The sequence below is a fragment of the Actinia tenebrosa genome, unplaced genomic scaffold (assembly GCF_029948245.1).
Source record: "Actinia tenebrosa isolate PJP-AT-01 unplaced genomic scaffold, QUT_ActTen_1.0 PGA_scaffold17__23_contigs__length_9995812, whole genome shotgun sequence".
NCBI lineage: Eukaryota > Metazoa > Cnidaria > Anthozoa > Actiniaria > Actiniidae > Actinia > Actinia tenebrosa.
The window spans coordinates 6,170,928-6,231,372 of NW_028292577.1; the positions used below are offsets into that span (position 1 = coordinate 6,170,928).

The 60,445-nt window shown below is 38.5% G+C and overlaps 6 protein-coding genes across 8 annotated transcripts; 3 read left to right on the plus strand and 3 right to left on the minus strand.

Annotated features, from left to right (window-relative positions):
• Positions 1 to 3,447: 3,447 nt before the first annotated feature.
• LOC116291155 (uncharacterized) lies at positions 3,448 to 4,669 on the minus strand. Its single transcript, XM_089031936.1, has 2 exons — positions 4,586 to 4,669; positions 3,448 to 3,938 (listed from the first exon to the last, which is right to left on the minus strand). The coding sequence occupies exon 2, from the start codon at positions 3,913 to 3,915 to the stop codon at positions 3,607 to 3,609; it is 309 nt and encodes a 102-aa protein (XP_088888062.1). The 5' UTR covers positions 3,916 to 3,938; positions 4,586 to 4,669; the 3' UTR covers positions 3,448 to 3,606.
• Positions 4,670 to 7,386: 2,717 nt separating this feature from the next.
• LOC116291151 (uncharacterized) lies at positions 7,387 to 13,495 on the plus strand. Its single transcript, XM_089032045.1, has 9 exons — positions 7,387 to 7,465; positions 8,246 to 8,872; positions 9,194 to 9,565; positions 9,899 to 10,301; positions 10,970 to 11,020; positions 11,063 to 11,140; positions 11,447 to 11,482; positions 12,204 to 12,284; positions 12,860 to 13,495. The coding sequence occupies exons 1-9, from the start codon at positions 7,402 to 7,404 to the stop codon at positions 12,867 to 12,869; spliced, it is 1,722 nt and encodes a 573-aa protein (XP_088888171.1). The 5' UTR covers positions 7,387 to 7,401; the 3' UTR covers positions 12,870 to 13,495.
• A 1,423-nt stretch (positions 13,496 to 14,918) lies between these two features.
• On the plus strand, positions 14,919 to 52,530 carry LOC116291156 (sorting nexin-14). Of its 3 annotated transcripts, none has more exons than XM_089031909.1 (40): positions 14,919 to 15,064; positions 15,855 to 15,923; positions 16,163 to 16,214; positions 16,703 to 16,782; positions 17,734 to 17,812; positions 18,508 to 18,551; positions 19,248 to 19,335; positions 19,584 to 19,668; positions 19,763 to 19,925; positions 20,204 to 20,279; positions 21,639 to 21,683; positions 22,447 to 22,530; positions 23,064 to 23,178; positions 23,606 to 23,673; positions 25,051 to 25,138; positions 25,617 to 25,674; positions 35,570 to 35,636; positions 36,189 to 36,250; positions 36,909 to 36,994; positions 37,418 to 37,476; positions 37,599 to 37,712; positions 37,943 to 37,988; positions 38,075 to 38,102; positions 38,203 to 38,252; positions 38,323 to 38,438; positions 38,835 to 38,949; positions 39,296 to 39,336; positions 39,597 to 39,673; positions 39,737 to 39,794; positions 40,045 to 40,070; positions 40,292 to 40,332; positions 40,564 to 40,611; positions 41,158 to 41,251; positions 41,971 to 42,041; positions 42,463 to 42,493; positions 42,804 to 42,868; positions 42,986 to 43,077; positions 43,709 to 43,765; positions 44,331 to 44,392; positions 52,003 to 52,530. In XM_089031909.1, exons 1-39 carry the CDS (start codon positions 14,964 to 14,966, stop codon positions 44,373 to 44,375), a joined length of 2,784 nt encoding a protein of 927 aa, XP_088888035.1. In that variant the 5' UTR covers positions 14,919 to 14,963; the 3' UTR covers positions 44,376 to 44,392; positions 52,003 to 52,530. The 3 variants fall into 3 exon arrangements, with proteins under 3 accessions (XP_088888035.1, XP_088888036.1, XP_088888034.1); XM_089031910.1 differs by lacking the exon at positions 52,003 to 52,530 and adding an exon at positions 45,541 to 46,386; XM_089031908.1 differs by lacking the exon at positions 52,003 to 52,530 and having other exon boundaries at positions 44,331 to 45,253.
• LOC148910354 (uncharacterized) lies at positions 27,751 to 30,622 on the plus strand. The gene is made up of 3 exons (XM_089031916.1): positions 27,751 to 27,892; positions 28,403 to 28,666; positions 29,174 to 30,622. The coding sequence occupies exons 1-3, from the start codon at positions 27,872 to 27,874 to the stop codon at positions 30,371 to 30,373; spliced, it is 1,485 nt and encodes a 494-aa protein (XP_088888042.1). The 5' UTR covers positions 27,751 to 27,871; the 3' UTR covers positions 30,374 to 30,622.
• LOC116291158 (uncharacterized) lies at positions 43,800 to 50,677 on the minus strand. The gene is made up of 7 exons (XM_089031914.1): positions 50,090 to 50,677; positions 48,464 to 48,799; positions 47,699 to 48,055; positions 47,479 to 47,583; positions 46,658 to 46,993; positions 45,904 to 46,260; positions 43,800 to 45,792 (listed from the first exon to the last, which is right to left on the minus strand). The coding sequence occupies exons 1-7, from the start codon at positions 50,148 to 50,150 to the stop codon at positions 45,611 to 45,613; spliced, it is 1,734 nt and encodes a 577-aa protein (XP_088888040.1). The 5' UTR covers positions 50,151 to 50,677; the 3' UTR covers positions 43,800 to 45,610.
• On the minus strand, positions 52,517 to 58,516 carry LOC116291157 (gamma-glutamyl hydrolase A). The gene is made up of 9 exons (XM_031698279.2): positions 58,328 to 58,516; positions 57,725 to 57,836; positions 56,721 to 56,771; positions 56,213 to 56,297; positions 55,513 to 55,654; positions 55,142 to 55,248; positions 54,778 to 54,874; positions 54,238 to 54,375; positions 52,517 to 52,946 (listed from the first exon to the last, which is right to left on the minus strand). Exons 1-9 carry the CDS (start codon positions 58,449 to 58,451, stop codon positions 52,825 to 52,827), a joined length of 978 nt encoding a protein of 325 aa, XP_031554139.2. The 5' UTR covers positions 58,452 to 58,516; the 3' UTR covers positions 52,517 to 52,824.
• Between the last annotated feature and the right edge of the window lie 1,929 nt (positions 58,517 to 60,445).

The window sequence follows — 60,445 nt, forward strand, 5'->3', positions numbered from 1 at the left end:
CTCTATTAGACCATGACTATTTCACATCCAGCGAAAGGAACTTTTACATAATCGCAAAGGTCCTTTCACTGGATGTGAACTCTATTAGACCATGACTATTTCACATCCAGCGAAAGGAACTTTTACATAATCGCAAAGGTCCTTTCACTGGATGTGAACTCTATTAGACCATGACTATTTCACATCCAGCGAAAGGAACTTTTACATAATCCAAAAAGGTCCTTTCACTGGATGTGAACTCTATTAGACCATGACTATTTCACATCCAGCGAAAGGAACTTTTACATAATCGCAAAGGTCCTTTCACTGGATGTGAACTCTATTAGACCATGACTATTTCACATCCAGCGAAAAGACCTTTTACATAATCGCAAAGGTCCTTTCACTGGATGTGAACTCTATTAGACCATGACTATTTCACATCCAGCGAAAGGAACTTTTACATAATCGCAAAGGTCCTTTCACTGGATGTGAACTCTATTAGACTATGACTATTTCACATCCAGCGAAAGGAACTTTTACATAATCGCAAAGGTCCTTTCACTGGATGTGAACTCTATTAGACCATGACTATTTCACATCCAGCGAAAGGAACTTTTACATAATCGCAAAGGTCCTTTCACTGGATGTGAACTCTATTAGACTATGACTATTTCACATCCAGCGAAAGGAACCTTTACATAATCGCAAAGGTCCTTTCACTGGATGTGAACTCTATTAGACTATGACTATTTCACATCCAGCGAAAGGACCTTTTACATAATCGCAAAGGTCCTTTCACTGGATGTGAACTCTATTAGACTATGACTATTTCACATCCAGCGAAAGGAACTTTTACATAATCGCAAAGGTCCTTTCACTGGATGTGAACTCTATTAGACTATGACTATTTCACATCCAGCGAAAGGAACTTTTACATAATCGCAAAGGTCCTTTCACTGGATGTGAACTCTATTAGACTATGACTATTTCACATCCAGCGAAAGGAACTTTTACATAATCGCAAAGGTCCTTTCACTGGATGTGAACTCTATTAGACTATGACTATTTCACATCCAGCGAAAGGAACTTTTACATAATCGCAAAGGTCCTTTCACTGGATGTGAACTCTATTAGACTATGACTATTTCACACCCAGCGAAAGGAACTTTTACATAATCGCAAAGGTCCTTTCACTGGATGTGAACTCTATTAGACTATGACTATTTCACATCCAGCGAATGGAACTTTTACATAATCGCAAAGGTCCTTTCACTGGATGTGAACTCTATTAGACTATGACTATTTCACACCCAGCGAAAGGAACTTTTACATAATCGCAAAGGTTCTTTCACTGGATGTGAACTCTATTAGACCATGACTATTTCACATCCAGCAAAAGGACCTTTCACTGGATGTGAACTCTATTAGACTATAACTACTGATTTCACATCCAGCGAAAGAACCTTTTACATAATCGCAAAGGACCTTTCACCGGCTGAATATGATTTCTATTAGACTATGACTATTTCACATCTAGCGAAAGGTCCTTTCACTGGATGTGAACTCTATTAGACTATAACTACTGATTTCACATCCAGCGAAAGAACCTTTTACATAATCGCAAAGGTCCTTTTTACTAGATGTGAACTCTATTAGACCATGATTATTTCACATCCAGCGAAAGGACCTTTTACATACTAATCGCAAAGGTCTTTTCACTGGATGTCGAGACTGAACTGCACATTATTAGACCATGATTATTTCACATCCAGTGAAAGGACCTTTCCATCATTCGTTCGATTACTAAGTTTTTCAGTTTTATCTACATAGATATATTACATAACTATTCCTCTTCATAACAAAAAAAAGTAATATGGTTTTTTGTCTATGTAAAAGAAAAATACACAAAGAGAAACTTAATGAACGAATACAGTGTTTTAATATATAGTTTTTTTATGAGCTTGAAAGGTCCTTTCACTGGATGTGAACTATAGTGAGGAATGAGCAAATAATTTTTGGCATATCCATTCGATCAAAAGGCCTTTTTCATAATCAAAGATTTCAGTATGCTCTTAACGAATACCAATCATGAAGTAAAGAATGCTTTGCGTCAGCATCACCAACTATTTGAAATTCCATGGACTTACTTTTACTGGAATACCAATATCCTTCTCAAAATCGAGGCTAACCCTGAGCAACAGAGAACTCGAAAATGGTGGCCGCCTAATAGAATGATGTTTATGGTACAATTATAGCGGCCTCGTTGATGGAAGGCGCTTTTCATATAATTTCCTACAATTAGTAAATACCTAGTTAGATTATTTTTCAGCCATATTTGGATGTTTAATCTTTTAAAAATTGTCTTCAGGTACGTATTGTACGGCCAAGACTGGGCTCTAACATATGCGGTGACATTAAAATGACGCAGGTTCAAGATTTAAGATTTCTGGCTGAATTATATTGATTCAGTTATTAGAGTTCGGTTACCTATCAGAGACATGCTGCATGTTAGATAAGTTGCTGCATTTTGGATGAGTTGCTGCAAATAATAAACGAGTTGATGCACGTTAAACGCATGGAAAACATTTCACCCGCAGTTTGTTTCATTCAACATTTTCAACGATTTTTTCAACTAAAACAACTTCTAATCGATTCAAAGTATTTTATTTTTGTAGAGAAACTTTAAGGAATTCTCCTCTGCTTAAAAGATTTCAATTTGACGTGTTTGTCTTTCGTCGGCACAGAATAAGGACGACTATCCTCTCGATCTTGGCATAGACAGCGGGGCACGGACCAAATACCCCGCAGTTTTAAATGTTCGACTATTTCTCAGCCAAAATAAATTCCAGTTTCAAAGTGACCTATCTTGAATTAAATAAATAAATAAATAAATAAACGTACTTTTGTTGCGTAAGTTAAATGTTCAGGTCACCCATCCAAGTGCTAACCCTCCTCAGACGGGCTTGACTCAGTATCTTGAGCGACAAAGATTTATCCACTGGACCACGGTTCCCGGTAAATCAGCATAACAATAGCCATAAAAAACAATGCACCAAATAGACTAGACTTTTTAACATTGTAATTTCAACCGATTCCGTGCGTGGCAGAGATGCAAGGGATTAGCCGATATGGTCTGGGGGCCGGCTGGTCTCTCCCCTGATGCTTCGGCTAGAACATTTTCTTGCGTAATTCGTACAACTCAAGGGCAGAAGGATTTAATCGCCGTCAGGTCCGAAGTCCATACGCCGCCTCAGCTCTGCGGATGTCTCGGGGGTATGGCAAAGTGGGATCGATTTTTCTTTCTTTTTTTTCTTTTTTTTTTCCTTTTTTTGGGTGGACGTAGACTTGAATCCCACCTTAAGCTTTTTTAAATCTTAACCTCTTTTCTCTTCTCTTATTAATCTTATTCTTTTCTCTCGAATTTGTTCACAAACCCCGGAAAGTCAAAACGACAGACAAAATGCATTCATTCTTTAGTTTAGGCTTTTTAATCACAATAACAATACATTCTACTTGTTTTATTTCAGTCACTACTAGTTAATTCCATTGTTCAGTCCTTTTAAAGTTTGCCATTAACGTTTGCAAGTCTTCAACGTGTTTTCTCGCCTTGACGTTCATATTCTATCAGGTTCTCGGTTCTGGGTCACCATCTTCCTTGGCGTCATTGTTCTCATCCACATCCCAGTTGTTTCCATTTTTCCATGCATTATAATGACGCTCAATAAAGCCCTCCCCGTTATTCTTGCGCCTGATCAGATCATCTCTCATCTTGGGAAGCTCGTCACCAAATGATTTAGCAACGAAGCGTTCAGCTGGGCTGTTTTCGTAGTTCTTGTCTGCTTTCTCTGCATTTTCTCGAGAGCTGCTAAAAAGCCACGCTGACGAGTACACAACCAGCAACATTAACACCAAGAAAGTTTGAAAGGTCCTCATGGTTAATGATCACTGAACTGAATCTATAAAAGAAAATTAGTTTAAGAATCATTCCATGACAATAATTAGAATAAAACCGAATTACTTTCCAGACTTCTGAATCTGCTATTATTAATTTTTTTGTCGATGAATTTCCGTCAGTACCCTACTCTACAGGACTTTAATCTATTTTATTCTACTAGGCAATCGCTCGTGTTGTATACCAAGGCTGCATATATCGGCTAGTATAAGTATCTCTAGGACTTTAGCGGAGCAGTGACATAAACCAGGCGTAGGGGATGAGGAGTTGTGAGAAGAAATTTCGAAATTTTCGAGAATCCTAAAGACAATTCCATAGCAACTACAACCTTGCTGTTATACATAATATGCAATAGTGCTTGTTTTGGAAATAAAATTAAGTGTAAACTGTACTATACTTCTATACATATATATATCTTACACCGAGAAAATTCATTAGCAGATTGCTGTTTATCCATTGGCGCTTTTTGCAAGCAACAGATAAAAAACCAAATTTAGAGCAAAGATGTAAGCGAATATGATTAAGAGTTAAGATATTGAAGGAGAAAGACGGTACAAGAGAGTGAAAGAGGGAGACGGCAAGAAAAAGATGGGAGGAACGAATTCGAAGTGAGCCGAAAGCGGAAATAAGAAAGAGATGAGATATACATACCTCTTAGGTCTGAACAAGTTTATATTCCACGGTTCTGAAAAGACAGTCAAAGCCAACGACTTCTGAATTAATCAAACTGAGATGCAAGCTCCAATTTATACCTGTAAAATGGTAACATTATCTTGGGCCGGGCACTCAGGTAGGTCGATCCAAACGACCATTTTTATAAACATGCAATGTTTCATGTAGTGTGTTGTTTCTTCAATGCTGAAACAATTGAGGATGCCAATCATTCATTATCTGAGCTATCAGCTTATTTCATGATTTTTTTATAACTTGTATATATATTTGGGGAAAAATCCAGCTTTTAAGGCACAACGACATGCACTGATATCAGCCGGTCCTCAATGATAATTTGGCAATCTTTTTCCTTACAAAAGTATTAGATATTTTATTCCTTCGTAGCTTGAGCAAAACAACCAGTCCGGTCTGAAATACTTGCCAAAGTTCAAAGATATCTTATTCCTTCGTAGCTTGAGCAAAACAACTCTGAAATACTTGTCAAAGTTCAAAGCTCATGGGTAAACATGGATGGAATTTGGCACGAACGTATTGAATTAGGCAGTTTTCACCATATATGGGGTCATTTTACTACCAATTTCCGCGTTTCATATTCAAATTTTATTTCCTCATGAGAATACAGTAAGACAATGAGTACTAAATAACTGATTGCTGGGCACGGTTGTACGAAGGGTTGATAGCGCTATCCAATGAATAAATCCTTATGGATGGATAAATTGATGATGTTATCCAATAAATTTATTTTCTGGATAAGATTTGTCCGTCGGATAGCGCTATCCACCCTTCGTACAGCCGGGCCCTGTTCTTCATTTTTTTTTTTTTTTTTTTTTTTTTAAATTAAAATTTTGAATTTCAAAGCCCGAGATAATCGTGAGTAGAAGATGGAATATGTGTTTGCATTATCGATCGTGCAAGCTTTGTTTTATCAGACAGCTACTTCTGTTAGTTGTTACTGATAGTGTTGTAGGGATACGGGAATTTGGGGGTACTGTAAAAATCTCAAAGCTCATCAGGAAACTTGAACCTTGTAAACTGCTGAAACTCGACTGCTGAAAGCGGAAACTAATTGACTGCATGGAATAGTCCTTTTCATAGATCCCGGCGCCATCTTTAAGGGTAGCCGTGCCTTTGCATGAAAGCAAGACGAACGGCGAGCTTGCAATCATAGAGACTTGTAAATAACTGTTAAAGGTGTTAAAAAAGGTCTCTATCGAAATGATTGTAAGTACACCGTTCGTCTCGCTTCGATGCAAAGGCACAGCTACCTTTCAAGATGGCGCAGGGAACTGTGAAAGGTACTATTGTAGGATTGTTTCAGTAGACCCTCCCACCACCACCACCGATTCAGTACACATTAAATTAGCAATGATAAACTTTGTTTATCAGTCTCATATTGAGGTTTTGAAACGTCCATGCACGCGACTTGCTCGCCAACCATTGTCTTTCAGGTCGCATTCTCGTTTCCAGATCCTCCTCGTTTGTCGTTCCTCCCCGTCAGAGGCTCTGGGAAACCCTAGAAAAATTCTCGCAATTTGATTGACTTTTAAGAAGAACAATAGATCTTCTTTTTGATTGGATAATCGAAGGTAGCGGGAAATAAAAATTCGTCATTTGTAGATTTCACAAAGCCAAAGACTTGTCTTGGTCGCAATATTCCTTGCCTCCGGTCAAGGGTTTCTCAGAGCCTCTGCTTGCAGGAACGACAACCGAGGAGGATCCGGGAGCGACAATGTTCAGGTCGAGGTTGATGAAAAGACTGGGTGGTCGAATTTGCATTGAAATGCATTGTGGGACTGCTTTAGGGGACAAAATAGACGTAGACTCTTCCACAGTCTCTCGCTCGTCCGTTCCGTCTCCACGCTTAGAGCCATGTTTCAATATTTTCAAGATGGCGGCGAAAACGAGAGAGACTGTGGACGAGTATTTTGGTTCCCAAAGCACGCCGGGTCCAAATTTTCGGGACCCATAAGTCCTTTCTGTCATTGTACCGTTACAGTCTCTAAGCGTGGAGACGGAACGGACGAGCGAGAGACTGTGGAAGAGTCTAAAAATAGACTCCATCTTGAAAATATGTCCCTTACAACAGTCCCAAAATGCACTGCAATGACAAATCGACGCAGTTTTTTTCTTTTTCGGTTATAAGTTCATGTTCTCGACGAATACACAATGCATATATTGTATAGTAGTGCATTGTTTTATATCTTATGCATCGTCTTGTCTTCTATTATCGTTCTATCGTTTCTAGAACATGAACGTACTTCCGTTTTTTCCCCAATCACGGTGCAGCCGAGAAATGTTTTGCCACAGGCAACCCAACTAAAGGAAAACTAAAACCCTGTTACGACATCACACTTGAGTTCTTATAGAAACAAGTTTTCTTCTTCTCTGGCCTGGAAGCTTTTTCAACCACGGTGCAGCCAAGATATGTTTTGCCACAGGCAACCCAACTATAAGGAAAGATAAAACCCTGTTACGACATCCCACTTGAGTTCTTATACAAACATGTTTTCTTCTTCTCTGCCCTGCAAGCTTTGGGCTCTCCTCTCCTCTCCTCTCCTCTCCTCTCCCAGCTCTTTTATCTCTAATCCTCGACCCCTGGGAAGAGCACACTCCCATGGCCAAGTCCCGAGCTAAGCAGGAGATCAGCTTGTCATCAGCTACGTCATCAGCGAATGTCAGCAGCTAGATCGTAATCCATAAAACAATACAGATCAATGACACAAGATGCATTTAACAGTGGGAGGACTTTAAAAAAAACAACCATATATCATTATACTAGTTCTGCTGATGAAGCCATGGTTTTGATGGTGATACTTGTACTTATTTTAGGACTATCCTCATCCTTCTCTTCTGTCGCAGGTATGCTTTTCAATCCATTCTAGGTGTTGTGTTGCTTATTAATTATTTAATCGCTAAATTACTAAGAACTTTTAGTACGGCGGTTTAGAATGAAATCAAACGAACAGCTTAAGCATTTTGAAATACGACGAAGGTAATCAAATAAATGCACTAGCAATGGATATTTTCTTTCATTATTATTTGAATCGTAGGTGCTTATTTTTTAGTTCAAATTGGTGTTTTTTCTAAGTTTTTAAAGAGTAAGACTACGATTTCGTTTGACGTTAGTGTGATTTATAAATTCATCTCACTCAGTCGTTTTTGATGGTGTTTTTAATTATTAGTAGAACATTATTTTACCATTTGAAAGAAATTTTATAAGATTTACAAAGCGATGTCGATGGTACGGTACGGTGACCCGGCCGACCCGATCAAACACGAGAGGGAAACTCCCCCCAAAATATCATATGTTGTATTTTGTATGTTGTATCTATAAATTTTCATTATTGATATTTAACGACAGCCTTTGAAGTTCTTTTTTTTATTCTTAAGATGGTATATCTTAGTTTGTTTTGTTCTGTAAGTCTAAATTGTGTTACATTTACCATGTCACGCAACGGTAAGCTATTTTTAAAAATGAGCGAAAACTATATCTTTTAAATAAGAATAAATAATCGAACCAATGCCATTCCCTTGAGTAATGCTTCTTTGTTTATTCGTGGTGCTTGAGAAGATATGCATTATATGAATCACACTTGAACGAAGAATATTGTACTCAAGAAGAATATCCCCTTTTTCTAGGTTCTTCACCTCCTCAGCTCTGGCCAGCAGGCATGTACGGATTACCTCAGACCAAAGATGGCTGCCCTAAAACTGCGAACGGCTTCACATGGGCCACAGGAACAATTTTTCAGGCTCTAAATCCATTGTCCACCATACCAAGGAAGTTTCACTTTCAAGCTAATGCGACTAACAACGGTGTTGCCCGATCTTTCTGCTTCAAAAATACGACCAACATGGATCAAAGCCGACCTGTATGGCCGACCGGAAGTTACTGCATGTATATGAAGTCTGATAACTGCCCATCTGGGCTTCAAAAAGGGTCGTTATATTGGAACGATAGACTTTCTAATTCTAACTATCAGATAGGTGAAGTGCCTAAAGGGGACTACTTGGTCAATACTCTGATTAAGTTTTGTTGCAGTACCAAAGGAAATCCATCAGTTGCCATCTCTTTACCAAATGATGCGCCGTTTTTCTTGTTGACCAATGATAAAAGTATCGACAAATGCCAGAACATCAAGGGGACGCAGCATACACTGGAATATATTGGTTATGACACGGTTGATGGTAATGCTAAACAATACCCTCCACACCCTTACAAAAAGGAAAGAAGTGTAATGACTGTTTATTACTGCTATTACACACGTGAGTAACGATAGTACAAGCAGGCAGGCAGGCAGGCAGGCAGGCAGGCAGGCAGGCAGGCATGTGAATAATATCTAGTTCTGTCTTTCTCCTCAGTTATCTTGTAATCCTCTTTTCAAATTATATTTCCTTCCTCACTACCTTCCTAATTTTCCCGTCCCGGCTGTTATGCTGATAAATTTATACCTGTAAATCATTTCTCTCTCCATCGATCCTCCATTTCTTAATCCGTCCTTCGATCATTGCTTCCTTCCTTCTATTCTTCCATTCATTCATCCGCCTCTCCACAAATCCAACAATAATCGAATAATTCTATTTCAGCATGTAACTGGCACATCACCGCTTTATCAGGAACGATACAATCCCCAAACTATCCTTTAAAGTATCCTAAAAACCTTGACTGCCAATGGAGAATCGAAGTTCCGAACAACTACTACATCACTCTGATTTTTGATGACTTTATATTGGAGTCCTCAGCATTTTCCTGTAATCTAGACTGTTCCTGTGATTGGCTGAAAGTTACCATCAAAAGACAGTCTAACACTATTTCCGATATTTACTGCATAGAGTTTATGCACTCTCCGCCACGAATACGAAACACTTACTCCAGCCTAGTGATCCTTGATTTTCACTCCGATTATAGAATAAGCGACATTGGTTTTCAGATCCGCTACACGACTACGCGCATTAGTGGTAAGATTATCTCAATTCAATTTGAATTTGTCTTCTTACCAGCAACAAAATCGTACAACTTGTCGCGCAAAGCGTTTATTGCGTTGTAAGTTGCAGAGTGAATGTGAATGCTCGCATTACCACCCCGTAAAACAACAAGATTTTGTTGCACGACTTTGTTGCAGAAGTAGAGACTCTTTCTATTTTCTTCTAGAAGAAAGTATTTCACAGTGAAGTGTGTTTTAACGATGATGAATGTATTCCTTTAGTAGTACTTTAGAATCAAAATGGGTAGTTTATGTTGCAGAAACTAGAAGTTGAGTGTAACGAGGCCAAATCTTTCTCAATTTCTAGAAGAACTTACTACAGCACTACCCGCAACATCACATTTACACAAAAACAATAGCACAGCAAACACTACTGCAACACCAACAAGAAATACAACAACATCAACAACAACAACGTTAAACACAACAACAGCAAACACAACAACAACAGCAACAACAGAAACAACAATAATAGCAAACAAAACTGATATTCCAAGTACTCCAAAGACTCTTCCTCTTACTGAGACTACAACAGAGAAAAATACTGTTGGTTCAACTGTGCCAAAGAATGAGAGTTCTACAATCAAGCTACTCGTAACTGCCGAGGCAGAACAAAGACAGTCACAGCCCAAGACATGGATCATTGCTACTGCAGTAGCCTTGACTGTTGCAGGTCTCTTGGTAACTCTGGGATGCTTGGCGTATTGCAGGTTGGTAAATAAGAACAGTTTTTACAAAAACTACATTTTTGAATAGAGTTTCGGTTTCAGTGATATAATTATAAAAATTGTTAAGTTTTCGTGGCAAATTCTTCATTGCTCAAGCGCGATTTATATGTCTTCTTTTCATAGGATTTTGATTACTAGTGTTTAGAAGCTAAGGGAGGGGGAGGGGGTTACCACCCTGATCAGTGGGTGTGGCTAAATTTGTCCTAAAGTAACCGCAACCCACCTCGTCTCCCTTGCAACCGTCATCAGTTTTGGATCGATTCTGCCGGAAAAATTAGACCGGCGGTAATGACGGTTACTGCAGCGAAGAAAGCTACAAACCACTCCTTCAGTGGTCCCTACCAGGATTTTAGGAAGATGTGACATGACCAGTATGATGTTTGTATGTAAGAGATGTTTCGTGACTGCATCAGTACATGAAACTGACGTCATAGGAGTTGCTGCATAGGAGATTACATACCAGTGTGCAAAATGCAAAATTGAATTGATTATGGCTTTTAAACTAAATAACTCAACTTCACCTAAGAATTATATTAATGTGACGTCATGTCTCATTTTTCCATTATATTTTTGACGTCAAATGATGCTATCATAATAAGTGTGGGGCAACTTGGCATCGATTAAAATGGAACGTTTATTACATCTTATAGGTTTGGAAAAGCGACGAAACTAAACCGCAGTTTTTCGAAAGTCACACAATCGCAATAAGATTTTTTGGTCACATTTTATTTTTTCACTTATAGTAACGATAAAGAAGAAAGTAAAGACGAAGCAGAAGAAAAAACGTTAGAGAAATCGGTCAACCCTCTCTATGCCACACCGTAAGTAGTCCTCAGAGTTTTATTTTTGGGGTGCAACCACATCACATTACTCAAAACTGAAACACTGAGCCACCATGTTGGTATTGTTAACCAACATGACGTGGCTATGACGTAAGAAGCACCCCAAGAATTGAGAAACACTTTCATTTTAATGGCTCAATCTTGCAGAAAGTCGAAAATGTAGAATAAAATTTTTCTTCCTCGTAGAACAGTAATTATAAAGAGCTAGATGGAAGACAACGTGACTCGTTTGACAACGTTTTACTTTCAGGATTTATTTTTGAGCAATGCTTTTTCATTTTTCAGGCACGATTTAAAAACAGACAATCCACTTTATGAAAGGTAAAATCACGATAACTTAAAGTTCCCGCAAAAAAAAAAAAAAAAAAAAAAAAAAAAAAAAAAACCACAACAAACAAACAAACAAACAAACCAAACATGTACTTTTTTGGCGGGAACTTTTGGACTTCTTCGCGCGTGGCAGACGTGAATGTATTTTATTACACCCTTTCCTGCGCCAAACCTAAAAAGGAAATATACTACTAATGCTCTTCTAATGCATCCTATATCTCATTGAAATCTTTGCGGTTTTAAGTGATTTTTAATGCAATAGGTGTCTTACGCAATCACGCCTATGATACACGCAGCTTGGGCTGTGTTGCCTTTGGTTTATAGATGGCAGAGCGATAAAATCTCTTTGCTCTCGGGAATAGACTTTTTCAAGTTCCAAATTACCACTGTATTCCGTCTTGATTACAGACTCATTTACTCAGGCTTAGCCTCATTTAGTGTCAAAATATTCACAAATACCAACGGTAAAGTAAAGAATGCACAACTTCAACAATTACAAACACTTTGAAATTCTATGGACCTTCACTGAAACACATCAATATTCTGCAAAAAATCGAGGCTAACCCTAAGCGACAGAGAACTAGCTCGAAACGCGAGTATAAAATTATTCCTCATGTAAAACGATTGTATTGTTCCAGCCATCTAACATGGCTGCCGTCACGTGGTGTGCGAAGCCCAGTATAAACTGTTCGTATTTTATGCTCCTTTACAGTTTTATTATACAGAAGAAAACAAAAGACCCTAAACCAGCTGATCCTAAACCAATGAAATCTGAAAATCCTCTGTATGAAAGGTCAGTTAACGATAAAGGTTAATCATTTTGGCTAGCTGGTACAACGCTATAAAACACTCAACCAACTGTAGGCAAAGAGCTAAGTTCTGAGCGCATGCGCATTGAGAATCATGTCGCCTTGGTGCCCGAACGGGGGCAGAAGGCCTAGGGTGAATGATTACGAGTTCGAGACTGCTATAAAACAGCCCACCTCTACATATATTGCATACTACCAGAAATACGCAGCTCTCAATATTATAGATATTGGGTTGCCCGTGGAGCATGAACCAAAGGTTTGGTAATATCTTGTTTGCGCTAATTTGTTGCCTGTATTAAGGCCGGTTTAGACGGTACAATTTTCGCCTACAACTATCGTATACAACACGCTCGCACCATACTACAACTCGAGTCGTAGCGTGTAAATCAAGCCTACAACTCGCCTACGACAGACGCGAGCGTGTTGTATACGATCGCGATAGTTGTAGGCGAAAATTATACCGTCTAAACCGGCCATTACAGTACTTTTTTGCGACCAGCAATTTCACATAAATTGAAAATGCGCTTAATAATATTTTTACATTGAAATTTTTTAACAGGATTATGTGAGCAAACAGTATCACGTGATGACCAGTCACTTCAAGATGTGTTGAAATGAGACCGTGTGATTCCAATCAAGGAGTTCAACATCAATTTACTACATGAGTAGTCACTTACGCAGAACTCAAATTCCCTTGATAAATAAATAACGATAAAAAAGCAGCCATGTTGGTTGATATGACAACAGAAGCCAAAATGGCGGCTATGGCAAACATGCACACTACTTGTGAAATTGATCTTGCGCAAGAGAATATGAATATTCTCTTGGTCTTGCGGCATGACGCAACAAGATCAATTACCCCAATTTTGTCAGCCAGAATCGCTGAGGTAAGGTAAAAAACGATTCGAGGTTCATTTTCTGTGGTCTGTACTCTTATCAAACATGGAATTGGCGTAAGCATATGATCTAACCTTTGCAGTGAAAGCAATCGGAAAAATGAAGTGTATTCATACTCCGATTTTTCTCATTTTATTTTATTTCTATTGGTATAGTTGTATTTGTATTGGCGTACCAATATCGCCGGGGGAAAAATTGGTAAAGTGCCTCCAAGATTTAAAGATTAAAAAAAGCTTAAGGTGGGAATCAAGTCCACGTCCAACAAAAAAAAAAAAAAAAAAAAAAAAAAAAAAGAAAAGGATAATCGATCCCACTTTGCCATACCCCCGAGACATCCGCAGAGCTGAGGCGGCGTATGGACTTCGGACCTGACGGCGATTAAATCCTTCTGCCCTTGGGTTGTACGAATTACGCAAGAAAATGTTCTAGCCGAAGCATCAGGGGAGAGACCAGCCGGCCCCCAGACCATATCGGCTAATCCCTTGCATCTCTGCCACGCACGGAATCGGTTGAAAAAATACGGTTAAAAAGTCTAGTCTATCTGGTGCATTGTTTTCATGGCTATTGTTATGCTGATCTACCTGGGACCGTGGTCCAGCGGATAAATCGTTGTCATTGATCAAGATACTGAGTCAAGCTCGTCTGAGGAGGGTTAGCACTTGGATGGGTGACCTAAACATTATACTTACTCACGCTTTTGTTCCTTTTTTAAGTTTTTCTTTTTTGATTTTTAAAATAATAGAATAGAGAAACTTTTCTATTTTTGAGTAACCTATTCCTGAGTAACCTGCTCCACATATTTTTAAACATCCACTGACCTCAATCCATATGATAACACAAACCAACTTAAAACTCGAACAAACCTTTTTATGCTTTCTACAATCCATAGCGCTAGTATTATTAAATATCAGGTACAAATCTGGCTAATAAAAATGACTTATAACAAGGTGAAGACGCCTACCATGGGGAATTGAGGGTCGTCGTCACGGGAAGCTTTGAATCCTTATTTTCTTAGTTTCGAATATACTGGTTTGTGAAGCTAAATTAAAAATTTGAGTAGCCAAATAAAAGAAAGATCTTTTCACGCATCTTGAACTTTCTTGGTCAGTTTATATACCCCAGTAAGTCCTACTGCACTGAGCCTTGAATTTGAGCAACTAACGAAAAAATAAAAAAAATATGCGCAGACATTAATTTTCGACACGTGATTCCCAGCCCCACTTCCAATCAATCACTTTGATAAATTAGAAATCGATTAGCAATTGTCCGGGATCTCTATTATACGTCCGCAAAGGACTCTTGGGAATTGCCACGAAGAAACCTGTGTACTAATTGCGCAATAGCGCAACGCAGTCATGACGTCATAAAAACGAAAACAAAGGCGAAATTCGGACAAACAAACTTACAAGTTTACTTTCAGCAGATAATTTTCACAGCCGATCGCAGTTGATCTTAGTTTACATGGGTTATTATTGTAACTTTAAGTAAAAATAATAAAATCGGTTCGTATAATGCTCGTAGCGGTTAAACAGAATACAATGTTTGTCCGAATCTTTAAGCTATTATTAGAATCAGTGCGCTGCGCTATTTCATAATTCTGATGCAGTAAAATACGGAGATACGCAACGCATTAATGACATTTCCAGGAGAGTGACACGTGGGTAAAAGGGAAAGTACTGGACCTGACAACAACACAGAAGCGAGGTCATTATACAAGAAAACAAGATGGCGGACGAACATCTCTTCATAACACTAACTTCCGTTTAATGAAAATGGAAAGTTCTGAGGGACAAGACCTCAATAGACTAAAGCCAATACTAGCTGCAGGGTCTGTTTGTTTGTTCTTCTTCACTTTCCAGTTTTTTAGGTAAGTATTAAGCGTTGAATTATAGGATTATTTCATGTTTATCTGCAAGATGAAGCGAGGACTTCCAAAACTATGTCGGAATGACCTCATGACCTCATATTCTGCATAATGTGATGAAAAAGTGAAATTGTAAATTTAAGAGTAGTGTTGACATTCGAGCATGTAACTTTTGTGAAAGGGATAGTTATTTAAGTCTTACTTAAGCTTAAATCTAAGTATTTGTAATGACGTATAAAATATTTAAGCTTACCTTCGTTATGACTTTTTGAAAGGTAAAACTTTTTGCATGAAATGAATTATTTGATTTTGAAGCAGTTATATCGTCAAATTTGATTTTTCGTAATTACGAGCAGGAAAAAATAAAAATAAGGTCTTGATAGTTGATCAATGATATTCTAAATGTACCCAATATTTGTATTATATATGTCAGAACAGGCAATCTGAGTTTTGCAGCTAAATATATTTTGAGTTTGGTTTCAGTTTCTGTTGGATTCACACATAGCGTACAAAATGGTTTGGTTTATAGTTACGTGTATGAAATAAAATATTTTGTATCTAGATTGTGTGACCGCAAACATGACTGTTATTTTAGTGAAGGTTTTGTTTCCACTATGTTAAAAGCAATCATTTTCTTGCACCTTACGTACAAGAATGCGCTAGAATTATGGTATAGCAGTTATTACCTTCAGAGCTATAGGCTCCCTGCGGACACTGTTACAGGCATGTACTCAGGCATACAAAAACAGGCTAATAGTTCGTAGTACTGATCAGGTTTGTTTCATAATCCAAGGTATATTTCTATTCTTATTGGGATATGGATATTAGCTGCTGGTATCGGAGGAGGCTACATTCTTTTCAGGTAAGGTTTTAGTATAGTAAAAGGTACGATATCATCTTTATTAAATGATCAAATATTTCTGAGTCAAGTGGAATTTATTATCAGAAATGTGGAGGGTCAGACAGCATACAGTACTGTAGCATGATGAAAGCAATACTGTAAAAAAAGATTGAGAGGGTTCATCATGTAGATAAACTGCAATTGTTTGTCTTAATTTATGAAATAAAGTTTATTCAGACAAACTTCTTTTTCTGTTTTAGTTATTTCTCCAGCATTCCAAGTCTACTTATCAACCATAGACCCAGAGAAAAGGTAGATTTGAATGCAGAAAATGCTTTCTATCCTAGCACTAGCATATGGAGGAGATGGAGGGGGGAGGGGAGGAGGAAGGGGACACATATCCCCCTCCCCCTAAGTTAACTTTCAGCACCCAAATTTAATCAATTCATGCTATATGCATAGATTCTCGTGGATTTGGTGGGAAAATGGCACATTGTCCCCCTATAATTGAGGCCTTGCCACTTCATCCTGGTATAGAATATATGTATATCTTTTGTAGCTATATATTGGTGATATTGGATTTTCCCAGTACTTGCATGGTTACAGTTTCTTGTCCTAGGTATGGTGTATATGTACAGTAGGGACCTCCCCCATGTATCTACTTTGCTCTCTCTACTACAGTGTAGCTCTGGTGTTATTTCTAGGTTGTCTATGAAGATGATGAAAAATTGTGAGCACCTAAGGGGACCTTCCCAACATATCTACTTTACTCACTCTATTAGCTCTGATGTTATTCCTAGGTTGTTTATGAAGATGATGAAAAGTTGTTAGCACCTAAAGGATGTACAATATGTGGAAATTCTAGATGTCAGAGACACAGGTAAAGAAAATGAATTGAAAAGTTAACCATGATATCTAGTATAAATATGTGTCATGGTGAATATCAAGCTATCATGAATTCAATTGCAATACCTCTTTGAGAGATAAAGGGAAAGCACGGGTAGCATGTTCCACTAATGCACTGCCTCTCACCAATGCGACCTGGGTTTGAGTCCTGTCGGTCTTGTGTGTCATATGTGAGTAGAGCTATGTTGGTTCTCTCCTGTGCTTTGAGGATTTTTCGACAGGTTCTCTGATTTTTCTCCCTCCTCAAAAATCAACTTCTAAATTCCAATTGAATCTTTGGGCTCTCAACTAGTTGGAGTCCCAGCTCTGTTGTGATTGTCCCATGCTGTGATACAACAGCTAAAGCTTAATATATTTTTTATAGATTTCTTTAAAATAGCAATTAGTCCTTGAGCCCAAATGGAATTCAATGAGAACACAGCATTGATGATAGACCACTAATAAGTTGGATTTCACTACTATGGTTTAATTTTTTATGAGTTAATAATTATATTCCTATCTATTGGACCATATCCACTTCCAAGATCCTAATGTTTTCCACTTTCATACCATATCATTTCAATAGCCCACTTTTGAGATATGCTTCACTTGTGATGCACAAAGGTTTCAGTATGAGGCTATGTGTAAAATTAAATTAATTCTTACCGCCTGTCACGAATGACTGAGGATTTAGCACATAGCCTCATACTGAAACCTTTGTCGTGACAAGTGAAGCATATCTCGGAAGTGGGCTATTAGAGTAGGATCTCTTTGATTAATGGTTAAGTTTGAGGAGACACATGAATATTGATACGACTCAAACAAAGAGAATGACATGGGATCTGAAAAGGGAAGAAAGTACACCCATTAGTGGATTTGGTACATTGTATCACAAATGAAAATTATTAAATTCAGTTCTCATTTCATTCATTGTGTTTAAATTCAGACCAGAAATAGCAAGAATAAAAATACAACCCTGGGTTGATCTTAATATACCAGAATCTGTAGATATTGCTCTGGATGAGGTTAGTTGTCATGTTGTTCTATATTAGCTTGCACAGCAGCAGTTTGGGGAGGGGGGAAGGGAGGAGGAGGGGAATAGGACTGGGGAGCTCCCTTCTTCTCAGTCCTCATCCCACCCCTCTTCCTCCTATTTTCCCCTTTCTCAATTCTCTATCAATGAACTACTTTGAAGATACAGCAGCCATCTTGGATCCCTACTGTAGACATTATGGGGCGTCCAGGGGGCAAATAAAGCTGTGCTACAGTAATGACGTCAATAGTCCCCTTCACAGTTCCCTGCGCCATCTTGAAAGGTAGCCGTACCTTTGCATTGAAGTGAGATGAACGGTGAGCTTGCAATGATAGAGACCTTTTTTTAACACCAAGGACAATCATTCGCATGTCTCTATCATTGCAAGCTCACCGTTCGTCTCCCTACAATGCAAAGGTACGGCTACCTTTCAAGATGGTGCAGGGAACTGTGAAGGGGACTATTGATATTATCAGCTCACCAAAGAGAACAATACAACAAAAGATGAATTAAGATGGCACATCCATCACCTTCACCCATAAAAGAAAGACAAACACACAAAACTCTATATATTTTCTGTCATCTTTGTTTTGTTTTGCCCCCTGGCAAGATGGCCGCTGAATTGTTTGTTTTGAAAGACTAGCATTAGCATCATTAGAATTCATTTGATCTTTTGTCTGTCTTCAGTTTCTTTGCCTGGTTCTTAAGAATTTTGTGTATGGTTGGTACAGGTGAGGAACTAAATTATAATGAATCCCTTCCTCCCTCCCTACCTCCCTCCCTCCCTCCCTTCTCCTCCCTCCTCCCTTCCTCCCTCCCTTCCTCCCTCCCTCCCTCTCTCCCTCCTTCCCTCCCTCCCTCCCTCTCTCTTCCATCTTCTTTTCCCTCCATTTCTTCTTTCTTTCTGTCCCTATTTATCTCCCTCCCTCTTTCTCTCTTCCATCTTTTCACCTACACTGTACTACACTCCCTCCTCCCACCTTCTTCCAGGGTTCACACAGCTTCTGGAATTCCTGTAAAATTCCTGGAATTTTGAAACTTTCTTCCAGGGCCCTGGAAAACTCCTTGAACATTTTATTTTTGACACCAGCTCCTGCAAAAGTCCTTGAAATTTCTATTAGTATTAGATTAAATATTAGACAAATAAAATTAAAAAGAAGAGTGTTTTCTCGACCAACACTTAGTACAGTATGTGGCTTGTTCTATAGGAAAACTGTTGTAGTGTTTCTGATCTAAAATTTCAGAGCTAATGGTGCTGACATTTTTATAGTTATACTCCGTAAAACTCCAGGAAATTTAACTCCTGGAATTTTGCAAGCTCCTAGTAGTATGAACTCTGTCTTCATTTATTCCGCATTTATTGTTTCATTTTTTTAATTCCCTGGTTGCCTAGTAACTATGAATAAAAAATATATGTTATTTCCTAGTGAACTGAGTTCAGATGATACATTTGTGGATGAGCTTCGTAGTAGCCTGAGATATATAGCATCTGTACTTGTCAGAAGAGTTAGAAAGGTAGGGAACCCATGTCAATCCTTTCAAATCTGTCCATCCATCCCTCCCTCCACACCCATCATTCTGTGTCAATCCATTCATCCATTTTTCCAATCAATCCGCTAGTTGTTTATTTCTTTGTTCATTTATTTCTTGGCTTATTTACATGTACATGTAAGTTTTCATCTCTTGTTGCTGCCCTACATGCCAGCAGGCATAATGGGCAGTAAATAAGTTGGCTAAAAGTAATCCTTAATTCTTCTCTCCAGATTGACATTACAAGCCTTGTAACAGACAAGCTAATCAAGGAGGGCATCAAACACTTTGATCTTTATACCAGAGCTAAAGACAAAGGTACCACTTGCATATCCAATTACTTCCCTACCAATGCCACCTTCGTGTGAATATTATTCCCATTATCTCAGTATTTCTCTCATTTATTTTCTAGTTGAACAGAATGAAGGTTCTCATAACCCATCATCTGTCATTAAGTACCTAGAATCAGACATGCATTGTGCACTATTCAGCAGATCCATGGAGCTACAGTACCTGAGAAAACTTGCTGATGGTGCATTACCTCATCTACTCCCCCATCACTCATTGGATTGCAGGTAATATAAGAGGTAGAGGTTATTTACTGGTATTGAATATCCATGCAGACCAAGGCTGTTAGGCTGAGATCCGTTTTCAAGGCATAGGGTACAGTTTTCCCCTGTACGGACCAACTTTAGGATGGTAAATGACCAAATCTTGCCCCTCTATTTACTTTGGGTTTGCAACTTTTTGTTTTTGTTTAGAAATCCATTATCCCAGTATACCAGACCGTGGTAAAAGATGGCCATGGTCAAAAATTGGCATTTTCTCAAATTTTCTAACCATCTTTTTGTAGGAGTCTCATAGTACTATTGAGAGAACTTCTATCTGGAGTTGTTCTTCTAACACTAATGGACAAGCTATCAGATCCAGTAAGTAAATATACTCTACAAATGTATATTAAATGTATGTATGTAGCTATTGTAAAGAGCCTAAGTAAGCTTCTTGAAGATGAGTACTTCCAAAACCTGTGAATGCCATCGACAGTCTTGGTTTTCTCACTGGACTCTGAAAATGACTTCCACTCAGGTTGTTGAAACATCAATCACCACCAACAACAGTCTTTCTCAAGACTACACTCACCTGGACCATTACACTTCACAACAAACTGTCAGTCACCACCAACAACAGTCTTTCTGTAGACTACACTCACCTGGACCATTACACTTCACAGCAAACTGTCAGTCACCACCAACAACAGTCTTTCTGTAGACTACACTCACCTGGACCATTACACTTCACAACAAACTGTCAGTCACCACCAACAACAGTCTTTCTCAAGACTACACTCACCTGGACGATCATACCTCACAACAAACTGTCAGTCACCACCACCAACAGTCTTTCTCAAGACTACACTCACCTGGACCATTACACTTCACAACAAACTGTCAGTCACCACCAACAACAGTCTTTCTGTAGACTACACTCACCTGGACCATTACACTTCACAACAAACTGTCAGTCACCACCAACAACAGTCTTTCTGTAGACTACACTCACCTGGACCATTACACTTCACAACAAACTGTCAGTCACCACCAACAACAGTCTTTCTGTAGACTACACTCACCTGGACCATTACACTTCACAACAAACTGTCAGTCACCACCAACAACAGTCTTTCTCAAGACTACACTCACCTGGACCATTACACTTCACAACAAACTGTCAGTCACCACCAACAACAGTCTTTCTCAAGACTACACTCACCTGGACCATTACACTTCACAACAAACTGTCAGTCACCACCAACAACAGTCTTTCTCAAGACTACACTCACCTGGACCATTACACTTCACAACAAACTGTCAGTCACCACCAACAACAGTCTTTCTCAAGACTACACTCACCTCACAACAAACTTAAACACCTGGTTCAAACCATTTACACTTCTCACAACTTTGTTTTGCTCGAATAGAAATTGTTCACAGAAGACAAGAGAGGTCAAATTGCAGCAAGTTTTGAATATTAGAGGGGTTGTCAGAAAACTGTTAGTTAGTAGAGAAATGTAATTGTCAGACGAAATAAACATCAACATATTATTAATGGAAAACAGATAATTTTTTTCTGGTTAATTTACCAAAAAAATGGATTGAATTTTTTTGTTTAATTATCTGTCTATGTTGCTCGTTGGTCTTTCTGCCTGTCTGTCCATACCAGTTTTGTTTGCTTTTTGTCAATAATGTTAGTATAATTCCAAACTTTGTTTCTGTTTTTTTCTTCTTCAGGACTTTGTAAATAGCTTGTGGTTGGTTTTCCTAGATAAGAACCCAGTAAGTGCAAAAGATGATCCAGGGGGTAGGGGGGGGGGCCAGGGTCAGGACTCCCCATTTTCCTTCTTGTTTAGTTAAAGGTGGCTGTTTACTTTAAAAAGAATCTGATGAAAAAACGTTTTTCGAATCACAATTTTTATGGTTCCTCAATAAAATTTTGGAAGTTCTTGTTCTGCAGTTTTGACTGGTTTTAGTGCCTCGCACATTGTGGTCTCAAATAATGGTGTCATCATTGTTGTGTAGGAGCATGCACAGTAGATTAATTTTCCTATAGCAGGCAGGACTTCAACTTATGAATATTTTCTCTGATCAGAGTGACAGAAGCCAAGAAGTCAAAAAACTTTCCCATTTGTAGTGAAATCTTCTTATCAACTTTTTGTCTCATTCTCTCATAACATGTTAACATGCCTGCCCCTTGAGCTATTTTTCTTGATTTTTCTAATTGTTTCTTAAAAATTACTCTATAGAGAAGATACCATAGTTTGTGTAGTTGATATTATCTCATATCTAGTCCATAGAAAAAAAATCTCTTATCATCAATAACTAAATGCGAGGTCTTTAAGTTATGGGATGAGTTTTTCCCAATGTCTTATTTTTCGGTCCGTACTGTCAGTTATGGACCGCAAATGGACCAATCATAGAGCATGGAATCACCTTGCAGTAAGATTGTTTAGGGTCTGCTGTATCCTGTCCCCAGGCTATTGTTGATATATCCTGTTTATTCTGTGTATGTTAACTGATACTCTGATTGTTTTCCCTGTAGATGGTTGCTTCTAATCAGCCTCCATCGTCTAAGGTTCCATTTCTCAAGAACTTTGCAAGACCTCGAGCTCCAATAAGGAATTCTGTAAGTACTATCATAGATTATTATTATCATCATCATCACAATCATCATCCATCATCATCATCACCATCACCATAACCAACACGATGATCATGGGAAGGCATTTTTACGTTACGGCATGTCGTACCATGTGTGTGCTGTAAGTCAGTACCATTCATTTTCTACTCATACGATAACCATTCTTATGGGAAGCCATTTTTATGTTGCCACATGTCGTACTGTGTACGTGCTGTAAGCCAGTATTGTATGCTTCCCACTCATATGATAACCATTCTTATTTCCTATGAATACTAAGGTGTAGGAAGCTTCTTCATTAACACTTTGGGTTGTATTCCTGCACTCTACCACCATAATAATTTACCCTTATGTTTTTTCATGTATTATTTTATATTGTTGTAAGTGGAAATAAAAACCTTGAACCTTTCTTATATGGGAAGCTATTTCAATTGTTTCAGCCTGTTAGTCAGTACCGTACGTATCCCACTCATACGAATACTCTATGTTACGACAAACGTTCTTTGTATTTTGATTTTCAGGCTCTGTATTTGTCACTTGGTGAAATTCTTCATTCGCAAACAGCTCTCTTTCCGTTCATGCAATTCATGAGGAAAGAAGCTTCGCTTAATGTATTACAATTCTGTTTAACTATAGGTTGGTATACATCAAATATTCTATTATGTAAGAATGAAATATTTTAAGAAGATCATGGATTCTTGAGATCTTAAGGGAGTCAAAGGTGACTTAGCGGTAGTGCCTGTCAACCCTGGGGTCTCAGGTTTGATTCCCAGACTCGGCATCTCATGTGAGTAGATTTGTGGTCCCTCTCCTCGATTGGAGTGCTTTTCTACGGGTTCTCCGATTTTTCTCCCTCAAAACTCAAAACATGCTGTTTTTTAGGGTGTCGATAACATTGAAAGTTTAAGAAAAAAACCCGCAGAAATTAAAAGAATAGATGTTACTGAAAGGCTACTTGGAAAACTGGACACATTAGAAACCCCATGGTTTGCTATGCAAATCAGTGTACTTACTCAAAAGAAATGCTTAATAATACTTTCTTTTTTAATTCTATTTGTTTCAGAGGATTTTAATAAAAGATTTTTCGCTCCTAATCTCTGCCTGGAGGAGGAGCAGTCCTTGATGAAGGAGGTAAACAAAGTTAGCTCAACAAAATGATTTTGATGCGAAAAAATGCGCCTTCTTACTGCCTTTGCTCGACAAAGCTCACATCGTATGCGACCCAATCATAGGTGATGTTCAGGGCCTGTGACGGTGCGGCGCCCAAGCATTCTGATTGGTTGAGCAGTAAGATCATGTGCAGTGATTTGTTCAGCCATAGTTAATAGACTACTAACTATGGTTCAGTAGATGTTTCCGGTGACCGTGCTGTAAGAGTGGAAACGAGAAATGGTAAATTCTAAGCTGCACCGTATCTTCCCAATATTACGTGTTGTGATTGGATGATTTATTTGAAAAAAATGGGAAGCCATTTCACTGTCATGGCATATCGTACCATGTGCGTACTGTAAGTCAGTACCGTACGTGTCCCACTCATACGATAAACAATATAATGGGAAGCCATTTCAATGTCATGGCATGTCGTACCATGTGCATACTGTAAGTCAGTACCGTACGTGTCCCACTCATACGATAAACAATATAATGGGAAGCCATTTCAATGTCATGGCATGTCGTACCATGTGCATACTGTAAGTCAGTACCGTACGTGTCCCACTCATACGATAAACAATATAATGGGAAGCCATTTCAATGTCATGGCATGTCGTACCATGTGCATACTGTAAGTCAGTACCGTACGTGTCCCACTCATACGATAAACAATATAATGGGAAGCACTTTCAATGTCATGGCATGTCGTACCATGTGCGTACTGTAAGTCAGTACCGTACGTGTCACACTCATGCGATGACCATTCTTATGGGAAGCCATTTCAATGTCATGGCATGTCGTACCATGTGCATACTGTAAGTCAGTATCGTACGTGTCCCACTCATACGATAAACAATATAATGGGAAGCCATTTCAATGTCATGGCATGTCGTACCATGTGCATACTGTAAGTCAGTACCGTACGTGTCACACTCATACGATAAACAATATAATGGGAAGCACTTTCAATGTCATGGCATGTCGTACCATGTGCGTACTGTAAGTCAGTACCGTACGTGTCACACTCATACAATAACCATTCTTATGGGAAGCCATTTTAATGTCACGGCATGCAGTTCCATGTGCGTACTGTAAGTCAGTACCGTACGTGTCCCACTCATACGATAAACACTATAATGGGAAGCACTTTCAATGTCATGGCATGTCGTACCATGTGTGTACTGTCGGTACCGTTCCTTTTCCACTCAAAAGAAAGAAACCAGCTGCAAATTTAGTCTGTCAGACATCCAATGCGATGCATGCATCTTGTATTTATATGTCAGCTCACAAAAATGAACATATTTCTTCTTGGATCTCAATGATCTTGTTTTCATTTTCTTATTTTCTATTTCACAGGCAAAGGAAATGTATAATAGTTATTTTGATATTAATGCAGTAGACAGAATCAACTTTGAAACCAATGTTGTTGAAGGACTGAAAAAATGTAAGTCAACCTCAAGCTCTGCACGTTTTAGACAGAACTCAGTGTTGGATTGGAAAAAACTCGTGGTGTATCACTCAAATCACACAAATATTTTACCATCCAACTATTCACATGATGTAAAAGGAATATTGAACATATTTGGTTGAGTTAGGGGTTAGGGGCTCTTTAACTACCACAGATAAAAATTTATTATTAACTTAGTGCTAGGTCCGAACTTATGTTATGGACCGCAAATTGACCAATCATAGCGCGTGAAACTACCTTGCCATATAAGGAAACATTTTTAAAAATTTAAATTTAATTAATTAATTATTTATTTATTTATCTATTTTTTTTATTATTTATTATTATTTCCCAATTAAGAAAAAAAAAAGTATTTTCCGTTATTTGTAGAAAAAAATCTGTTAAGTACCTCGATATTCTGAGTTTTTATTTATCTTCGTAGTAACGTTTCTTATTCTTATTGCTTGTCGTCTAGCTATTGATGCCCCTGTCAACAAGATGGAACGATTAAAAATGGCTGCTCTACTGTCCAAGTGAGTATAGAGTATACTCCAATGAATAACTAGTGGATGTTAGTTATCATTCCCATCCAATAGTGGTGCAGTACACAGGTAATGGCTGCTATGCTGTTAGCCTGCGTGCCTCCGAACGTTTACTCGTAAAGTCCGTCTGCGAAACAGCGCAGGAAATCTTGTTCCGGAACCCCCAACTGCGTACCTGGATTTCAGTACGCGATGCGATTGGCTCTTTCTTACAAGTACGCTGATTGGCTTTAATTATCGTTCCCAGTCCTACTCAAGTGTCATAGTTGTCAGAACGGTTTGTTGTGATCATTTCACGTGTGTGCGGGGCTTTCTCGATCAACTACTGTATCTATGTGCTTTTGAATGGAAATATTTTGTATTTTATGTGCTCGAGAAGTACCAAACCACAATATTCGGTATCTTGTAGATGGAAAGGCTAAGGTCAACGTTAAATTTGAGTTGGAAAGTCTGTCAATTGTTGGCAATCAACAAAGCAAATATATTTGCAAGTCGTGCTACCAAATATTGGCGAAGCGGCGAAGTGTTATACAACAACAACAAAAATTTGAGTCAGAAATACGAAGGCTTTACGACAAAAAAAAGTCACTCGTTCACACAAGCCCGAAGAGGGCTTCATCAGAGGAGATCAACCATGTAACTCCCAAAAAAAGTCGTAGCGAAGGAACACTGCATGGCTTTCTAACTTCGACTCCTACCTGTGACCGCTCAAGACCTACGATTCCTGACCTAAGAATTCCCGCAATTGATCCTTGCCCTGGGTCTCCAGTTCAGGGAGAATTTACTAATGGGGCACCTACAAAGGCAGAACATATTGACGTCTGCGTAAAGATGAAGTGGAAATCAAGAGAGAAGGAGAGAAAGCTCCCTGAAGAACTAGAATCGCTTGGGAAGATGTTAGTTCGGGGTACCTTTAAACAAATCGCCAATGCAACGTGGAGGTGCCCAGCTCTTAAAAAAGAACTAACAGCTCTCGTGTTAAAGGAAATTGAAAAAGAAGCAACACAGCTGTGTTCCAAAAAGAATCCGATCTCCCTCAGGAAGACAGACAAGGATAGCATGTTGTTATTTACAATGGAAAAGCTGGACGAAGAGATCAGTGAAAGAGCGCCACTGATGCATTCTTGTCTGTCAGCTGCTGCAATCAACAGTAAAAGTAGAGCCTTAAATACTTCTGGTGGTCATTTTGGAGCTATTGGGATGGCAGCTGCAGTTTGTCTTCGTAACAGGTCAAAGTCTATGATTGCTGCTCAACTTTTGATAACAACATTCCTCTATCATTCAAATTGGATGGTAAGTACTATGTCTGATTTGAAAATAATTTCATAAATAGAATATACTATAATATACACTACACAAATAATGTATATTTAGCAACACTGCTGCCCTACTGATTATAACAGTATTACATTTCTGTTGATGAAAATTTTAAAAAAAGCATTAACAAAAGACAAATATTTCTCATGAAAAAAGGAATCTGATAATTGCGAATATTTCATTTCATATTTCAAGCATGTTCAAGATATAGGAATAAAACCTGAGAGGCTGATATGATCTTAGCAAAAAAAATGTTTGTGACACTCCATTATTTTTGTTTTAGGCAACTCTTGCTCGACTGGCCCCTCTCCGGCTTACAACAAGCCATACATATCTATACAAGAAGTTAGATGAGTTTGGAAAGAACTATGATACCAAGATTACAAATTTAGTATCAAAACAAGGTGAATGGATGGCAAGGTACAGTAACCAGCATATCAAAGATGTGCCTACAGAACCTGGGCTAAACTCTGGTGCAGTTCTCAATTCTGAACCTGCTACTAACATGCCAACTCCCCATGACAATATGCATGTGCAACAGGATAAGGGCAGAAAGATCACGTTTGACAATATAGACTATCGTCAGGATGTTCACTACATGACAGAGGATCATCAAAACATTGATAAACATTGTGTTACCTTTATGTCCACTGAAAACAGGGTTACTGGAAATCATCTAAGTAATAAGCCTCCAGAAGATGGTATCCTTCAAATGGAAAATGGTGTCTGTCTCCCAAATCCCCATGAAAATGTCAAGCAGCGTGATGACTACCTCACTTTGGCAGAACGCATCATTGCTGCTAAAGTACCATGCCTAAACTATCTTTCAGATGTCTGTACTTCCCATATACCCCATGCATATAGTAAAGAAATGAATGAGAAAACAGAAACAGTAAGTGAACTTCATGATAGAAGATAGATAAGTAACTTTGAAGGGATAATAGGAAGATCAATTAGGAGTTGTCACTAGCTTATATAGCCTGCACTGCATCCGAAAATTTTCTCATACAGGGGCTTGAGAAAACCAAGCCAACCAGACAGAATTTTAACCTGAGACTTTCTTGTAGCTCAGTGGTAGGGCATCCAACCAGAGTATCTGAAAGGTCACAGGTTGGAATCCTGTCAGGTGGACTTATTTTTTCCAACCACACATACACTCTCGAATTTCAGTAATATTTCTAGTAATTAAGTGAACTGTTGTTTCAGTTGTGTCACAGTGCAATAACATTTACCCCTACCAACACTTAGCAAAATATCCAGCCGGGGTAGGACATTCCAATTAGATCTTCTTTATAAATAAATAAATAATCTTTTTCTGGTTTTATAAATAGTGAATACCACTATTCCTTAACAATGCAACCTAAATGGTTGTCATAATTTATTTAAAAAATCTTTTTCTTAGTCTTTTCTAGGAATGATACACGAGAACGAGAACGATGCTGATGGGATAATAAAGGTTTTACAAACACTCCATAAATATGTGCCTTCTCATGGGGAAGGAGAACAAAAAGAGTATGGTGACCAAGGAGTTGTTGGAGACCAACTGTCTGTTGAGAGAGCAGTCAATGGCCATGCATCCTTAGCGAATGGTTTTACAAGTGAGGAGCAGCTCCAGGGTTTGCACTTTGAAATAGCCGATTGGCACTCGGGGAATAAGTTCTTAGAGGTAGGTTGTCAAAATGAAAACACAAATCAAAGAGTGCATGCCAATTACCTGTGAAACAAATACTAACTATTTAGCTCATCAGAATATTTATTTGTCCACCAATTTGGTTATTAACAAACTAAGAATTCACTTAGGCATGAACAACACAAAGGAATAAAAAGACAGTTAGATAAACTGCTTGGATGCTGCTATTGTTGTTTGCACTGTTCTGCTTCTATGATAGTGTTAGTTTGTACTTGTGCTAGAGAAAATGTTAAGATACTGTAGAATCCCAGTTATAAGCCCACCCAGTTATAAGCCCACCCAGTTATAAGCCCACAGGGATATAAGCTCACCTTCCCACTGACAGAAATTTCCTTTCGGTTATAAGACCGCCCTGTAAAAAGCCCACCCCCAATTGATATTACATTCAGTTTATGCTGTAAAGATTACTTAAAGCATTCTTAGTATTACTATTGTCATTATCATCATCAAGGATACCTTTTTCTTTTCTTTTTTCCTCTTTAGGTAGGTTTTTCCAACCTATATAATATCTCATCTTCTGGTGACAAGTGTACTATGTACAGCGACCGCAACCTTATCAATAGGAGGAATGTCAAAGGGGATGTTAGTGCAGCAGCCAATGCATGTCGAAGATTTTTCATCCTTGAAGTTGAATCAAGAATAATTGCAGCAGCACTGAAAATCCTTGGCATGGGTTCTCTGGATGATCAAAAGCCAGCTAAGTTTGAGCTTCCAAAACCAGAGTCACCTAAAAAGGATAAGAAAGACTTTCTTCACAAGATAGCCTCTCTAATTATTGATGCTTTTGTGGTTGATAAGAAAAGGAACAAAAGCATGGAAGAGTTGGCAAAACTTCTTGAACAGAAAGAGAAGGAACGCAAAGCTGGTGCACGATACAAATGCAGATTCCCTGGATGTTCAAAGACTTTTGCTCATAATGGCAAATATTTGAAGGAGCATGAGGCCAGCCATGACCCTCCTGTAGTTTCAAGTGACAACAGTACTGTGAACATACTTAAAGATCCCAAATCAGATGAGGAAGATGGAGATGACATGTTGTCATATCAGAAATCACTACTGGAATATGGGATGCTTCTTCTTAATTTCTTTGATGCTATATCAGAAGGTGATGGAGGAAGATTGCATCGTTGTTGGAAATTTTTCCTCATGTACCTTAAGCATCAAGGAGGGAGTGCCACAAAGTACTCTCTGGAGTGCTTGTATCAGATGTTTCAAGTTTATGCATTGTTAAGTCCCCAGTCAGCTCATCGGCTAATTTGGAACAGATCTGTGAAAAACAAGCCAGTAAGAGGAGCCAACATTCCACTAGATCTGCAGTTGGAGTTTTACAACAAGACAGTGAAGGAAGCCATAAAGAAGCTAGGACCTGCTGCCTCTAGAAGATCCCTAGATAGGATATGTCATTCTCTTGGAATAACAAGTGAGCTTATGATTAACTATGACCATAACCTGTCCATCAATAAAAGATCTGGTAAGCATGTGAAGAAGTCAACAAAGAATGACATGTGCAAGATTGTGCAAGAACTGGTAACAAATGACGCATTCACATTTACTCCAGGTAGAAGATACAGATACTACTCAAGAATACAACCAACCTTTTTACATGGGTTTGACATGAGCAGCATGTTCTCCTGGATCAACGACCACAAAAAGTACATGATCTTAAATAGAAGAGCACGATAAACAATGACAAAGAAAAGATAAAAACAAATTCAACACAAATTCTCATATGAATGTATATTAATTAAATTCCTTTTATGCGTGATTGATACAAACTTAAAATACAGCATTAACTTAGTTTCCTGTTCTGTTACTCTTTTTTGTCAGAGAACAGGCTAATTACTCAGGGGCGGATCCAGGAAGTTTTTTGGGAAATCAAAAAATAGATAGTAATAAAGTCATATTTGACTGTAAATCAACCAAATCGGGGGGGGGGGGGGGGGGGGGGGGGGGGCACAAACCCTGCACCCCTCCCCTGGATCAGCCCCTGGTACTTTAACAACTAGAGTTCTGACTTTAAGAGTCCTGTTATGTTCCAGAAACAAATTAAGGAAAATATTGGAATTACCACTTGTACTTCTTATATATTATAATTATTTGCATAGAACTTAAATATAAAGTCCATGTAGTTGAGGAAAAAAATAAATGCAATAGGAGAAATTGGAAAAATGCAGTTAATAATACTTGAATATGTACATATAAGTGTTTCATTAACCACGTAATCATAAATGACTTCATTTTTCCTGGCACATTTACATTCTCCACAAGACATGTCTGTACTGCTAAAAATCTTCAACCAAAAGGACACAATTGTAAAAGCTATAGAATATAGATGTTACAAGAAGCTCTTGACAGCCTTTTTTTAAATATAAAAAATGCTCTGGCAAAATCTGACAATTTGAGTTTGAATCCTTCAGATAGTTTCATTCTCATTGGAAAAAATCATATGAAATTGACACGAAGTTTCTCATGTAATGCATCATGAATTATTGATAAGACATCTCTTGGGATAATCACACTTAATTTTCTGATTTTGCTAAGATAAATGACTTCATTTCTGAAATCTGTTTCTTAAAGAAGTGTTTTAGAAATAGTGATGTCACTCAATGTTTAACTTAATTTTCTGATTTTGCTAAGATAAATGACTTCATTTCTGAAATCTGTTTCTAAAAGAAATGTTGTAGAAATAGTGATGTCACTCAGTGTTTAACTACGTGTATTCCAAAGCTTTTACCTTTTTGTAGTTTTTGATGAATCCAGGGTTAAAAAGCTATTTCACATGCTACTCAAATCTAAACTTAGCTTTTGCAAATGTTCATTTTATTGCATAATATATGCACATTTAGAGAGGGGACTGTCCTTATGAGGAAAATATCTCAAAACCAGGACAATATGTTGTTAGAGTATGGTATAAACACGTTTGTGATAAACTTGGGTAAGATGGTAAGAGAGATTTAACTTATGGATAAAAGCTCTAAGCAGTACTCAAACTCTGATAAGAAGTATCTAAAAAAGTACTGTCTGCTGTGTCCATACATGTGTTAAAAGAACTTAGATCCTCTAAATCTTGGCTGTTCAACATCCCTACCAGTGTGGTGTCATCCCTGACTTGACTCCAGTCAGAATAATTTGACATTTCAGGTGGAAACACATCCATTTGTATTTCAGCAGCATCTATATCACTGAAGACTTTGTCTAAAGCTGTGAGAATGGCAGTGGCATATTTCATTCTCCATATTTCTACCAACTCTACAACATCTTGGATGGTAAAAAGAATGCTGCAGTGTTCAATCACTTGATTAATATGGAAAGAATTAAACTCCATGAGTACATTGGGACATGTCACCATAGTATCCACTTGTACCTCCTTCATCATTTCTTGCTGGAAGCAATGAAGTTCCAATCTCAGTTTCTCCCTTCGTTGTTCACTGACAACTCTTGTAAATTTGGCTCTTTCATGATGAGCATGTGCATTGATGGTGGTCATTAATTTCTGGACTGGTGACTTTTTTGTTGTATCTCCATTCAAATTGGGACTCCAAAGCACCCTGCAATCCTTGTCACTACACCTGCATTTCATTGCACATTGTCCACAGCATTTGTGAAGTAAACTGTTACTTGCCACTTTACTTTCAAAATGGCTCATTAACCATATACGCGAGCATCCTTCTTGTTGGACATAAGCCTTCATATCCCTATCACAGTGGGCTGACAGTAGTCCATTGAACAGCAGGATGCAAGAGCTTGGAAGTCCATCCCGTCCAGCACGCCCACACTCTTGAACATACTGTTCCACTGTCTTCGATGGTCCAAAATGCACAATCTGTCTAACCTTCCTGCAATTGATACCCATGCCGAAGGCAACAGTACAAATGACAACTCGTAAATGTCCATCATCCTTTGCCATATTTTCGATTATGTGTTCCTTAACTCTTTTAGGGGTGCCAGCATGAAACATTTCAACCAGTCTTTTTTGTGGATTGGTTACTCCACCACTGTACATCTTCAGACCCAAAAAAACTTCAAACATTCGGTACAGAACTGAACACTGCTTTCGTGTTTGACAGTATATTAATGTTCTTGGCGTGTTTGCACCCATATCATCAACTTCATTAATAAGCCGCCCAAACACAATCTCCAATGGCTCATTTTTATCTACATATTGTGTAGAATAAAATAAATTTGGCCTGTCAGGACTCTGCTGGATCATTTGCACATCCTTTGGTGACAGGTTCAGGGTTTCCATTATTTGTTCCTTGGTTGCCTTGGTGGCAGTTGCTGTTAGGATCACTGATTTAGTATCTTTGGGAATTAAAGAATGTAATTCTCCTAAGCAACCATACCACTTCCTGAATGGGACCTTCTTGGTACCTGTTAGCCCCCTGTAATAACACAAAGAACAAAACAGCAATTAAGACATACACCTACTTGCAAGAACGTTGTCATACGATATTAGAACATTAGTAATTTAGTGAGAAAGGAATACATTAAAAAGACAAACAAAAAAATTCAGCTTCAGTGATCTTCTTTTGTTCTTTAAAGACCCATTGCCACTTACCGTGATGCACCGCGGTCACAGATGAATTTCGTGGTCCATGAAATTCAAAGATTCATATATTGAATAATAAATTCATATTAAATCCTTTTCCGACATAGCACTAAGGCACAAATTAATTCTTTTACATTCCTTTAAGAGTTTATTCAAAAGGTTAGAATTGTTTTTTCGGTTGTGACACGATTCAAAATGTTAACAAATTGTGATGCATCACGGTAAGTGGCAATGGGTCTTTAATATAATTCCTATCCCACTAAACCACTAATGTTCTATTTTCGTATGTCAACGTTCTTGCAAGTAGGTGTATGTCCAACTTTAAAAATTATAGAATAATGAAAATATTATATCCTGAATGAACTACCTCAAACATAGCATGCTATATCAATGTGCATGTTTATGTTTCTACTACATTTATGTTGTTGCATAACACTACTATGTAATAAATATATATCTATACATCTAATGTACAGTGTAAGCCATAGACAGTATTTCTTGCATGGGTTTTCTATTTTATTTTATGTTAGATTATCAGTCTGTCTTTCTATATATCGATCAATCCGTTCATCTTCGCTTGATCTGGTTGTCTAGCTATCAATTATGGCTTTGCATCTTTGCATAAATTGTATGGGATTTTGGATGATTTTAAAAATTAATATTTCACACCGTTTTGGTGGACATAACAATTTTGGTTTCTCCCACGTTCCTTATTAATTCCAGCTCAAAAATTACAAATTTAAAAAAGGCAAAAATCCGTTTGCAAAGGTTTTACCCTCTAATTTTCAATCACAAGGATAATTTAGAGTGAATATCAACCTAGCTAGAAATGCTCTATACTAAATTTGAAAATCTACCAAAACGAAAAAGAGATAAAAAGTTTTAAATTTGTCAACATACCATTGAACGATGCAGTGAGCTTCATCTATTACGACGCCGATCATCATATCCCTGAAGCTTGGCGTGCAGAAAATTCCTCTCCATGTTGTAGTAGACAGAAAGCACTCTGGGGAACCGAACAACACGACATAGTTGCCATTTACGATCTGCTGGATGATTTCAGCATCTTCCTCGTCACCGATGGCAATTGCTGGAATCCCAATATTATTTAGATATAGCACATGATCTTCCATCAAAGATCGAAGTGGAGAAAGAACCACAATGATGCTGGATCCTCTGGATTTACATCGCAAAATATCCGAAACTATGGGAAGACACTGAAAAATCAGTGACTTCCCGTAACCTGTTGGCAGGTTTACAAAAATATTTTTGTTACTAAAGAATCCCTTAATAGCCTCCTTTTGTTCCGGCAAGAGGTTTCTTACTTCAAACTGATGTTCAACTGCCGAAAATGCTTCTCTCCATAACTCTTCGCTGTATGCCGCCATTTTGATTCAGACGCGGTGACGAAGACAGCAAGTCAACAGCAAAGACTCAAGACCAATCAGAAACGCCGTTAGATTAACCAATCAGCATTGAGTCGACAAATCAATGCGGGGGGGCTTTGGAACACGATTCTTGTCGCTGCTGCGCAGACGGACTTTACGACAGAAAATTCCGGATGCAGTGCAGGCTACTATGCTGTCTAAGTGAGTATAGTGTACTCCAATGAATAACTAGTGGATGTTAGTTATCATTCCCATCCAATACTAGTGCAGTACACAGGTAACCCAATACAGTTCAATAGACCATTTGCATTAACGGGCAACACGACTCTGTTCTCTTAAAACAAGCAGTAGTGTGGGAAAATGAACCCCAGAAATGAAAAAAATGTATGATTTATTTCTATATTTCTTTTCATGCATTGCATTCATTACCTCGTATTTCACGATAGATCACCTACATAGCACTTAGTTTATGTAATTAATGGTTTTCACGGCGGCCATGTTGGAGGAACTTAACAAAAGAATTGTCAGAAAAGATATAACTAGCTAAAAACTAGTGTGAGCTGCGTCGGTGTTTCTAATGAAACAGTAATGATGAAAAGGTAAATTATACACCGTGAAAAGATGAAAAAAACTTACTGACGTTTCGGACGCTAGTCCTTCGTCGGAGTCATAAAAGAATTGTCAATGAGTTCTTTTGTTATATCCTCCAACATGGCCGCCGTGTCTTTTGTTATTTAATTCTCTTGGGAATGGTTGAAAACCAATTCATTCAGAAAATCTATTGTATTCTGTTGCCGTTCTATCTTTCGTATTAGATTTAAATTCGTTGTATTTTTATGAATACATTACATCGACTGCTTGCTACGAAGGCTCTCCATATTTCACCATGTGGGCTTGCAGTCTGAAGTTCGACATGTAATCTATTATGATGTATTTTCACAGGGCTTACGAGCACGCGTATAATTTATTAGAGGGAACATTTATACCGTTATTTTATCAAAGCGATGATGTAAGTAGCTTATTTGTTTATAAGATAGCATGTTTGTTAGCGTACGCAGTGGGTCTTCTACTGAGGGTTACGACTGGGCAGACTAATGCCTGCTGGGATGAGTTAAGGGTTATGCGGGCACTGAGGATGGTACCACGGGCCGATGTCTTTAGAGGGTCTTTAGGGACCAGTCATTATTTAAGTCGGAAGAAGGGGGGGGGGGGGGGGGTGGAGGAGAAAATGGGGGGCCATCAAATTTTTGTTAGTGGAACATGGGGGGCTTTGAAAGGTAAAAAAGGAGGATTGGGAGGATTGGGAGGATTTTTGTAAACGATTGAAGGGGGTACCCGAAAAACATGAATGCTATTAGGTAGGGGTCTGGTAAATTTTTGGCTTAAAAAACATTTTCTTCTCCGCCTCCCCCCTCCCCTGACTTAAGTGATGACTGGTCCCTTGTATATCCAAGAGACCTAAAATGCGAAAGATAAGGTTAGAAAATGAACCCCCTTTGGTTATGGTTTGTGCTTGGTCATAGTGCATATTAGATTGAGAATGAGTTCTTCTCTTTTCTAGTATTTCTCATTATTATGTGGTAGCCGGCTACCCGCAAAACCCCCCTACAAGCAATCCTCAAGGTAAGTACAGCAGGCATCAATCTTGCATGATCATTGACCACAGGGAGCCCAATTTAGATTCAATTGAATGGTGAAAATAAAATCGAAAAAACTAAATAAATTTTTTTGTTATTTCGAGAGAAAATGATTTTTTCGCGTGCGCCTTTATTTTCCTATATAATTCCCCTATCGCATCTAATGTCGCTCTTATGTATATATACCATGGCAGCCATGACAGGAGGCAGGAACAATTGATTCTAGTCTAATCTGATATACATGAGAAAGGGTTCCGTATCCCAGGGGAGAAGGACTCTATTGTTGTGCCTCCTGTCATGGCTGCCATCACGTGATGGTGCAAAGCCTCTAAACAGTGTGTGCAATGTGACTCAACAATCCCTTGAGATATGAATAACAATGAAACAGTCGCCATCTTGGTTGATCTAACAAGAGAAGCTAATGAGAAGTGCTTTGTTATCGTCAGCCAAGATTGCCGCTATGACGTAACGTGCAATGCTCTATTTGGGGTACATAGAGGTACTCTTAGTTAAAGATTATTTTGCGCGTCTCGTTACAGAAAAAGGTAACAAACTATATATCATTTTTAAAATTCTGTACTTTTTGATCATAATTAAAATAAAAAATAAAAAAGGAGTCACACTGTCTTCCTATATTTTCTTAGGGCATTAAAGAAGAAGTTTGATCCCTTAGCGGAATTTTCTAAACTTGCTGGAAAAATTAAACATAAAGTATTGAATCCTGTTCGAGGTGAGTAAGATTAGAGACCACAGGGTTACCAGTATGTTCGTTGGACTCTTTGAATTTACCAGTGAATTTTCTTTGATTTTATGTTGACACTGAAGAATATCCGATATTATTGAGGGCAATTTTTGGTTTATATTGCATTTGGCAATTTTGAGTGTTGATATTCGTCATGAAATTAAGGCAAATTCAGATAAATTTACTTACAGTTCAACCAACACAAAACCTTCAAAAACCTTTCAAAACCCCAATTTTATAACAAATTCTTAACTAATCAAAGTCAGGGCAAGGCAAACTCACATATCGAATCGGCATTGTTAGGTTTTGTGGAGTGAAGGAAACTGGAGCTCTGGAATCAAGGGATCTATTGAACAAAAACCCCTACATTTTCTAAGTTACATAGTATCCTATTTTTTCTATTTCCATCAGATGATTTAGCTCCTTATTCTGAAGAAGATCCATACGATATGGTAGACATTCCTTCGGGGGTGAGTGTGAACTGAATTTTTGCGCTGTTCTTATGACTAGGAAAATTCGCGGTGAGGACGCACAAAGCACACGCACGCGTTTTCTATTTTTCAGTAAATAATAAAACGTCGTTTACTTATAGGAGTTTGCATTAGATAGCGATGAGGAAAACGGGACTACTATGGTGAAAGAAGAAATGCGAGACTTGAGTACCTGGAAGATTACCATCCCACACGTCATAATGGAGAGTAAATACGTAAGTAGTTGCCAAACGCATTCCTAAAAAAAACCTAATGGAATATTCATTTTTTTATTTAATGACAGTTATCTCATATGGTTAACATGAATCTTCACCTTGTTACTCATTAATATCGAGGTGCTCTTTACATCCGCTGATTGGTTTAAGAGGGGTAGGTCACGTGACCTATCTAAAAGTATCCAGTTTATTTATTATTTTTCATTATTTTTCTATTATTGCTTTTCTAGAAATGCATCTACATAATATCAATCGAAAGACCTGATGCTAAAGACGGTGAGTCAATCCTTTCACTAATATATTTATCTCTAGTTTGCCAACTCCATTTTCACGATTAAAAATTGCTTGACTATTTTAACCAGGCGAAGAAAGGCGTTGGGATGCTGCAAGGTACGTTTAGTACTACAATTCGTAACTAGTTTTTGAAAAAACGTTAAAAATTCTTTATGTTGAGTCAGAGTCACGAACTTCATGTATTTCTGTATTTCAGACGCTATAAAGAATTTTATGTTTTGCAAAGCAAACTGGAGGAATTTCATGGTAAGCACTGGAAACAATCTTGAAAGCACAAGACTTGATAACATTTGATTTCATAATTATTTTTTGTCAGGGGAGATCGAAGATTCCAGTTTACCCATCAAGCAGAACAGCTCCAGGTTAACCAACGCGAAGAAACCTTCCACTTATTATGAGTCATGTAGAGAACAGTTTGAACGATACCTACAGGTATGGTGACCAATCAGAATGAATGTAAGAATCTGACCAATTATGATAATCGTTATATTATGACCAATCAAAATAACTATAAGAATTTAGCCAATCTTGATAAACCTTACATTTGTTCAGAATGAATTTAAGAAACTGACCAATCATGATAAGCCTTATATTTGGTCAGAATGAGTGCAAGAACCTGACCAATCATGATGAACATTATATTATGACCTATCAAAATAGAAATAAAAATTCAGCCAATCATGATAAACGTTACAATTGATCCATCGTAGTAGTATTCTCTAGGTGTTTTTTTGTTTTTTTGTTAGGATTGAATTGACAAATTTGAATAACAGTACCAATAGTTTCTTTCTATCTCCTTTCATTTTTTTATTTTAATTATTTGTGCAGGTTTTAGCAAAGAATGATCTCGTGAAGGGAAGTGCTTTATTGTTTAACTTCTTGTCACCAAACAAAGAGTTCACCAACATGTTTGAATCAAAGAATAGAAAAGGGAACTTGGCAGGTATGAAGTACTTCAACGACACTGCCAACACCACTACTACTACCATCACCGCCGCAGCCACCACCACCACTGCCACTGCCATTACCACTACCACTACCACCACCACCACCACCACCACCACCACCACCACCACCACCACCACCACCACCACCACCACCACCGCCACCACCACCACTACCACTACCACCACCACCACCACCACCGCCGCCGCCACCACCACCACCACCACCCCCTCCACCACCACCACCACCACCGCCGCCACCACCAGTACTACCATCAGCACTACCATCAGCACTACCAATACCAACATACTAAATCTTCAATTCTGTTGCTGTTTATTGGCCAGGAATGACGATCAAGTCCATGGCAACAATGTTTACAAAAGAGGTGAGCTATACTTGAAATGAAGATCGGCTAAGAATCCTTGTCGATTTAAAAACTTAATTTTGGAACACTCGTTCATAGATGTAGCGTCAGAACTTGTCCTGCTCGTTGAGTGCTAGAGAAAACCTTCAAAGATCTTTCCATCTTGTAACCAGGGTCTCGTATATAATCCTTTGTTTCTTGTCGTGGATAAAAGGACGGTTTTTGGCAACCCTAAGCACTGTTATACTTATATCTCTTTCTTGTTGCCATTTGTTCTACAGAAAGGTCAAAACATTGATCCTTTTTTACAAGCTTTCCTGACGTCCATTGAAGAGCCTTCGAAACCAAGCCCACCGAGGTATTGCAATTTTTTATATTCTCTCCAATCTTGTAATGCACTAATATTTTCTTTTCCTTACAGAAACCGATCTGTAGATGCTGGAGTACAAGTACATACCGGTGACTTTGACAGAAAAGATGTAAGTTTATCATGAATATGAACTGAACTTGTCATTTGTTTGGGCATCGTTTTAGTCCATCTGTCCGTCCGTGTGGTCGGTCGTCCGTACGTCCGTCCGTCCGTCCTCTCGCTCCCTCGCTCGCTCTTTCGTTCGTTGGTCTGTTCGTTTTTTTTTTTGACGTAAACACTTTATAAAATGCTCTATTATTTTTTGAAAAGAGATGAAATATCGAATATAATGACAGCTGTTCTTGTTTATTTTCCCGCAGTGCTATCCAAGGAGAAAGAAGAGCTCGTAAGTACAAATCAGTTTTACTCGCGTTTACGCAACTATTAGCCTCGTTCGCAGACGTCCTTAGGGTCGTCACGTTGTCACGCAACGTTTCTCTCCCCACGACCCTGACAACATATGTGTTAGAGGCTGGGCAACGATCTAATACTAGAAAATGGTTTAAGCGTGACTCAGCGCTCTTTCTAACGGCACTACCATATATATTTCTGTTTTTACTTGATTAGAATCAGCAAGCCAGCCTTGAGGATGGACAATAAAAATGGAGGTAACACGTTATTTCTAATCTTATCTCATACATATTACATCCCATCTGTACCCCCCCCCCCCCCCCGAACACACACACACACACATGCTTGCTATGAAATGAACAGCATCCTTTGAAACATTGATAGAAACACAACCTCGAACTCACATCACCCCCTCATGCCCTTTCCATCACATACATTGTATTGAATAACCCCCCTGAAATCAAGTTTTCCTTTTATTCATGTTCCAGTACCTGCTCTGGGTTTGAATGGCGTTACAGATTATATTTTATTTGCCGGTAAGTGTCAGTCACGATCTTTATGACGCCCATTCGTTTCCGTCACACTTCTTAGCTTTTGGCTTGTGTCAATCAAAATACTCCGCCCCTGGATTTGATAGAAGCCATCACCATCACTCATTAACATCAAAATCATCATCATCACTATCACTATTGCTATCATCAACGACAATATCGTCAACATCCCCATCAATTATTATCACTATCATCATATCATCATTATCGCTGTCGTCATTATCGGCAATCATCATCATCATCATCGCTATCCTTACTCGCTATCACATCTCATTACTATCATCGTCACAATCTTCATCATCATAATGAACATCATCATCGCTATCATCATCATTATCGTAACTATCACCATCGTATCATTATCGTATCATTATCATCATCATACCTATCATCATCACTATGACAATCATCATCATCATCACCATCATCATCATCATCATCATCATCATCATTATTGATATCACATCATTATCATAATTATAATTCCTTAGCTAATTCTCTATTTCACTTCAATATTCCATCTCGTTGCAGCTGAGCGGCTTCTTAAGCTTCCAAGTTGGATGCTACACGTGTTATCAAGTTTTAAGATTGTCGGTCAACAGACTCTGGATTCATTCGCTCACAAGTATGATGACATCTCATTTAGCCTTGCCTAGTTAGTGAAACAAAACATTAAAGCCTTCAAATCTTACCTGATATCCTGAAACAGCCTCTGGGCTGATCTAAAGCAGGACATGGCTAACTCACAGATCGAACCCTGAAACAGCCTCTGGGCTGATCTAAGTCAGGACATGGCTAACTCACAGATCGAACCCTGAAACAGCCTCTGGGCTGATCTAAGTCAGGACATGGCTAACTCACAGATCGAACCCTGAAACAGCCTCTGGGCTGATCTAAAGCAGGACATGGCTAACTCACAGATCGAACCCTGAAACAGCCTCTGGGCTGATCTAAAGCAGGACATGGCTAACTCACAGATCGAACCCTGAAACAGCCTCTGGGCTGATCTAAAGCAGGACATGGCTAATTTATAAATCGAATTTGAATTTAGCTTTTTAGGTTTTGTTTGGGGGGGGGGGACCTGGCAACCCGGAGAAAAGACCGTCCATTGAATCGAGGGAGACATCCTTGACCCTAGTCATCCCAAGTATTCACCTTAGGTAACTGAAAGCGATTCATCTCGGGATACTTTGAGAGATAAAATAGTGCATTGCGCATCATGATATACTTGTATGTAACGAACTTTGCAAATCTCACAATCATAACACAGGAAGCCCAATACATAGTCCATTCTGCTGTTTGTCTTGTTTTGTGTTATGAAATTTTTTTGCCTTTTATCACTAGTTATCTAAACACCAAGGTAGATCTACTGAAGGACGAGTATCGTATGGTCATGATAATCCACCTGCTGCGAGGTCAGTTACTGTTTTGTCTTACAGTATAGCTGCGCATTACACAGCACGATTGCACGGAGAAATTGCCTCTGCAACTTGTCTTGCAACAGCGTTGTGTCATAAGTTGCAAGAGTGTTTACACGGTGTAAGGGTGCATTTGGGTCAATACAATAAATGTATAGAAATTGATATCTGCTATTGTTTATCTAAACTATTGGGCTATCGACAAGCAATTCCCAGAATAGCTCAATTGGAGGACAATACAATTAATTCCAATTTTAATTTTAATATTAATAATATTAATTTTAACCTGTAGTAGTTTAACCAATCAGCATGCAGGAATAAATATAATTGACAGAATCAAGTGGGAGACTTGTGTACCTATAATTTGTCGCACGGGGGACTGTATTCTAAGATTCATGTCATTGTTCTTCTATGACAGATGCTATTTTCTTCGACCAAGAGCCTCCAAGGTAAATACCTCGCCACTGACAGATTGTTAGTGTAATGCGAAAGGTGGTTACTAGAAAAGAATTCTAATTCACCTCAGGATTTTGATATTAAAACCAACATTTATGAAATATATTTGCAAATTCTGTATGCGTATTACTGTGTATTTTTCTCAACCACCCACGCCATAATGTATTTATATTTTTACGATGTCGTTGATCCCAAGACACAGCTTTTTATGTTAAAAGCTACATCTATATCTGCACGAGATCTATAAAAAATATAACTTTTGAGAATGTTACATAAGATAGAGATTTTTTCTTCTTATCGCAGAACTGATGTCGATAAGCTTGAACGACGCGAACAGACGCTCAAAGAAATGAAGGAATTTTTACCAGGTAAAAGACATGTTTAAAGAAACGGTCCAAAACGTTTTCCATGGTTTGACAAAGTTGGCAGAACTCTCTTAGTATAACATACTAGCTGTATAACTTTGGTGTCGTATGTTGTTGTAGACGGACTTGTTCGTGTGATAGGGGCAGACAGGCACGAGTCTGCTATGAACTTACTACTGGAACTCTTCCAACACCCGAAACTCAACAAACAGGTAACAAATTCGCTCTTTTCCCTTTCCTTTTATTCTCACCCCCTTTTTATTCCTTTTTATTTTTGTCTTTTGATATCCTTCGTATTGTCTTTCCTTTCGATGCGTGTTCTGTCCTCATTTTTCACTTCCCTTGTACCCTGGCAGGGCTGAAAAACGCATGCGCATTTGCCAAAATTGTCCAAGCTGATTGTGAGTCAATCTCGTACCTAGAGCCTGCGTTTCTTCTGGCCTGCGGCGTAGAACAAGGGCTTTGGCATAATCCATTTTTTAAGACCAGGATTTCTTGGACTTCGGATATAAGAGCGCATGCGTTAAAAGAATTGCCAAAAATTTTTTAAAAAATGTTCCTGATTTCTAATTTTTATTTTGATCTAAACCTTAGCGAAACCATATGACAGGAATTTTTTAAAGGAAAGGGTTGATGAGCCCGCGATTTTTTTCCATGTTACCCGTTACGTACCCTGGGTCATTTCCAGAGGTGCTCTCGCTACAGTGCCTCTCGGTCGTAGATTTTCGAGAAGGACTGGAGTTCAAAAGCCTCTGTCACACACAGAGCAGCCACCTTCTTTATTCATTACTTCTCATCATTTGCACAAACTTCAACGGATTCTTGGTCGCTTTTGTTTCCCAGCTTGCGTATGTTCTTCTGGACGCCATTATTGAAGAAGTATTCCCTGAATTGAACCAAGTAAGTATCAGGAAAATAGACCACCTTGGACGCATTAAGATGCAATTAATAATCTATTTATCAAACGTAACGTAAAACATTGCTATAGTGTGTGTTCAATCCCTTGAGATATGAATGACGATCAAACAGCCGCCATCTTGGTTGATCTAACAAGAGAAGCTATTGAGAAACTCTTTGTTATCGTCAGCCAAGATGGCGGCTGTGACATAACGTGCACATGCTCTATAGATATGATCTGGATATATTATACATTATTAGATATAATTATTATATCATTATTGGATAAGGTTGAGCATCATATTAGACCTTATTCGTCCTGGTCAAATATTTTACCCATTTCATACCAAACGGTTGTACATGAGAAGAAACATGAATATGGATACAACTCAAACAAAATATCTTATTCTCAAGAGAATTACACGTGGTCTGAAATGGGAAAATATCATGCCTACGTGGATTAAGTTATATTCTCTGCACCTATGTAAATCGTTATGTAAGTTAATATATTTTGCAGGATTTTTTGATTCGTCTGATTAATTTTATTTTTTGTCTCGTCTTGATTCAGGAAGACAGTAATGACGATATGAATGATGTCTTCTATCACGTCTAGAACTATGATGTTTGTTGGTGGGTCCTTTACTCTATATAATGTAATATAATGATAATGAAATATAATGATAGCGCTGATAATAATGTTGAAAATGATGCATGATGATAATGTGATGATGATGTATAATAATGATTTAAGATAATAACGTATGATGATGGCGTACGATGATGACATATGATGATGAAGATGATGTGATGATGTGATGATGATGATGATGATGATGTCGTATACTGTATGATGGTGTATGATGAAGATGATAATGATGAATGATGATGATGTGATGATGATGGTGATGATGAATGATGGTGATGATGATGGTGATGATGAATGATGATGATGAATGATGGTGATGAATGATGATGATGATGATGATGATGATGTGATGATGAATGATGGTGATGATGATGATGATGATGATGATGATGAAAGATGATGATGATGGGGTATGATGATAATAATGATAATGATGACGTCACGATAATGATATAGTAATGAAGATGATGTGATGTCGATGATGAAGATGAAGATTATGACAATGATAATGATGATGATGATAATAATGGTAATAATATTCCCACTAAGTGCAAAAGCTTTTCAGTAGATTAGCCTTAGTCAAAAATATATAGTGTTCATCTGTCACCTTCGAATATTTTTTGGCTTTATTTTATATTTAAACAAATGACTTCTCCTCGAGAATTATAGCTAAATCTGCTTCAGATAAATAGCAAGGCACTTAAATCTTTTCGCATCGATTATTTCAATATATTGTACATCTAGTAGATATTTACATATTTCCAATTATAAATAAGTATGTATGCATATAGCCCCATTATTAAAGATAACCATCATTGTTAACAATGATTAGTTCCTTAAATAACGCACTCTTGTTTCAGTAAGTACTTGAATGGTCTCGATAATTGATAATCAATAGAGTATGTAGTATTATTTGTGAGTAATGGTCTCAAAGCCCCACAATTTGTTGTGTACCTTATGTTAGGAAAATTGACCGACTAGCAACAGCAAAGACTTTGTTACATACTGTTATTCTCATATGATGGACGCATTGGTATATATAGCTATTGGACTGTTCATTGCCCTTGTTTTGGTGCTGCTGTAATCTTGAGTCGTAAGGATTGTCCAGGGTTATTTCTTTCCCATGTTACAGGAAGGAACATCATCCCACACGGGGAAGAGTCTTGCCCGACTTCATACTGATTCAGTCTTCAGCAACTTGGTCATAATTTTACCCTAAGATTCATCAGCAGCCAAACCATTATGATGACAGACACCAAGAATATATTATTAGTACCATGCACAGGACTGACAGCAGAGAAAACCGAAGGAGAGATTGTCTCCATGGTGACAGTAATGGGTGTCGTCATAGCAACACGACCAGCGGTTGTTTTTACATGAGAACCTAAAAATAGAGGGGAATGTTAGTCATCTTTTTTCAAATCTTTTTACGTCTGGTTCACCAAACTCCTGTCAGCGAATAATATCAGAAAGGATTCCTCAGTTGCAGCCTTACCTGCGGTAACTTCACGCTTTTCTCTTCGACATTCAACACTTTTCACGACAATAATGTGTCTGTCCAATCGACTTGGAACATTCTTAGTGACGTCACACTTGTAAGTGACAACTTCCTCGGCCCTTCCTCCGTGCAGCTGTAAAGACCCGTTGCCATGGAGCTTGAATCCATCACCAACAGTTACATTAGAACTACTGGAAGCCACGAGTAACGACCAGGACACATCGTTTCCTGAGGTGTTCTTCTTGTGCCATTTGACTTGGTGCAGCTTTCTCGGGTTTGTTCTGTGCCTTGCGTCACATTCGAGCATGAAATCATCGTCTGCACAGACTTCGCGTTTGATCAAAGTGACTTTACCTAAGATGAGGCAGTGAGAATAGAATATATCAGTGATGTACGAATGTACAATATACTATTCTAACACATCGTTATATTATAGACTAGGCGAGGGCTAAATATAACTCAGCTGCTTTCCTCCCATTATTTTATGTTCGTCCAGTTTCACTAATTCTTTATTATTTTAATGTAACGACGTGGAAGTCAATGCAGCAAACCAAAAGGCATTCTCTGAGTTCTATAAACAGAATTTATTCTGATCTAGCTTGGGTAATACGAGCAACACCATATAAGGTATGATGGACAAAAGATGGTGTACCCTAGCTAGACCACAATGCATCATGTTCGCTATCTTCGAAAAAGTCCTCTACGTTGTATTCAAATGTTTGTTTGTTTGTTGCCAAGCAACGGTCCTTACCACATGACACCTTGAGATCCGTCACGTGAACACGAAGCCCCAGTCCTTTAACATATGCTTTGCACTGGAACATTGTCTCATCATCAGGATGCAGAGAAGCAATCCCTAGTGATCCATTGAGATGAATGGTGATTCTTTCATCTAGGGTTGAATTGTGAGGAAAAACCCTTCGGTGTCCATTCTCGATACTTGCCAAATCTTTCCATTCTCCAGCTGTTTTGTCCTTAAACTGCCACACTAGCTTGCCTATTTTATTGAGTGTGTAATATGGGCAAGTCAGGATGACATCCGTCTTGTAACAGCCATCTTGATAATGATTTTTTGCACCAGTGTAAACTGCAATATGAAAAAAAACATTCGCAAATGAAAAACTGGGAAACATTCCCTTCCATAAGTTGAGATGGTACTACATGGCATTTGTCTTCTTTTTCCCCGTAAAATAGAGAACTTTGGATTTGTCCGCATATTCGATGCGTCTTGAAACTGATTTAACAGTGTTCCCGCGATAACCCGTCATGTCTCGGAATTCCTTCGTACAGCTTATCAAGGGATCCTCTAATGTTCTTCTTTATCCAGAATTGATAGAGGTTATTTACCGTCCAGGATGTGCCCGATGCGTTGAGTGCATATATCAGTAGCCAAATGATAATGACAGACACCAATAATACATAGACCTCTTCTGAGATAGTGAACATGGTGTATTGTGGTCTGGCTTGAGTTCAAGCATCTTGTTCATCATGCCTTATATGGTGTTGTTTGTACTCAAGCTATACCACAATGCATCAGGTTTAACGACCTCAGACATGGCCTACAGTTTGTACCATGGTCAGGGCTAGCAGCAGAGGAAACCGAAGGAGTGATTGTCTCCATGGTGACAGTAATGGGTGTTGTCATAGCAACACGACCAGTGGTTGTCTTTACAGAACCTAAGAAAAATAGAGGGGATTGTTAGTTGTCGTTTTTCAAACATTTTCAAGTCTGTTTCACCAAACTCCTGTCACCGAATAAATATCAGAAAGGATTCCTCAGTTGCAGCCTTACCTGCGGTAATTTCACGCTTTTCTCTTCGACATTCAACACTTTTCACGACAATAAGGTGCCTGTCCAATCGACTTGGAACATTCTTAGTGACGTCACACTTGTAAGTGACAACTTCCTCGGCCCTTCCTCCGCGCAGCTGTAAAGACCCGTTGCCATGGAGCTTGAATCCATCACCAACAGTTACATTATAACCACTGGAAGCCACGAGTAACGACCAGGACACATCGTTTCCTGAGGTGTTCTTCTTGTGCCATTTGACTTGGTGCAGCTTTCTCGGGTTTGTTCTGTGCCACGCGTCACATTCGAGCATGAAATCATCGTCTGCACAGACTTCGCGTTTGATCAAAGTGACTTTACCTAAAATGAGGCAGTGAGAATAGAATATATCAGTGATGTACGAATGTACAATATACTTTTCTAACACATCGTTACTATGCAAGGGATCACTCTACCCAAAATATAACGACTGTTCGCTCAGCTGCTTTCTTCCCATTATCTTATGTTCGTCCAGTTTCACTCGTTCTTTATTCATTTGTTGTAACAACGTGGAAGTCAATGCAGCGAACAAAAAGGATTCTCTGAGTTCTATAAACAGAGTTTATTCTGATCTAGGTTGGCTAATACGTGCAACACCATATAAGGCATGATGGACAAAAGATGGTGTACCCTAGCTAGACCACAATGCATCATGTTCGCTATTTTCGAAAAAGTCCTCTACGTTGTATTCAAATGTTTGTTTGTTTGTTGCCAGGCAACGGTCCTTACCACATGACACCTTGAGGTCCGTCACGTGAACACGAAGCCCCAGTCCTTCAACATATGCTTTGCACTGGAACATTGTCTCATCATCAGGATGCAGAGAAGCAATCCCTAGTGATCCATTGAGATGAATGGTGATTCTTTCATCTAGGGTTGAATTGTGAGGAACAATGTTTCGGTTGCCATTGATAATGCTTGCCAAATCTTTCCATTCTCCCGCTGTTTTGTCCTTAAACCGCCACACTAGCTTGCCTATTTTATTGAGTGTGTAATATGGGCAAGTCAGGATGACATCCGTCTTGTAGCAGCCACTTTGATAATGATTTTTTGCACCCATGCAAACTGCAATATGAAAACATATTCGTAAATTAGAATAAAAAATTGGGAAACATTCCCTTGCATAAGTTGAAATACCGCTGCTGGTGGCACCTTTGCCATTTCTCGTTTCATTTCTGTAAAATAGAGAGTGACCTTGGATTGTGCCTCGGTGTTCACGCGATAACCCGTCATGATGTCTCGGAATTCCTTTCTACAGCTCATCACGGCATTAATCCCCTATCTTCTATATTCAGTATTTATAGAGGTTATTTATCGGCCAAGATGTCCGGATGGGGAAAAACTGTGCCTGAGGCCTTAAATATATAACCGAGGCCTTAGGGCCGAGAAAGAAAATACCGTCCGCTCGCGCAACAAATCATAACGCACGATTCTTAGAATACTGGAATGAAGGGAAAAAAAGAAAAAAAAAGGGAAGAGCAAAGCTCAAGATTTTTTCCGGATAACTGATTTAGTAATCTATTGAATGTTCTTTGGTCTTGCGCGTATCTTTGTACAATCTTCAGACAGACGGCGCTGGTTGTTGACTAAAAGTTCCACTCGGATGATGTTTTTCGGGAGATTGTTTCCAAAACTATGATCTCAAACTGCTTGAGTTACCGAACTTTTTGTACACAATTAAAAAACAGAACATGACGTTAAAAGGCTATGAAATTACTCAATGTTTTTGGCCCTAGATTATGATAACATTTAATTTGGTAGAAAAACACTGGTATTCATATCTACAGATTATGAATTAAGAGGGTCGATCGACATGATAATCACTTTAGTCACGTTTCCATTGTTGGACGACGTGGACATTTGCTCACAGCGAGACAACTGTGTGTTCAAGGGTGTGTTAACTTCTCCCTCGTCAGCTCGATAGTCGAGATTAGAAAATAAAATAAAATGTAAAATTGATTAATCAGCTCTGCCAGTTCTGTCAGAATGATTCTAATTTCGGAAGTACAAGTCATTCACTTATCGAACCATCCGTGACGTACGAATGTCTTATTTACTTCAGTCAAAAAAATCCTAAACTTGTCTATCTAACTGAACACTAGTGACTAGTCTTACTTATCTGAGCGAGTGGAATTGCAGCAAATATTAAGGCAAAAAATAACCATGGATTATTTCAACGTACGCGGATGTATGTATATGCTGGATTATCATGATCACGAGCATCACTGACCCCGAGCAGAAAAACGTGGCGCGAATCATCAAGCTGTACACTTCACTTGCACACGAGTCGAGTCATGACTAGCATATCAAACCATATCAAACACACTAGTTATAAAAGAAGATAGCTCTACTTACTGTTGACGACGACGAACAGCCACGCTAGAGCCCGTAAAACACCACCAACTACTCCACGCATTTTCAGCTGTATTGAACAATAGATTGAAGTGTTTTTGAACAAACTAAATAAGGTATTAGCCTCTTTGATTTAATTAACCAGTGTTCTATTCACTCTTGAGATTGTCAATGTTCTATCGAATAAGATGATACTTTGCTAAAATGCAGTTGAACGAACGAAAATCAGGATTTTTTGGCCAGTATTCCAGTGATAGTCTACTAATCTAGTTTTTTCACTGCTTTCCTGAGAATGTCTTAACTGTGCTTAGTTTAGACTTGCTCTGACCCCAGCTCGTTTAACTCACTGTCAATCGACTCGCAACTGTGTTCTGCTCAGATGGTTGTTGGAGACTCGGGCACGTCTTTTATCTCTTACTAATGAATACTGCTGCAGGTCAAGTGACCAGTCATTTCATATTTTTATAGGCTTATTGTATCGGGGAGTCCCCTAGCTTTTTCACGTGAAAATTCGCAACCATGCATTGTCTGTAACTTTTGTGAAACCACATGGTCGACTGAGTAAAAAATTAAAAAAATTTTAAAAAATGCAAAAAGGCGTGTCGGGTATATCCAACTAATGTAGTACGCATTCGCTCTCCGATAGGTGTTATTGGCTTGCCTTCGTGATAAATTTAACCAATCGTTTGCCACAAACACGCACGCGTTTACTGTCCATATAACACTTGGAGAAACTTAATTTCATGTGAAAAATAATTTTCCTGTAAAAAAAACTTAGAACTTTTTTCACGAGATGATATTAATGTTTCAGTTTATTTCCTGTTTGTGAATCATTAATAACGATAAGTCATCCGCTTAGTTTTAGCCTGCGAGCAGCCGGACTTTTCGCTCCTATGCTTCTTCGTCTTAAATTTGCGCCAAAACTCTTGACTCGTGAAGTTCTAATGGATAGAGAAAAGTTATATAAAACCAACGTCTCATCAAATTTTTAGTTAATTACATCATTTATTATCATCGCAAGAAAGATAGAGCTGTTAATATAATCATAGTAAGAGGAAATTTGCTTTGCTGACCTTTCACGTGGTGGTAAGGCAGACGTCGTTTAATCCTAGTTCCTGTTATTTTTGGAAGTGAATTTATAAAAGCCCCTTGGAACCGCCTTGTGGCTACATGCTGGTATTTTTCCTGACCATCTTTTATGACGTTTTTCTGTCATTATTCATTTACTCATGTTTGGCACTTTAGCCCCATAGTCCCTTTAGGCCTAAAAAAATTGTTGGACTGATTTTGTGGGGACAACTAGGTGATAAAATAATGTTGGGAGGGGAGTAGTGTAGTAGTGGCTTTTAGGTTGTTGTGATAATGGTAGTAATGTTGTTGGTATTTAAAATTAGTGCAGAAATGACGTTACTGCAAAACTGAGGAGTCATAAAGTCTGTGAAAATTGAAGAGCAAAAAATAAAACGTCCACAATTGAAATAAAAATATAAAACTCATTACTTATTGTGTCACTAATATCAAGTGATTAATCATTAGCAACGCTTTGTTTTCTTATTTGGTGGCCTGAAAGTCCATAATTTCCTGAAGCAAGAGTGACAGCTCAGTCTATCAAATTTTCTTGGTCCTGATGCACCGAATCAAAATATGGCGACCAATTTGAATAACTATTGTTCTGCACTGACTAGCAACTGACTAGCCTCCTATACATGTGAAAATGCTTTTATGTTTCCACGTGCTAGTCAGTCGCTAGTCAGTGCAGAACAATAGTTATTCAAATTGGTCGCCATATTTCGATTCGGTGTATTAGTTTACAGTTTTTTCTCAGACTAGCATGTGTCATCAAAAGAAGCGATGCACCAGATGATAGGTAATCATGATGACCCTTTTCTTTCTGTATACTCTCTTGTATATTCAAGGCTTAGTAACTTGTATGAACCAGCTGACAGCTAAAGTGGTTGCGAACTTGCGAGCCAGCAGAATGTAACGCCAGCAAGTTTGCAGTGGGCTTCATTCAAGTAGTTTCCACCGTAGATAGAGTTGGATACAGTAGTGGGCAGGCGTCACTATTAAACCCATCAGGACATCAGATACTGCAAGTGCTATGGCAAAGTAGTTGGGGGTTGTTAGTAGCTTAGGGTTTTTGAAGAAGATGCAGAGAGAACATCCATTTCCTATGGAGGTCACCAGCATGACGAGACAAAGTTTAAAAGTTTCGACAAAAACCAAAGGAACAGGATGGTTTTTCAAGTCTTCAGACAACAAATTGAGAAATTTGTCATGATTTTGCTGGCTCTTGCCATGCGCACCGCACTGTACACACTCCTGCAGCAATGACCAATTTTAAACTCAGTAATCTCTAATTTAAAGTGCACCTAACCCCTGATACAATAATTTCAGTATTGATTCTACATAAAGTGAACAGGGTGAATATTTGAATGGTGAAATATTTCTTTATTTGAATGTTGCATGCTTAAGTTATAAAGGTTTATTCTTCCATAATTAAAAAAATACAAAAATATCTGGATACATGTGGATGTACGAGACCTTACTCAGAAAAGAAACCCAGTCTTGTTTTGCTTAATTAAAAATATAATGGATTGAAGGCAAAAACTCATGCAGACGTCATAGATTATGGAAACGAATGGAAACTATTATGAATGATTATGAAACAGAGCCACTCTGTGGAAATGCCACTGCTAAACCCTATTTTATTTATTTAAATTAATTGAAAGAAGAAGTTAGAAGAAGTAGCATAGTTCATAATGAGTTACATCAGGCAGGCACGGTACAGGTTTGTAGTTGTAGATCAATTCTGCATCCTCTTCTTTCTTACTTGCAAATGTATGCTTACTTTGACGGGCTAGAAAAAAACCCATAATATCTGTATAAAGCTACATCTCAAGATGGGTAGGGGAGACTACTTCAATAAGGTGAAAAATCAGGCACAACCCAAAAAAAGAGGGGTTGCAAGCAAAATGAAAAAAAAAATGCAGAGAGGGGGTCTATCAAAGGCGAATCATAGGGGGTGGGGTTGTGTGCCTTGGTATACAGTAACGTATCATAGGGGATGGGTTTGTTTGTCTTGGTATACAGTAACGCATCATAGGGGATGGGTTTGTTTGCCTTGGTATACAGTAACACATCATAGGGGATGGGGTTGTGTGCCTTGGTATACAGTAACGCATCATAGGGGATGGGTTTGTGTGCCTTGGTATACAGTAACACATCATAGGGGATGGGGTTGTGTGCCTTGGTATACAGTAACGCATCATAGGGGATGGGTTTGTGTGCCTTGGTATACAGTAATGCATCATAGGGGATGGGGTTGTGTGCCTTGGTATACAGTAATGCATCATAGGGGATGGGTTTGTTTGCCTTGGTATACAGTAATGCATCATAGGGGATGGTGTTGTGTGCCTTGGTATGCAGTAACGCATCATAGGGGATGAGGTTGTGTGCCTTGGTATACAGTAACGCATCATAGGGGATGGGGTCTTGTGGCTTGGTATACAGTAACGCATCATAGGGGATGGGTTTGTTTGCCTTGGTATACAGTAATGCATCATAGGGGATGGAGTTGTGTGCCTTGGTATGCAGTAACGCATCATAGGGGATGAGGTTGTGTGCCTTTGTATACAGTAACGCATCATAGGGGATGGGGTCATGTGGCTTGGTATACAGTAACGCATCATAGGGGATGGGGTTGTGTGCCTTGGTATACAGTAACACATCATAGGGGATGGGGTTGTGTGCCTTGGTATACAGTAGGCACATCATAGGGGATGGGGTCATGTGGCTTGGTATACAGTAACGCATCATAGGGGATGGGTTTGTTTGCCTTGGTATACAGTAATGCATCATAGGGGATGGAGTTGTGTGCCTTGGTATGCAGTAACGCATCATAGGGGATGAGGTTGTGTGCCTTGGTATACAGTAACGCATCATAGGGGATGGGGTCATGTGGCTTGGTATACAGTAACGCATCATAGGGGATGGGGTTGTGTGCCTTGGTATACAGTAACACATCATAGGGGATGGGGTTGTGTGCCTTGGTATACAGTAGGCACATCATAGGGGATGGGGTTATCATCCCATTAAAGTAAAGATTAGTCTCTTACTTTAAAAAAAAGGAACAATGGTCACCAACATACCTTGATTTACAAAGAAATTGGCCATGTACTGGGTAGATATTATGGCTTCCTTGGAGTGGTTGATATTCTCCTCTGTTGGCCACTCAAACTGGTTCTTTTCCGGGTGCCACTGAGTTGCGAAGAATGGATAATTAAAGGCTGTAAAAAAGTGAGACTGTTAGAAGAAAAAAGCACTTTACAAAAAATGTCTAAGGTACAATGATTTCCACGAGAAACAAATTAATAGAAAAAAGACATGATCAACATGTCATATGGCATCTAAAAGACACCGACCAATTCTTAGGTAAATTCATCCAGTATTGCCACCATGATGACGTCACATAAAATAGGATTGTCAGGAAGCCTTGAGGGGTGGAAGACATAAGTAATCTGGCATCAAAATTGCCAACACACATGTAAATAGCATTTTTCCCAGTGATGTAAGTCAACAGATTTGCTCTCCCTCGGAGGGCCTGGAGGGCCTGGGAGGGGATGAAAGAGAAGGGATGGGAAGAGAAGAGAAGGGAAAGGGAGGAAAGAGGTATGTGGGGTTTCACCAACCTTCTACTGTTGATGCAAAACGGACTTTTCCATTCTTATCCTCGTTGGTTGACAAGACTTTAAAGAATTTCTGCAACAAGGGTTCTTTCTTGTATGTCTGCAGGGTAAAAAGGATGGTCAGTGTCTGCAAGCACTTGGTATCTGGCAAACCCTACCTATATATCATGCTCAATAATTTGAATTATTTCTTTCAAGACTCTTAAAACTTTGTCTTGAGACAAAGGCTGGCTGGTAAAGCGCAAATAAAATTAACTTCGTTTTCCTTCACTATTGCAATGTCACAATTCAAGGTTTAGTGATTTGCAATGCAAAGAAAGTGTTCTTGAGCCTTGCTGGCTGTTGTCACCCCGCAAACAAACCTTACCTCTGTTGATACACAATTCTGATGCATGTTCAGTGTGATGGGAAGTTTACCGAGGTATGTTGTTATGTCCTGGGGTGCTTGACTGAATATCTTGCTACTCTTGTAATCTAAAAGTTACAAACATTTGGACTAGTTACTTGCAGATGGATTTACACACTTGATGTCATTATGATATGGCTGTCTCTTCTTTCAGAAGACTAACCATGAAAAGCAAATAAGTTACACCCTAGTCTTTAGACTGTAAGTCTCCCAAACATTCCCATGATAGTACGACATGCTGGGGTTACTAATGAGGGAAAGAGTTTTTTAGTTTTTTCAAGTTCTATTTATTTCTGCAAGTGGCACAAATCAACAAACAAGTGAGTACATACCTTTGGTGAAGTTAAGGGGCAGACTGACATTTTGTGCATGACACCGAGTTATAACGTTCTTCCCTTTAGCAGCTAAGACATGCAGCATTTGAAAGCCAAGACAGGTACCCCATAATGGAAAAATGTCTTCTGCATCCTTTGCCTGTCATAGTAACCCATGCATATCATTAGTATCAATATTCACTTGTCTAGCTGGCAGACTCCAAAATTGGCCATCCTTGTCCAATATTTAATTATATTTTGGATTGTGCAGTGTCGGAAAACACTGACATACGTATCAGTTTTTTAAGGAAAGGGAAGGGTATTAGTGTAGGATATGCTCAAGCTGGAACTGCAGAGAGGTAAGGGACAATCTCATTAGACTATAATGCTTCAGGCTTGGCTCCAGCTGTGAGGTTGACATTTGTTTTCAAGCCTCCCCCCAGGGAGAGGGTCACGGGGGGGGGGGGGGGGGGGGCCGAAACTACCAAGGCTGGATAGCCTTGTATAAATCACACTATTGAATGTGAGTATAACCTGCAGCTGCAAAGGATTATAGCTGTGGCACGTACATCACTTGGTTTAGACCATGCTCTGACAATGACCTGTACTTTCTTTATAGGGTGGGTTTCCTTTGGTGTACATGTCTTACACTAATCCTACCCCACCCACACATGGTACTATTTGACACCTTTCTCTAGAGCTAGCAACATCTACAAACCTTGACTGCTAAGTCAAACATGATGGTAGCTGTCTTGGCATATCCTGAAGTCCACAAATCCACATCACCTCCAGGAAAAAGAACCCTGCATGTTTAAAGTTGTAGATATATTACAGGGCCTGGTTGCTTGAAGGGTGGACAGCGTAATCCAACAGATAAACCCCTATCCAGTGGATTAGTAAGTCAATGCTGTTATCCAATAGATTTATCCACACTGGATTTATCCATTGAATAGCACTATCCACCCTTCATACAACCGGGGCCAGAGATATTATTAGAATGCATTTAGTCACACTGTTGAATAGTTAGATAAATTTATCAAACTAAGATAACTAATTAATTGATATCACCCTTTTACCAGAACATCCATGAAGAGACAGTCCATAACATCTTAAAGAGCGTGTGTTTCAAAAGACCAATTTCAGTTCTTTGAAATAACACACTTGTGTGAATTCCATCCCAATTGTTTTCTCCCCTGATTTTTAGACCATTGGCAATATGCACTCACCCATTTAGAGAAGAAAACAGGTTTTTCAGTTCTGTTTCTGTGAGATTATTTCTGTGGAATAATGAAATTAATAACAATGATATCCATAATGTACCAAACATCCTCTCTTCCCCCTGCTCCAAGGGATTAGACGCCATCCCCCTTAGACATCAATTGATCTGGGGTATTGCTGGGTTTCAATGAGCTGATAAAAGTCTTTGAATCTCACTTGGTCAGTGTTTGACCACCATTTGGAGCAGAACCATGTGCTGTCAACGTTGACCAGAAAGATTTAAATTGAAAACTTCAAGTGAAAACCAGCAATATAGAATTTAAGTTAACCCAACCATAAAATAATATGACTATAAATATGATGGATGAAAATATTATCAATTATATATAAGATTATAAAAATTATCTCTAATAGCTATAGATATTATCAATTGTTTGCTGATAATAACAGATATGAAATGGGTGAGAAATGGAAGAAACTGAAATGTTTCCCATGCTCTTTAGGACCCCCAAATAATAATTTTGAAGAGGGTTTAAGCAGTCAGTGGTGATGCTTGGGATTTTGCATTGAAATGTTTAGGTTTCTAACATTTCTTTACACATAAGAGTCAAAATAATAAAAAATAAGGCTTTTGAATTTCTGATGCACCCTTTCCTCCCATAGCATCTACATACACCTATTTTCTCTCTCTTCAACACTTTTGCATCAAGAAGTAACAAGCCTTCAAAAACTTGGAGGGGCACAACATCACTTCACAACATGTGATCAGGTGGTTTTAAGTCACATCTAGCCTATCAGGAATGAGCATTCCCACGATCTGAGCAAAAAAACACTATAACACATATATAACACAATATTTTGTGGCTTGCAACGTTTAGTGATGTCAGTAGCAAACAATAGGAGTCAAATGATGTTTAGATCCTTTATTTGTTTGATTGTTTTCTTTTCTGGGAAAAACTGGGGGGGGGGGGGGGGCACGGCTATGGCCCTGAGAAGAGATAGCTTACAATACCTTATAGGGACTACTCTTGCACCAGCTGATTCCAGGTACTTGATGTATGAGGCAGGGATATAGGATTTGCCAAATTTCTTTAAAATACCTACAGTCTCTTGAGCAAGGACCCCTAGGAAACAAATTATAAAAATATGGAAAAATGTGGACCCGTTATTTTAATTTTATCTTAAATTCTTTTTCCTTTTCTTTATCTTCATATGCAGATTATGGATGGATGGTACCGTATACCAAGGCAATAGTATTCTCCAAGATAATTTTTTCTGTTGCTTAAATAGCACGTTCTATAAAATATTCAAAATTGGCATTTTTTTGGGTTTCCTTTTTACATTAATTTTAATATTAAAAGCTATATCAAATGTATTTCATATAGGTTTTTTGTGTGTCTTTTTTGCTGGTCAAGAGAGCAGCATAAAATTCAAAAGTATCTTATCGGAAACGGCTTTAGTCTTTAATACTGAAATACAAAAATACTAGTAATTGGCAAAATATATTTAATGAACGACACTAGAGTACAAACACTATAAGTGTGTAACATAAATACGAAAAGTGTTGCACACTTTTAGTGTTTGTACTCTCGTATATCTGCAGTATATAATTTACCTATGATAGGGCGATTGTTGATGCTATCACTTTGCTTGGTTTTTACGATCCCAGCTGGTTTCGATTGAACAAGGAAACAGAAGATATCAGCTATGAGAACAAGGTATATGAATAGGAACCTCATATCTACTCCGACAGCAAGAACTGTTATTATTCTCCAGTAGATTCTGGTGTTGTTTACGGATATTATAAACACGTGAGCTTACGTTACAGTTGTAACATGAATCATGTGACAGTCGCGTTACAGTATTGGTATATGGCGCTCACGCATTTTATAAGTAAACATGGTTTATTTTGCACTTTTAATAACAGTTTAACAAGTTTCTCCAGACCAAAATGCACGATACCCTTATTTTCATCGACTTCCCCACTTCCATAATAGGTGGGGAGAGGGCCCGGTGGGGACTTGACATTGGAAGCTAATTAGCAATTATTAACCTTAGTGATTATGGTGAATATTTACCTCGCCCCTCGAAGACTCGCGGGACAGTAAATATAAAATTAAAAAACTAAATTAAAAAGAAGAAAAATATATTAAAAAACCCGTCTTACTGGGCTATATCGTCATACTGGTGTATATCGTCTTTTTTGGCTATATGCTGCATAAATAATGCATATCTTTTCAAAAGGTGTGTAAATGGACCAAAATCTATCAAAACCTACTATAGTTCATGGTTTTTGCTCAAATTGACCTATTTTGCTTCTATGACAATTTAAACTTTTGGTTCCCCCAATAACCAAGGTAAGGATAAAACAGAACCTTGGTTATTACGGCGTCATTTTTGGTTCCTAAATAACTAAGGTAAGGATAAAAAGTAAAATTAATTATTATAGCTTCATTTTTGGTTTCCCAATAACCAACCCAGTAACAAAACCCAATAACCCTTTTGCCAGAAAACTTATAAATGACGTGTCTTACTTGGAAAACTTTCCGAAAACACGAAAAAACCTGAACCCGTCATGCAAATGAGAGCGAGGAACGCCTGCTGATTTTCATGACTTTTACACCAACGGATTAAGCTCAAAATTAAACATTTTGAGCAGGTGTAAAAATCACGATATTGACCAGGCATTCCTCGTCCTTTTTACATAAGATTTTTGGTCAAAATGTTAACCCTTTTTCGAAAAATGCCTGGAAATGCCCCAAATCCCAAGGGAATAGCCCATGGAACTCCCCAAAGCGTGGGAAACTTATAAATGACGGGTTTTACATGGAAAACTTTGGAAAAACACGAAAAAACCAGAACCCGTCATGCAAATGAGAGCGAGGAACGCCTGCTGATTTTCATGACTTTTACACCAACGGATTAAGCTCAAAATTAAACATTTTGAGCTGGTGTAAAAATCACGATATTGACCAGGCGTTCCTCGTCCTTTTTACATAAGATTTTTGGTCAAAATGTTAACCCTTTTTCGAAAAATGCCTGGAAAAGCTCCAAATCCCAAGGGAATAGCCCATGGAACTCCCCAAAGCGTGGGAAACTTATAAATGACGGGTTTTACTTGGAAAACTTTGGAAAAACACGAAAAAACCTGAACCCGTCATGCAAATGAGAGCGAGGAACGCCTGCTGATTTTCATGACTTTTACACCAACGGATTAAGCTCAAAATTGAACATTTTGAGCTGGTGTAAAAATCACGATATTGACCAGGCGTTCCTCGTCCTTTTTACATAAGATTTTTGGTCAAAATGTTAACCCTTTTTCGAAAAGTGCCTGGAAAAGCTCCAAATCCCAAGGGAATAGCCCATGGAACTCCCCAAAGCGTGGGAAACTTATAAATGACGGGTTTTACTTGGAAAACTTTCGAAAAACACGAAAAAACCTGAACCCGTCATGCAAATGAGAGCGAGGAACGCCTGCTGATTTTCATGACTTTTACACCAACGGATTAAGCTCAAAATTAAACATTTTGAGCTGGTGTAAAAATCACGATATTGACCAGGCGTTCCTCGTCTCTTTTACAAAAGATTTTTGGACAAAATGTTAACCCTTTTTCGAAAAGTGCTCGGAAATGCCCCAAATCCCAAGGGAATAGCCCATGGAACTCCCCAAAGCGTGGGAAACTTATAAATGACGGGTTTTACTTGGAAAACTTTGGAAAAACACGAGAAAACC

Excerpts from the sequence above, each read along its gene's own strand:
- LOC116291155 (XM_089031936.1), bottom strand. The coding sequence starts at position 3,915 with ATGAGGACCTTTCAAACTTTCTTGGTGTTAATGTTGCTGGTTGTGTAC.
- LOC116291158 (XM_089031914.1), bottom strand. The coding sequence starts at position 50,150 with ATGCGTGGAGTAGTTGGTGGTGTTTTACGGGCTCTAGCGTGGCTGTTC. Across the intron at positions 47,584-47,698 it reads AAAGCGTGAAATTACCGCAG|GTTCTGTAAAGACAACCACT; the intron begins GTAAGGCTGCAA and ends TATTTTTCTTAG. Across the intron at positions 46,994-47,478 it reads TGCTGCTAGCCCTGACCATG|TTTACACTGGTGCAAAAAAT; the intron begins GTACAAACTGTA and ends TTCATATTGCAG.
- LOC116291157 (XM_031698279.2), bottom strand. The coding sequence starts at position 58,451 with ATGAGGTTCCTATTCATATACCTTGTTCTCATAGCTGATATCTTCTGT. Across the intron at positions 54,875-55,141 it reads AGAATTGTGTATCAACAGAG|ACATACAAGAAAGAACCCTT; the intron begins GTAAGGTTTGTT and ends TTTACCCTGCAG. Across the intron at positions 52,947-54,237 it reads CAATTTCTTTGTAAATCAAG|CCCGTCAAAGTAAGCATACA; the intron begins GTATGTTGGTGA and ends GTTTTTTTCTAG.
- LOC148910354 (XM_089031916.1), top strand. The coding sequence starts at position 27,872 with ATGAATGAGAAAACAGAAACA. Across the intron at positions 27,893-28,402 it reads TGAATGAGAAAACAGAAACA|TCTTTTCTAGGAATGATACA; the intron begins GTAAGTGAACTT and ends TCTTTTTCTTAG. Across the intron at positions 28,667-29,173 it reads CGGGGAATAAGTTCTTAGAG|GTAGGTTTTTCCAACCTATA; the intron begins GTAGGTTGTCAA and ends TTTCCTCTTTAG.
- LOC116291151 (XM_089032045.1), top strand. The coding sequence starts at position 7,402 with ATGGTTTTGATGGTGATACTTGTACTTATTTTAGGACTATCCTCATCC. Across the intron at positions 9,566-9,898 it reads CACGACTACGCGCATTAGTG|AAGAACTTACTACAGCACTA; the intron begins GTAAGATTATCT and ends CTCAATTTCTAG. Across the intron at positions 10,302-10,969 it reads GGATGCTTGGCGTATTGCAG|GTTTGGAAAAGCGACGAAAC; the intron begins GTTGGTAAATAA and ends TACATCTTATAG.
- LOC116291156 (XM_089031909.1), top strand. The coding sequence starts at position 14,964 with ATGAAAATGGAAAGTTCTGAGGGACAAGACCTCAATAGACTAAAGCCA. Across the intron at positions 37,989-38,074 it reads AAGACCTGATGCTAAAGACG|GCGAAGAAAGGCGTTGGGAT; the intron begins GTGAGTCAATCC and ends TATTTTAACCAG. Across the intron at positions 43,078-43,708 it reads ACCCGAAACTCAACAAACAG|CTTGCGTATGTTCTTCTGGA; the intron begins GTAACAAATTCG and ends TTTGTTTCCCAG.